This window comes from Simochromis diagramma, unplaced genomic scaffold (genome assembly GCF_900408965.1).
Source record: "Simochromis diagramma unplaced genomic scaffold, fSimDia1.1 OVJJ01000585.1, whole genome shotgun sequence".
Lineage (NCBI taxonomy): Eukaryota > Metazoa > Chordata > Actinopteri > Cichliformes > Cichlidae > Simochromis > Simochromis diagramma.
Window position 1 is genome coordinate 2,266,712 of NW_024387398.1, and position 72,089 is coordinate 2,338,800.

At 41.6% G+C, this 72,089-nt stretch overlaps 1 protein-coding gene across 1 annotated transcript; it reads left to right on the plus strand.

The window, feature by feature from the left end:
* Positions 1-31,372: 31,372 nt before the first annotated feature.
* Positions 31,373-33,933, plus strand: LOC120720524. Its single transcript, XM_040010255.1, has 3 exons — positions 31,373-31,426; positions 31,777-32,059; positions 32,295-33,933. The coding sequence occupies exons 2-3, from the start codon at positions 31,850-31,852 to the stop codon at positions 33,006-33,008; spliced, it is 924 nt and encodes a 307-aa protein (XP_039866189.1). The 5' UTR covers positions 31,373-31,426; positions 31,777-31,849; the 3' UTR covers positions 33,009-33,933.
* Positions 33,934-72,089: the final 38,156 nt, after the last annotated feature.

Here is a 72,089-nt window from a genome sequence, read left to right on the forward strand (position 1 = left end):
ATCTGCTGCAAGGATCCACATGTTGTGCATTCATAGATGCTCTTCTTCAATCTTGGTTCTAACGAGAGCTCATTTGAGTTGCTGTTGTCCTCCTATCAGCTCAAAGCAGTCTGGGTCTTTCATAGCATTTTCAAATCATTTATATTGCCAGTGTAAACAGTTAGTAAATGACTGTTAAGTTGCGGTCATCATTAATCATGTTGCGTAAATACTACAGTTACCATTTAACAAGTGGGGTAAAATCTGTCATAAATGTTTTCAAAAATCAGAAAAAGCTACTTCCAGCTGCTCCCTTGTCACTCGGGGTCACCACAGCAGGTAGCGCCACAGAGTTTTACACTGAATGGCTTTCTTAAAATAGCCTCAAAGGTAAATTTGTGTCAGTGTCTGGAATTCAACCAGTGACATTTTGCTTGCAAAGTAAATGCATGAGCCATCCTACTGTGAAACCACACAAACATTGAATAGGTTATGTTAGGTAACACTTTTACACAAGCTTGCAGTTATTTCATTAGGACTGTGTTCCATTATATCATCACTCAATCTGAAACATTCAAAAACATGTTTACATGGTTTCGTTTAGGATGACAATATTGTTATTAGATGATCATTTTTTCAGTCTGCTGTCTATAACCCAGACTGGCCTTAAAATATTGTTATTGTTACATTTTAAACACATTTTCAGCTCTTCATACAAATGTGATGTGTGCCTGTGTGCATTTGTGTGTCTCTATGTCATGAAAAAGTACGTGTAAAATGTTGTAGGAGTGAGGCCAGCACTAGTCAATTGACCTCAGGGTCAAACCACTTGACCTCTGACCTCCCTGAGGCTCGCCTTCTCACATGCATCCACCCAGACAGAAAGAGAGTGAATAAGAGGTCTGCAGGAAGGATGCTTGTCCTTCATTCTGTTTTTTATTCATTAAATGATCCATTTTATTTGTTTTACAAATTACACTGAGTCAAAAAACTGTATTAATAACGACACATGCTTAATGCCTGACACTGATTGGACAATAGATAAATAGTGAAATGTCAAACATCTGTAATTAGTCAAACATCAAGCATCCTGATACTAGCTTAAGCTTCACTCTTTGCTCTGATTAGCAATCATCCTTAACATTTCCATCCATCCATCACTTAACCTATATACAGTCCTAAGCCCTGAGGTCCCCTCTGATAACAAAGCCTCTGAAACCAGTGGGTGCATAGACCACCACGGTAAGACGGGGATTCATGGGCGACAACCTTCCCAATAAAATACGGGTTTAAAACTTGTAGAAAACGTCTGAAAACTGGTAATTAATGACACCCAGTGTTGTTACGAGAAAAGCCGTCACCATCCTGTTGCTTGTGTTTACCGAAACACTGTTGAGTGAAACTACACTGTCGCGTACTATCATCTTGCACTAAGTATTGCATGTACTCTATCTCTCGCACATACTGTACATATCTGGTACAACTTGTTAACCATCGATTTAAATTGTATACCCGTAGTAGTATATTACAACTTGCAGCATAAACAGAGATTAATGTGAGGCAATCGTACATATTTAGTTAATGAATGGCTGTCTAATGCAGAATATTGTGCTGAAGGCTAGTTGCCTACACTCACTATTGTTTTAGAGGTTCTAGCTATTCCTTCTCTCATATAATGGTATGACTCTAGTGTGTCTTCACGGTGCGGCCATCAAAGTGAAGTCTTGCTATTGCCTGACTGGATTTTCAGCAGGGCTGAGGAGGAGCAGCTGAAGATCATTTGCTACAAAGAATCTGTTCTTAAGGTTCGTTTACGAGCAATATATCACTAGGTAGGTAGAATCTTCACTGAAATGTGACCATATTCCAGTAATGTTTGTGTTTGTCACCTCACACATGAATTTGCTTACATTTTATAAATCTGAATTTTAATAGCATACATTCTTATGCTTTGTTCCTCTTGTTCAGCATATAGAATTATTCAGAATGGAGGTTTGAGAATAGAGGTGGTGCCATGCAGCTTCAAATGCATTTTAATTTGTGATACTGGGCTTTGTATCCGATGTTGTGCTGAGATAACTTCACAGAAAATTTAGCAGTTGTAAATCCAGGAATTCCAAAATGAAAGAAGTTCCTCTTTGACTTTCTAGCAAGTGTAGTTTGTGTACGTTTCTTTTGTGATTTAGAAACATCCAATGTGGAAAGAGTAAGAAATTGCTGCAATTTAAATGGGTTTGTTTTTTCTGCTTCTTTTATCCTGTAATTTGCCATTTGTCCGTGGTTAACAAAGTTGTACAGAATCACTTGACATTCCACATGTGAGTCTTGTGACTGTTCTCCCGCTGCTTTCTCTCCCTGTGCTCACTGACTTCCAGTCTCACCTCCTCATTACTCTTCGTGTTGAACTGCTGAACCTCCAGATGTGCTGGCGAACCACACCACTCACACGCTCTCTGCTTCATCTCCCTTGTTCTTCCTTGTCCCTCCTCTGTTTCATCTCCTCCTTCTCCTCCTTCTTCCACTCTCAACCTCTTTGCCTTTCCACTTCCTTGTCTTTACATTTGTCTCAGCTCCCTTTTTCCACTCTTCCCCACATCCCTCCTTCTCCTGCCTTCCCACATCTCCCCTTCCTCCCCTGGTCCTCATCTCTGTCGCTGTTGGCAGCCTATTTAAATGCTCCATTGGAGAAGGATTAAGGTTTATGCAAGGTCAGTGTGGGATGTGATAATTATAATCACAGCTTTTTGCCTGGCCAATGACGGCCATTTGTTATTCTCAGCTCAGTGGCTTCAGAAGCCCCTGAGGGGGAGCTGGTGGGAGGTGTTGACAAGAGGCTGGCTGATTTACTGCCCCCCCCTACACACACACACTCTACCCCACCCCCAACACACACACCCTTCCCCTCCTCTCTCAGCACAGGCTTTCGGGTTTGCATGCGCTACTCCTTTTCCTATCCCGTCCGTATCTTCTGTCTTTCTTAGTAAATTCAAGCTCTGTCTTTTCCCCTCATCTTACATCCCTACTCTCAATCTACATGTGTTTTCGGCACCTCTACTTCACTCTTTATATTCCAGGACATCTTGCAATCTTGCATCATATGGAATTTGTTGGACTTCCATGGAAAGAGCATGAGTGCTAGAAGATACAAGGAAACAGCCGACAGAAAGCAGAACTGTCCCGATGTACTTAAACCGCTTGAACATTATTGCACCAGATTGCTCCAACTTCTCCATTCAGACAAGTTTTGTTCACTGTGAAGTTCAAGGGTTCAAACTTTGTGCAGAAGTTTTGTGCCTCTATTCTCTGAATCAGAAAATAAAAAGTTTGACTTTGCATCATACATTGGATTTAAAATATATATACTTGGAAATAGATTCTGGGTCTAAAAGCTGAAGCTAAGGTAAAAGCACTGTAAGCATAGAGCCTGTCTAATGACCAGTAAAAAGTGACTCCTGTGGTTGCAAAAGCAAGTCTACTTACATAGACATATATGCAACAATAGCCTTCAGATCTCTGGATCTGTGACCTTAGTAAACTCTTTCCTGATTACTTTATGGGTTTAGTTGCTACTATATAAATTGTTGTCCCTCACTGGGAATACCGACACCAAAGAGGGTGTTTCTTCTCAAGATTCAAAGTTCAATATTCAGAAAATTACAGAAAATGAAGTAGAAAATATAATCTGTAAATTAAGAAGTTCTAAAGCAAGGGATACGTTTGGATTTGATACCAATTTCTTGAAGCATTATAAATCTTGTCTTTTGGTGCCTGCGATCCATCTTATTAATTTATCAATCACGCAGGCAGTCGTTCCTCTGAGTTGGAAGGTGGCAAAAGTTACACCAATATATAAATCGGGTGATAAAACAGACCCTGCTAATTATCGACCTATTAGCATACTCCCTATCTTTTCAAGGATAGCAGAAAAGTAGGTTGCTAATTCTATCATCGAACATCTTAATGACTCCAATCCGGGTTTGCACCCTATGCAATTCGGATTTCGCACTCTTCATTCAACTGAAACGGCTGTCTGTGTTTCTGTTGAGAGAGGGAAATCTTACTTAGACAAGAGCAGTTGTGTTGTGGCTGTTTTTCTTGATTTCAAGCGTGCGTTTGACACTGTGAATCATCTTAAGCTCTTGTCTAGACTGTCAACATTTAACTTTAGTAATCACACAGTTAAATGGATACAGTCTTATCTATCAGATAGAAAACAATGCGTGCAAATAAAGAATAGCAAGTCACCCTATCTTTACTCTACGCAAGGTGTCCCCCAGGGTTCAATTCTAGGCCCCCTGTTATTTTCACTTAGTGTAAATGCCTTGCCCAATGTGTGCAAAAATGTGGACACGATTATGTATGCTGATGATACGGTAATTTTTTAAGTTTGCTTGGGTGCACAAGAACTAATTAATGTTGAGGAATTTAAGTATTTGGGAGTGCTACTAGACTCAAAATTATCCTTTAAAAACACGTTAAAAAAGTAGTGAAACCTGTGAATGTTAATATACAGAACTTTAGACATATCCGCACATCATTAACAGACACAGCAGCGATTACATTGCTGCTCTCTATGATACCGGCTCATATTGAATACTGTATTACAAGTTGGTCCAAGTAGCTTTGCTGCTATTGGGCCAATCGAAGTGTGCTACAAAAGAGCATTGAAAATATTAGATAAAACCACTTTTTCATATCACCATTGTCAAATTTTAGATAAATCCAAGTTTCTACATTTTACTAATTTCAAATCATTTAAATCTGCCTGTCTAATATACAAAGTTATACATGGTCTGGCGCCTCCACCAATCAGTGATTTTATTAAACAAAAGTCTAGCAGTGTTGCCGGGTGTCGACTGACTCGAGCCGCTGTTAGAGGTGATTGTGAACTGACATTCAGACGGACCACCTGTTCACAGATGCTCTGTCATATCAGGGAGTGAGCTTCTGGAATAGTCTTCCACTGTCAGTGAGGGAAGTACAAGTCTACCCATCTTTAAGAGTCACTTAAAAGGGCGGCTGAGGGACACACAAACATGTGATCATGTTTAATAATCATGTTTTATATTGGACGTGAAAAAGAGTTAGTGTATTACAAAAAGGGAAACAACTATTAGTGTAATGGGTCAGTGCAGTATCAGGACAGTCAGGGCATGTGCAATACTGGGGTTTGTGCGATATAATTGATGTGTTTCCGTTATTGTTACCTATATTGTCCTCTGTGTCCACTCTCCTTGTCATTGTTTGTTCTAGTATAATGTGATCACTGTTTTTGTCCTTGTCACATGACCTGTAAATAGTGTCTCTGTATCTTTTTACTAACTTGTGTTTAACACCAACCTACCAGAGGGTCTGCAGATGGAAATTAGCCCAAGTCTATAATCTGGCATATTTACATTTGTTAAAATGTTCATTAATATGTCTTTTTCCTCACTCCCTGCTCATGTAGATGTAAACTGTTATATTCAGCAAGGCCAGTGCAGCCAACAAACTACAAATTAGGGCTGTCACAAAATCAGATTTCAATTTCACACTCATGGTGGTCAGTAAAATTCACAAGCATTAGTTGAATTAAGTTAGTTTATCATATATTGTCTCTTTTGTCAGATTAATTAAAATTTAAATAACAATACCTGGAGGCGGTGACATAATAACTCTAAAGAAGCAAACATAAAGAATAATTGTAAACACCATTTTCATATTAACTTTTTAAAATGATTACACTTATCCTCAGTACCTGGTTACAGTAACAGTGTTCATGGTGGGATACTTCTTGGGTTCATAATGATTTTCGTGAGAATGGAATCGGCTCTGCTGGCTGTAATTTGCTAGCCAATATGTTTCTGGTGTAAAAGGGTCGAGTTGTTTATCAGATTATCTACTAATTGTAAGGTTGGTGGTTCAGTCTCTTCTCAGGTTTGCATGCAAAGTTTCCTTGGTGAAGATACTAACCCCAAGTAAAAGTGTGTAAATGTTAGATAGAAAGAACTTACACAGAAAAAGTGCATGTGTGAATGGATGAATGAGGAAAGCTCTATAAAGCGCTCTGAGTGTGACCTATAGGAATTCAAGTCAATTTTATTATATTTTATATAGAGCCATGAGGGGTGATGTTAGCTTGATATTTCTGCATATAATGAGCATTTCCTTACTTAGAGACTTACCCTCTGATTGGAAAACTTTGCTTTACTTGTCTTACAGTTAGCTCAAAAAATTGTATTCATGCTAAGTAATTAATGTTTTGTTTAACCTTTGTAAATAGAACATGATAACCTCCATCAGGACTGTTTTGCATAAAGAGTTTTGTCCCTTACAGCCCTAGTATACTGCTCTCTGTTTGGAGTTGCCAGTTTAAAACAGAGCAACGCTAGGTTAAACCTCAGCATAATGGGATTTGGCCAGTACAAGTCCAGTCTGTATATCTGCCCGTTGGGAGCTAACCTTTCTTTCTTTGCTCTTTGCATGAATGTCTTTTTCCATGGGAGAGGGGGTTGTGTGGTTTTCTTGGTGACTTCTGAATTTTAAGCTGTGATGTTGTAACTACAGGCCTGTATCAGGGTGCCATGTGCGGTCTTTATGTTCCGATTCATGCTGCAGAGCTAACTAAACCTCCATCCATCATCCCTCCAGCACTGCCAGCCATGTTTGACTGGTCAGGCCTGCTGCTGGGAATAGATTGGTAGATTTGCCCAGCTCACACGCACACACAGGGGACTAGTCATAGCCAGGGATCAGAGTGTTTTCTAGCTGACTGATGTTAGAACCTGAACTAAGCACAGCCGAGATAGAAGAGAGAGCAAAGGCCATGGGTCAGACAGGGATTTGGGTGAATGGCTCCTTTAAGCTGTAGCAGAGCTGTCAGTCAGTGAGTTTAGAGAGAGTAGGAGAACCTGATGAAACGACAGGTTGCAGGTTTTAATCCCTGAAGTACTCGCAAATTTATGTGGGAATACATTTCAGTACACTAGATGTTTTTCTGAAAATGCTGTATGTAAGTTTAAAGATGTAATTCCTCCACTATTACTTTCGCTATTCGCCAAAAATTCGATTCAATTCAATTTTATTTATACAGCACCAAATCACAACAGTTGCCTCAAGGTGCTTTATATTGTAAGGTAGCCCCTACAATAATACATACAGAGGAACACCCAACAGTCATATGACCCCCTATGAGCAATCGCTTTGGTGACAGTGGGAAGGAAAAACTCCCTTTTAACAGGAAGAAACCTCCGGCAGAACCAGGCTCAGGGAGGGGCGGGGCCATCTGCTGTGATTCGTTAGGTTGAGAGAGGAAGACAGGATAAAAGACATGCTGTGGAAGAGAGACAGAGATGCAGAGAGGTCTATTAACACACAGTGAGTGAGAAAGGTGACTGAAGAAGAAATACTCAATGCGTCATGGGAATCCCCCAGCAGCCTACACCTATTACAGTGTAGCTAAGGGAGGATTCAGGGTCACTTGATCCAGCTCTAACCCCTAACTAGATGCTTTATCAAAGAGGAACGTTTTAAGCCATACGGTCATTAGGATTAATTATTCAAGAGCTTGTATGTGAGGAGGAGGATTTTAAATGTGAATCTGGATTTAACTGATTCACATTTTGTGACATTCTGAGTCAATACTTTGTAGAACCACCTTTTGCTGCAGTTCCAGCTGCCAGTCTTTTAGGGTCTGTCTCTACCAGCTTTGCACATCTAGAGATTGAAATCTTTGCCCCATTCTTCTTTGCAAAACAGCTCCAGCTCAGTCAGATTAGATGGACAGCGTTTGTGAACAGCAGTTTTCAGATCTTGCCACAGATTCTCGATTGGATTTAGATCTGGACTTTGACTGGGCCGTTCTAACACATGGATATGTTTTGTTTTAAACCATCCCATTGTTGCCCTGGCTTTATGTTTAGGGTCGTTGTCCTGCTGGAAGGGGAACCTCCGCCCCAGTCTCAAGTCTTCTGCAGACTCCAAGAGCTTTTCTTCCAAGATTGCCCTGTATTTGGCTCCATCCATCTTCCCATCAACTCTGACCAGCTTCCCTGTCCCTGCTGAAGAGAAGCCCCCCCAGAGCATGATGCTGCCACCACCATATTTGACAGTGGGGATGGTGTGTTCAGAGTGATGTGCAGAGTTAGTTTTCCGCCACACATAGCGTTTTGCATTTTGGCCCAAAGTTCCATGTTGGTCTCATCTGACCAGAGCAGCTTCTTCCACATGTTTGCTGTGTCCCCCACATGGCTTGTGGCAAACTGCAAACGGGACTTCTTATGGTTTCCTGTTAACAATGGCTTTCTTCTTGCCACTCTTCCATAAAGGCCAACTTTGTGCAGTGCACGACTAATAGTTGTCCTATGGACAGATTCCCCCACCTGAGCTGTAGATCTCTGCAGCTCGTCCAGAGTCACCATGGGCCTCTTGGCTGCATTTCTGATCAGCGCTCTCCTTGTTCAGCCTGTGAGTTTAGGTGGACGGCCTTGTCTTGGTAGGTTTACAGTTGTGCCATACTCCTTCCATTTCTGGATGATGGCTTGAACAGTGCTCCATGGGATGTTCAAGGCTTGGGAAATCTTTTTGTAGCCTAAGTCTGCTTTAAATTTCTTTATCCCTGACCTGTCTGGTGTGCTCTTTGGACTTCATGGTGTTGTTGCTCCCAATATTCTCTTAGACAACCTCTGAGGCCGTCACAGAGCAGCTGTATTTGTACTGACATTAGATTACACACAGGTGCACTCTATTTAGTCATTAGCACTCATCAGGCAACGTCTATGTGCAACTGACTGCACTCAGACCAAAGGGGGCTGAATAATTACGCACACCCCACTTTGCAGTTATTTATTTGTAAAAAATGTTTGGAATCATGTATGATTTTCGTTCCACTTCTCACGTGTGCACCACTTTGTGTTGGTCTTTCACCTGGAATTCCAATAACATTGATTCATGTTTGTGGCTGTAATGTGACAAAATGTGGGAAAGTTCAAGGGGGCCGAATACTTTTGCACGCCACTGTATATGTATATATATATATATATATATATATATATATATATATATATACTTTGGTGTCACGGTTCGATATTTTTTCAATACAAAAAAATGTTCATGGTTTTTTTGATTTGTCATTTATTAAAATTATAAATATATATTTTAACTCAAAAGTACAGTTTTTAAATTTAATGTTGCTGAAACAACAAAGTAATAAAAATAAATCTATCTGATGGAGAAATCCCTCATCTTTGGAAAAGAGAGTTTATTACAGAGAAATGGCTCTTTCCAAAATAAAAGCTATACTATACGCTTCTTCTGGGCTATATTCTCAGCAGAATATTAAACATATCAGGTCCCCATAAGGAGAATCATGTGCTAACGGCTGTCTAAATGACTCGGGTAAAGTGTGTAGCATGCGTGCTTGTTGTTTTTGTCTGCTTCCACTTGTCTTTGCACTAGGATGATGTCGGAATAAATGTGCAGTCATATTCGTTGTGTTCCCACTAGTGTTGTCAGCGTTAATCTCGTTGAAATGACGTTAACGCCACAACACGGCAAATCTCCGTTAACGAGCTACCGCGGATCGCCCCGTGCGTGGGGCTGGACGGCCAACACGTTAACGAGCTAACTGCGCTAACGCACTAGTTCCCACCCATGTAATTGAGCATTGCGTGGCACATCCAACATACTGTTTTACTTTAGTCCATGACGCGCTTACCTTCAGGCTCATACGTCACATGAAGACCAAAATAGTTCCAAACGCCAGATCTGAATGAGGGTGGGGGAGGTTCAATTTGCCATGTTGCAACGAGCTTACCTTCTGTCTCGCTAGCTTGCCCTGCGCTCAGTGAAATCTGCGTTTGTCGACTACTCCCGCCTAGGCTGCACTGTCGAGCCGCAGATCACTGAAGCCTTCCACACAGACAGCATCGTCAGAAGGAAAGTGATAAAATAAAATAAAAAATTTTGTATTGTTTCGATAGCATATGCGTACCGAAACCAAAAGCACTGTATCGAACGGTTTCAATATCGATACGAGTATCGGTTGCACCCCAAATATATATACATATATGATATAGTAATATAATACATAATATAGATATATAGATAGTCCCTGGGAACAGCTAAGATACTGCGCAGGACCCTCAGCTCCCAGGCCGTTCTGGTAGAGGACCCGAGCTTGAAGGATAAACCGCCCGCCAGGGGCGTGCCGGGGTGTTTTTGATATATATAGATAGAGGATATATATATATGTAAGGAGGAGTCAGGACGCCAGGTCAGGGGGAGATATCATCACCCCAACCCGAGATTGGGTACATAGCCCCAAGTGCGATAGGAGAAGGATCGTTGAGTGCGAGAGGAACTGACCTGAAAAATAGGATAATGGCCAAGCTTGAAACCTGGATCCCCCGTAGCCGGTTACCAAGATTACGTGAAGTACCCTCAGAAGGTCTGCTAGATGATGTTAATGCAGCACTACGGACAATACCTACAACCACGATTACCGACACTAACAAGCTGATCTACAATACGGCAGCAGTGATCAGTGAGATGCTTGGCTACAAGTTGAACAGCCACAAGGGGCAGTACCCTCCATGGAGAAGGAGGCTAGAGGGCAAGATCAAAGTAGCACGGAGGGAGGTTAGCCAACTAACGGAGTTGCAGAAAGGTGCGACAAAGAAGGTGCATAAGAAATACAGCAAGCTGTCCATACCTGAGGCCTTGGAAACTGCCAAGCAAAGACTCACAGCCTTGGCCAGCCGCTTGAGGAGGTACACCAGAGAGATAGAAGGCAGGAGAATAAACCAGCTGTTCTCCACAGAACCAGCAAAGGTGTACTCTCAGTGGCAAGGGAACAATAATAAGAGAACAGCACCACCAAGGCTGGAGACGGAGCAATACTGGAAGAGCATATTGGAGAAGGACGCAACCCATAACGGCAATGCTCAGTGGCTAGTGGATCTGAGGGCAGACCACAGCGACCTCCCTGAACAGGGTCCAGTAACCATCACAGTGGCAGATATCCAAGAAAGGGTCTCCAGTATGAAGAGTTGGACAGCACCAGGGCCCGACATGGTTCACGCCTACTGGCTAAAGAAGCTGACTGCACTCCACGAGCGTCTGGCAGCACAAATGAACCAGATGCTAGTTAACGAGAGACACTCGGAATGGCTAACCGAAGGTCGGACGGTCCTGATCCCCAAGGACCCCAAGAAGGGACCGGTCCCCTCCAACTACCGACCAATAACCTGCCTCAGTACTACATGGAAGCTCCTGTCAGGCGTCATATCGGCTAAGATGAACAGGCACATGGGTCAATACATCAGTGGGACACAGAAAGGAATTGGCAAGAATACCAGAGGCGCAAAACACCAGCTACTGGTAGACAGAACAGTCAGCCGAGACAGCAAGACCAGACTGACCAACCTGTGCACTGCCTGGATTGATTACAAGAAGGCCTATGACTCAATGCCCCACAGCTGGATACTGGAATGCCTAGAATTGTACAAGATCAATGGGACCCTAAGAGCCTTCATCAGGAACTCAATGGGGATGTGGCGTACAACACTAGAGGCCAACTCCAAGCCCATAGCACAAGTCACCATCAAGTGCGGGATCTACCAAGGAGATGCTCTGTCCCCACTGCTGTTCTGCATAGGCCTGAACCCCCTCAGTGAGATCATTAACAAGACTGGCTACGGATACCGACTACGGAACGGAGCAGTTGTCAGCCACCTCCTGTACATGGATGACATCAAGCTGTATGCCAAGCGTGAACGAGACATTGATTCACTGATCCACACTACCAGGCTATACAGCAATGACATTGGAATGTCGTTCGGACTGGAGAAGTGTAGTCGGATGGTAACAAAGAGAGGGAAGGTAGTCAGAACGGAGGGGATTGAACTACCAGAAGGCAACATTGCAGACATAGAGGACAGTTACAAGTACCTGGGGATCCCGCAGGCAAATGGGAACCATGAAGAGGCCGCTAGAAAGGCTGCAACCACCAAGTACCTGCAGAGGGTCAGGCAAGTCCTGAGGAGTCAGCTGAATGGTAAGAACAAGATCCGGGCCATCAACACCTACGCCCTGCCCGTGATCAGGTACCCTGCTGGGGTAATAGGCTGGCCAAAGGAGGAGATAGAAGCCACTGACATAAAGACAAGAAAGCTCCTTACCATGCATGGAGGGTTTCACCCCAAGTCCAGCACCCTGAGGCTGTACGCTAAGTGGAAGGAAGGGGGCCGGGGACTGGTGAGTGTCAGCACCACAGTCCAGGATGAGACAACGAACATCCAAGAATACATTGGGAAGATGGCCCCAACTGACCGAGTGCTCAGTGAATACCTCAGGCAGCAGAAACCCAAGAAAGAGGAGGGAGACGAGGAACCATCATGGAAGGACAGGCCCCTGCACGGTATGTACCACCGGCAGATAGAGGAGGTGGCTGATATCCAGAAATCCTACCAGTGGCTGGACAAAGCTGGACTGAAAGACAGCACAGAGGCACTAATCATGGCAGCACAAGAACAAGCTCTGAGTACAAGATCCATAGAGGCTGGGGTCTATCACACCAGGCAAGACCCCAGGTGCAGGCTGTGTAAAGATGCCCCAGAGACAATCCAGCACATAACAGCAGGGTGCAAGATGCTAGCAGGCAAGGCATACATGGAACGCCATAACCAAGTGGCCGCATAGTGTACAGGAACATCTTGCGAGTATAACCTGGAAGTCCCGAGGTCAAAATGGGAGACGCCCCCAAGGGTGGTGGAGAATGACCGAGCTAAGATCCTGTGGGACTTCCAGATACAGACGGACAAAATGGTGGTGGCTAACCAACCGGACATAGTGGTGGTAGACAAACAGAAGAAGACGGCCGTAGTGATCGATGTAGCGGTTCCAAATGACAGCAATATCAGGAAGAAGGAACACGAGAAGCTGGAGAAATACCAAGGGCTTAGAGAAGAGCTCGAGAGGATGTGGAGGGTGAAGGTAACGGTGGTCCCCGTGGTAATCGGAGCACTAGGTGCGGTGACTCCCAAGCTAGGCGAGTGGCTCCAGCAGATGCCGGGAATAACATCGGAGATCTCTGTCCAGAAGAGCGCAGTCCTGGGAACAGCTAAGATACTGCGCAGGACCCTCAAGCTCCCAGGCCTCTGGTAGAGGACCCGAGCTTGAAGGATAAACCGCCCGCAGGGGCGTGCTGGGTGTTTTTATATATATATGTATATATATATATATATATATATATATATATATATATATATGTATTTGGCCAGCTTATTATCCCAGTAGGTGTCGATAGCCCCGATCTTCTTTCTCCCATTTAGCTGACCCCTTAGGACTTGCCTGTCCCTCTGCATTCATCATGCATTTGGTGGTTGTGGCTGTGGCTAGCGGCCTTGGTGGTTCCCATTTGCCCCCACTACAGTTCTCCAGTTTGAATGATATTCTGATGTTGTTGCTCATATATATATGTATATATATACACACACAAGAATGTCATCCTTTGCTGAAGGTGAATTTGGTGTTATGTGTTATGTTTTTGAATTTCTGTTCTTGATGAGATCGTTGATAAAATACTCTTCCCTTGACAGACACCAACATGAAAGCAAAAATCTTAAAATACACAAGGTGTCAATGCTAAAGCACTATTTAAACCAATGGATTGTGGTGAATGGGATTTGGTGTGAAGCAGCTTTAAAGAAACAGCAGGAACGGGTGATGTTTTTTTTTCTGCTGCCACCTCTCTAATTGGCTGTGTTCGACAGAGCATTTTTGAAGGACAGGGTCTCTCATTAGGCATTCACACCCAGGACTTGCTCCAATTGGGCTGCCTAAGGAATCTGAAGGCAATGCAATTGTGTAATTTGCACACAAAGTGGTCTGGATTGATCCAAAATAAACCTCTCAACTTTAAATGTTGGGGGAGGAGAGAGAGGGCGTATAATTGCATCATTTAGTGAATTGATTGGCTGAGAGTCGATGGAAGGGAATCAGGAAGCAGCAGATAAACGGTGACAGCAGTGCCTTTTAGAGCAGGGACCCATCAACACAAAGACACACACACACACGAGGAGTACGAAAACACACACACAGGTTTAGGCTCTGGAGCAAAGATATACACACTGCAAAAAAAAGAACACACCTACAGACACAAACATAGATAAACTAAGACGCAAACGAATAGAAACAAACACGACAACGTGCCTGCACGCACACACAGAGTCAGATTAGACAACACAAAAAGAACTCAGGTCCACATCACACACCGAGCGCTGCAGGGCGGGACAATGGAAGGAAGAATTAGAGGTAACAATAGATTTCATTAAGCCAAACTAGACTTAACGAGACAATCGATACGTCATAATTAAAGCCAGGAGGCTGAGAGCGACTTAGACTCTAAATGACGACTGCTCTTATTAAGATGGAGCAGATAGAGAAAGGCTGTCTGACAATGGAGCTCTATAACTACCTACTACAGCAGGCCTTTGTGCTCACACTGGCCTTTCACCAAGACAGACAGATAGGAGAGAGGAGAAGGAAGAGCAGACGAGCAAAGGAGAGGAGGATGAGAATACAGGTCTGTGTCTTTCAGTTGGTTGCAGTAGTAGAAAAGAAGAGGTGATCTGCGATGATGTGAATGATGACGCAAACTTGTAATCTTTGTTCTACTTCTTCAGCTATGCAAATCTTCCACTCCAGTTCTTTTCTCTAACAAGTGTGGATACGTCTTACTTTCCTTTCTATAGTGAGCAGAGTACGTTCCAGTGTTTTAGGTTTTGAATCATATTTCTACACAGAGATCAGTATGGAGTGAAAACATCTCTGCCTTTTCTCAACCGTGTGCACACACAGACCGACAGAATACTATTCAAGTTTGTGCTGCTTGTGGTAAAATGCTTGCCATTAATGAAAATGAACTACCTGTTTCTGTTTGTTTCTAAATTTGCAAGTTAAAAATATAGCCCATTGAAATCTGCGCCCTATATTCCTGCGCAGTCTCTTGGTGGTGGTCTTAGACTTGGTCCTCGTCTCTGACGCGACCATTTCAAAGGAAAGTGCAAGTTGATTGCACGTGATTGCAACAATCACCCACCCTAGTCTCCAACTAGTGTTTCCCTTGTACAGCAACCGTGTGTGAAAAGTGGTCAAGAAAGAGATGCTGAAAAGCATGTTCATGCAAACATCGTCGGGTCTGCAGTAGTATTGTCACCTGTGGGGATGTGAGGTAGGAGGACCCAGGCGCGGAACTCCCAATGCAAACCGTGCGTTTATTTACAGTGAAAATAACAATCACTCCTCAGTGCGTTCCCGACTCCCGTGACGTGTCCTCTTCCAGTGTCAGTGTTCCTTGTCCCCACTCCTCAGTGTCTGAGCACCCCGTGCTCACTGCCCTCTAGTCTCCACGCTTCTCCTGGGGAAATAACGGGCAGGCAGCTGTAAGACACACGCAATGCGGCAGACTAACCTTACTGACTGGACGAGAGACTAATGTGAAGTCACGCAATGATCCAGCGTCGGAGAGAGCTCCACCACACTCTTACGTAGCTCCTCCGACGGGGCTTCATGATCTGTGTGATTGTCTTCAGGTGTGGCCAACCACCTACCAGGCCTGAAGGTGCTTGTAAACAGGTGCTCACACATACACACACACACACACACACACACACACACACACACACACACACACACACACACACACACACACACCTGCAAGCAGGGAGAACGAGGGACACCAAGAACACATATAATAATATAATACAAGTCCATCACTGCTCAGGGACCCTGGATGGCTGAGAGCCAGGTCCCTGACAGGTATGCTTACAGTGGGACTTCTGCTCCTGAACCTCTGCGCACAGCGTCTGTAAATCGGTGCTGTACGAAGTCACATTCATCTTTAAACAGGACTGTAAGCTGTCGTCTGTGAGGCGTGAGCGGTGTTTGTTTTTAACATAGTTCATGGTGTAGAGTAGCTGCTCACATACGTATGTGGATCCAAAGATTGACAAGGCCACTCTCGTCAGAAGTAAATCCAAATAAATCTGCCCGAGCATCATTAAATGTTCTATTTTCTTCGCATATTTTTCTTTTCTTACAATTCTCCATACTTGGCCACCGGTTGAAAGTCTCGATAAATGCATGGCCTTTTGGCGGGTATACCAGCTTCCACGAGTGTGACGCTTATTTAATAAAACACTTAAAATAATAAAATATAATTTTAATATTTCAAGATCATAATAATCTTCCAATTTCGAACTACAAGTTATAAAAAGAACTAACACAAGTAAAATACACTTCAGTTAAATAGTTATAATGTATTTTCCCAAGCCACGCGGAGCCGCAGTATAAGGGTGAGAGAGGCACGGGCTGCCGACCCCTGCTCTGGTGTGATTGTAGCCTAGTTCAGTGTTATGATATGATATGAAACCACAATAATGTAATGAGCAATGAGTGTTGATTTAATGCAGTTTTAACAGAACATAACATGTATGAAATCATTTACAAGTTTTCCAAGTAATGGAAATGTTTAATTTAATTCACATTTTATTTCAAAGCAACTAGAGTCTGTTGAGACTCAATTATATTCCTGTTGTTTAATTGTCTTGATATGCTCAGTGTTGGGAAGGTTACCTTGAAAATGTATTCCACTAAAAATTACAGAATACATGGTCCAAAATGTAGTTTGTAACATATTCCATTAAGTTACTTAATGAGTGAGTAACGTATTCTGAATACTTTGGATTACTTCATATATTGTCATGCTTTCTACAACTACATGAATGTACTATTGCTGTGTGATTACTATTGTTAAGGCTACTCACCACCAAGCTAACATTGTTAGCTGAGGTTAGTTCATCGACTGCAGACTGTTAGACTTGGTGGAGTAACAGTAGGTGGACATTAGGTAAGGCTGCACTTTTTGCAGCGATCTCATATAGAAAACTGTTTCTGTATCAGTAATATGTTTTCTTTCTGTCTGCTTTCAGAACTGCACATGATTATTTGCAGCTAGCAGGTTGTAATGCTGCCTTCAATAATAGTAATAAATCACACAGCAGTAGTACATCCAAGATACTGAAGTGGCACGTAACCCAGGTAGCTACCACAACCAAAACAAGCTAGCTGCAGTAGGCTAATGTTATTTTTTTCTTTTTAAAGAGCTTACTTCCAGATCTTTCTTTAGGCTGGAGGTGGAGTTTTCTGACACTGAGGAGCTTGGTTGCTGGCAAACAGAGTTTGCATTGCATGGTCAGGTTCCTGGTGAGACCCTCTCATTGCGTGTTTTGTTTGGGTTTCCGGCAATTTGTGGAATTACCAAAATTAGAGAGGGGATAGCCTAACATAAGAAACAGGAAAAGACCACAATGTAAGCCATTTATTTCAATAAAGTAACTGTATTCTAATTATCACCTATTTAAGCAGTAACTCTAACGGAATACAGTTACTCATATTTTGTATTTTAAATAAGTAACGCATGTATTCCATTACTCCCCAACACTGGATATGCCCAATAATAGGAGAGAGGACACAATAGACAGACCAGTCCAGCTAGTACTGGATCAAAAAAGTCCTCTTTCACCCATCACTGAATGGTACATAAAGGCCAGCTTTCAATATGAGCTGTAGGTTTTTACTGGATCTGAAAGGCTGTCTATTGTCACACTGCAGAATACATTGGTGGACTAAGCTTCATAATGTAGCCTGCTGAAAACCACTGTGCACATTTAATATTTTATTCTGTCAGTCTTTCTTTTTTCTTTCTTTCTTTATAGCAAAGTAGCATAAACTGCTGATGAAAATGGACCAAAAAAGATCAGTAAAAAGAAACTGGGTCATTTTTTTTGAATGCTTAGTTATTCTTAAAACTTTTATGTCTCAACAGTCAGATTAGATGACTGTTGGGACTAAATATCTTGGGAGAGTTTATAATATAATTATATTATATTATATAATTATATATAATTATATTATAATATAATTATATTATAAAACCATGTAGCTCTATATTTCACAATCGTGAATGTTACAAATGAGCTGAAGATCATAAAACTAGAAAAATCATTCAAAGAGAAAATATCAACGATCAGACAATCCCCTGTGTGCAAGCAGCTGGTGACAGTGAGAAGAAAGACCTCACTTTTAACAGGAAGAGTCTTTCAACAGAACCGAGCTGAAGGGCTGTTAAGATGTGAGGGTTGTATAATCGGTTATTTGAATTCAGTTTAAAAATCAAAGCTTGAAGTGCTTCTTTAGCTCAGTGGGCGAGCAAGTGACCAGAGAGCAGCGGCCTGGGTTTGAGTCTGACTGAGGCCCTTTGCTGTGTGTCTCCCACTTTCCTGTCCATCTCTTCACTGTCCAGAAATAGATAAATAAAAAAATAAAAGTCCCAGTTTAGTGCAATCAAAAGCAGTTTGCACTTGATTCAAAATACCATGAAATTTAGAATCAGCCATCGGTTTTCGGCTGGTGTGGGACAGATTCTGTATCATTTATTATTGTTCAACAGAAAATTATGGTTCTGAGGTTCAGGCTATTTGCATCTATGTGGGAAGCTCAGTAGTAGTATCTCAACGTTCTCCTTCAGCAAAGGTCTAGGTAAAGACGACATGACATACAGCCCTGCTCTGTTGTTTCTGTACTTTTCTGTGATCCTGATCCCATCTTTTGGAATAGTTCAGATGCTACGCACCACTTTGAAAAGAGAAGGTTTTACTGAAATGTGATCACTGTTGACAGTAAACTATCTCTGTCTTCCCATCTCTCCATCTCTCTTTCCCTCGCTCTTGTTCTCCATCTCTTTCAGACGACTATCATTTCTGAATTATATTTTACGGCTCATTAAGCATCTATATTGGTCCAACGAGGAGACAAAAGCAGAGGAATGGAGGAAGGATTGATGAAAAGAAAGGCGAAATACTGACAATGAGACCAGAAGATGAAAAGCCTTTCCCTAAAAATATACAAAGTACTCACTTAAACAAAAAGATGTTTTTAATTAGCACCAATTAAGGGCATACACATGTCATATAGTACACATTTAATATAATAATTGATACATCCAATAGTGCTTGTCAACACAGCAACAAAGAAAAAAGAATCTGTTTTTCAAAAATAACATTTAGAGCTGAGTCCACTCTAAATGTTTTTTTTTTTTAAATAGCAGCTCACCAGCGTGGATGCACCCATGCAAAAGATGCTAGACAAAGGTGGAGCAAATGTAGAAAAGCAGTTGAGTCTACTGTTGCCTTAAACATAAATGACTGCTAGACTTTTTCTGCAGTGAGGAAGACAGCTTATTAATTTACCGCTAGTATCATACTGGTACTCTGTATCACCAGATACGCAAAGTCAGCATCATCTCAGAACTGGAACCAGTTGGATTATTAATCCCTAAACACACTCATTGTGTTGCATATATCAGACAGTCAGGGAAATTTAATACATCAAGAAGGTTTTATTCAGTTACCTGTTGACTTTACGTCTTCTGACAGTAGAAGTATGGGGCGATCGTGGCTCAAGAGTTGGGCGTTCGTCTTGTAATCGGAAGGTTGCCGGTTCGAGCCCCGGCTCCGACAGTCTCGGTCGTTGTGTCCTTGGGCAAGACACTTCACCCGTTACCTACTGGTGGTGGTCAGAGGGCCCGGTGGTGCCAGTGTCCGGCAGCCTCGCCTCTGTCAGTGCGCCCCAGGGTGGCTGTGGCTACAATGTAGCCATCACCAATGTGTGGATGACTGTGTATAGTGTAAAGTGCTTTGGGGTAAAGACAGAAAGCACAAGAAGTATTTGCTTCCAATGGATGTCATAAAGATTTCAAATCCAGTTTGTGTATATTCATTTGGGCTGTATATTGTCATATAAATGCATTTTGTTGTTTTCACTTACCGTCTATTCACTATGAGGCAGTTTGCAATTTATGCCAAGAGTAGACCTTAATCTAGAATTGTTAATCAGTTCCTAATAAACTGCTGTCTGAAACACAGACTTCTCAGAGATTGCTAACACTTGGCCTGTGGAGTCTTGAACTAAAGCAATTGGGATTATTTTAAAAACAAGAGTGCTAGTGTGATTTAACCAAACTGGGTTTGCTTATAAAACATGGAGTGGAATCAAAATAGCTTAGTTTCTATGAAACTGGGCAAAAAAATCCAACTATACCAATGGCAGCAGAAAAGAGACAGCGGTCCAACAACTTCACTGAGCCCGAGGAAACTCTTTTGAAGACAGTAGTCTCCAGATACCCATCACTGAAGAAGAAATGACACAAAGCAAGAAAATGACTGCATGGCAATCAATCCGTAACGAGTTCAATGCAAATGAACAAACTTCATTTACAGGACAATTCACCAACATCAGGTAACAATAGTTAACTTTATATAGCTTTATTAGTGGTCCTACTTCTATTACTCTTATGTGATGTTAATGGGTTCTCCTTACATGTTTTATGTATTACAGCTTTTGTGGAAGAAAATAGAAATAAATGTAAAAAAGTCAGTTACAGAAGCCAGAAATGAGAGGTGAAAAGAAAAGAGACTGGTGGAGGATCTGCAAATAAGGACACGGAGCAGTTGGATGAATAACTGACAGGAATAATGGAGACCATACCAAATGATGACCATCTAGACCAGGGCTGTATCCCAATTCAGGGTCTGCAGCCTTAAAGGCCGCATTTTAAGGCCGATTATGTCACAGCGACGCGACGAAGGCTGTCCCAATTCGAAGGCTGCTCGAAATGCGGCCCTCAAATGCGTCCTTCATTTCCCTGAAGTGTAGACTTCATGGCCCAACATATCCCAGACTTCATAGCACGGCAGTGGGCGTGGATAATTTTGCCAAAAAAAACCCCGGCTGAAGTGTAGCGGCCGAAGAGTAAACTTTAAAAAGTAAGTACTGAATATTATGTCACTTATTTATGTGCAAATGTTTAATAATGAAGAACATTAAAACATTGCTGTTGGCCACATGTCAGCAAAGTTATGTGACATTAGCGATGTTTGTACTTTCAGCGTTTACTTTGTTTTAAAGCCTTTACTTTATACGCCGTTCAATAGCTCACCTTAATCTCACAGAGAATGTGATGATTTTATGGATAATTAAAGTCAGTCATATATCCACAAACACAACAAGCTGAAAGTCAGTGATGCTGCTCGGTTTGCAGTCCTGAACATCACGGCACAAGCAGGATTCACTGCACTGTTAATGTTAGCTATGTTATATTGCTGCCTCTGTTCGGTGGTGTCGAGCCAAACGGACTGAAAATTGTTCTAAATTGTTCTTATTCTAAATACTTTTGATTAACTATTAATTGTTGACATTAGTGTATTACTATAGAATAGCAATATTTTGTATATGAATCCATTTCAAACCAGTTATGTGGTCTGTTTTTGAAGCACAAGTATTTTCCATTCAGTATATGCAGATAAATATCTCAACTTCCTATATGTTGGCAGGACTCGTAAAGACTAATACACAAAAATAATGCACAATACGTCCGAGATGTTTGTAGGCAGGTATGCAGAGTTGACATTTTTCCAGGTCTATTCTTGTCAGTTTAGACAACAATGATATCTCAAAAATATCTGTAAGACCTGGTGTCCAATGTTGTCTGTATCTGTAATGAATACGATGATATTACTGCCTTGTATAGGCCTGTATTTTAGTGCTTTTATTCCAGAGTCAATTATGGCAAGTTATCCAGGTCCTGAAGCAGCAAAGCAGACCCAGATCATCACACGGTCACCACCATGTTTGACTCTAGGTATATGATGTTCTATTTATGAAATACTGTGTTAGTTTTATGTGGGACAAGCCTACTAAAAGGTTCAACATTTGTCTCATCAGCATGTGGGTATTTTCTAGTATTGGGAATTTTTTAAATATATGCCTGTGTGTTCTTTTTGGCCAGCAATGGTTTTTACTTTGGAGCTCTCCCATTTATATTGTAAATCTGACCTTAACTGAGACAAATGAGGCCTATAGTGCCTTTGATGTTGTTCAAGGATCCTTTGTAACCTCCTAGATGAGTCATTGATGTGCTGCTCTTGGAGTCATTTTGAATAGCTGGACACTCCTCGGAAGCTTCACCACTGTTTAAAGTTTTCTCACTTTGTGGACAGTGGTTCGCTCTGTCGTTCTCTGCAGTCCAAAAGCCTTAGAAATGGCTTTTTCAACTCTTTCCAGACTCATAGATGTCAAGGATTTTGTTTCTGAACTGTTCTTTATATTGTGGCATGAAGTGTTGCTATTTGAGATCTTTTGGCCCACTTCACTTTGTCAGACAGGTTCTATTTAAGTGATTTTTAAAGAAATCACTGATCCAAACCAACTACTAGGTGTACGTTACAAGTTTGAGCTAAAAAACATCCCATAGCAACATATGCTTTGCATTCTCAATGCGGAAATGTACTTTAGATGTGCAAAGGGTCTGTGCGGGCCAGCAACTAACCATAAAATGAACAGAAATTCTTCAAAGGTCCAGAACACAGCACCTTCTTTAGTTCAGTTCAATTGTATTTTATTTATATAGCACCAAATAACAACAACAATTGCCTCAAGGCGCTCCCTGTATTCAAATTTGTAGCTCCCACTTCAGACAACTGTGGCTAATAAGAGCACTGAGAACAATCTCACTCTGATTTTTCTGTGTAAAATAAACTAAAGCAGAGGGAAAAACTACAAGTTTTAACCCTCTCAGGCTCAAATTAAACTTTTTGTTGCTAATGCACAACCAAGTCCTGCAGTGGTACTTCTGAGTAAAAAAAAACTCATAAAATATGTATGTGGGGTAATCAGGTTGTTAGTTTTTAACTGTTGCAAATCGGCAACGCCTGCCTGGAGAGGGTTAAAAAATGATTTGGACCAGAGTAAATGGGTGTGAAAATGCCCTTAGTCACATTTAATATGAGGGTCCATCACTGCTTCCGCATATATGAAAGAAAATATTGAATAGGCAAGTTAACTCGTTAAACAATATGTAAATTGATATTTTAAATTGATGTTCACAAAGCCAGAATTACAGCTGTGTTCATAAATAACCCTCCTCACTTTATCACACGGATGATGTTGCCATTGGACGAGAGGCCTGATTGCGGCTGACTCTCCATCATGATGTTTCTCCTCCTTGGTTACATTTTCCACCTCTGTAGGTCCTTCCAGCCACAAGGTCATACTGTGTTTTAATTGTGGTGCCCCTCATGCCCCAATCCCCACCCCCACCACCGCATTCCACTAACAACCCCACCCCCCTTTGCCCAAATGATGAACGACTGCACCTTGTGAAAAGGACCCTCTCCAATAAACAAGCTTATCTCTATCCCCTCTCTCTCTCTCTCTCTGCTGCCTGTGAATAATGAGCTCTGGGTATCACTGTTAATCACCATAATTGTTAATGTTAAGAGAGGGCTGGTTGCTAGTTGCCCAACGCCCCATGCTTTTATTGATTTCATTTTTTTTTAACGTTAAAATGCTGCATACCTTTGTCAGAGTGGTGGGTAATCCACCACCCCTACCACCGCCAACCTTACCACCCTTGCCCCAGAGAGAAGCTAATTAGTTATTTAGTAGCTTTGTGTGTGATGGTGTGTATGTAGGATGACAGAGCAGAACTAAAGCCTGTTATCAGTAGCCTGATAAAGGGAATTGGTTGTCCCATAGTAGCTGTGAGAGACTATGGCTGATAGCAGTGTTGCTATTATAGAGAGGACAGGCACACACGCATCTTTACACATACTAGAGGAAACATACACATGTAAATACACTCGAGCTTATAAACACATGGACTTCTTAAAGCCCTTCAGCACTGTTTACAGACAAGGTTACTTTTCCTGAGGGCATTGACATTGGCTAAAATACCACATATAACACACACACACACACACACACACACACACACACGCTCGCGCACAATACATTTGCCAAAAGTATTTGCTTATCTGCCTTCACATGCGTATAAACGACATCCCATTCTTAATACATGGGGTTTAATTTGATGTTGATGGCCCCCCCCCCTTTTGCAGCTTTAACATTTTCAAATCTTCAGGGAAAGCTTTCCACAAGGTTTAGGAGTGTGTTTATGGGATTTTTAAAATGTTTTAATTTATTTATTGATTTTTTTTTGCACTGTAGCAATCAAAATTATCGTCTGAAGGCCAATAAAATACCCAACTGATTTTATGTTCCCAAGTGGATCATATTGGTCCACTTGATTGATCTTTATCCTTTATTTATGTATTTATTTTCCAAATTTTTAAACTAAGTAAACAAAAAAACAATACATGCCCACAATGTATAGTAGGCATGCATATATACACACTAACACACACCCCATGTATAAAATAAAGGAACAGAGTGCTGAACAAAAAGGTACAATACAGTGAGACAGTACGTTTGAAGTTTGTTACATCAGGGCTGCAGGCTGGAGTTTAGTCCAAAGATTCCAAATACAAGTCAGTTATCATCAGATAATATGGCTGCAGTAATGAGCTGTGACCTCCTCAGTCTTAGGTAGTTTGACATCTGCATCTCCATTCTTACCCTTTTACAGCCTTGTATATGTAGGTTCCTTAGGCTTTTTAAATGAAATGAGTACAAGTATATTTGTTCATCGTCAGTCATTTCTTTATATTTTAAAAACAACAAAAAATGGTCCCTACATCTTTTAAACTTAATCATAAAAGTAAGTTCCTCCAAAGCTAGGGATTTGGACAATGTAGATGCCAGGTTTTCAAATGTGGTCTACTAATGGATTTCCGTGATTTCCAGTCTACTGTAACAAGCAGTAGATTGTGGGTCTTTTTGTGAACTTTGTGAAAATCCCTAAGATACATAGTTTAGGACATGGATTCAACTTAACACTTGCAATGTGTGTACTTACATCTAAATGTATTCCCAAAACCTTTGGATTTCTAAACATTCCCATAGGTAATGCATCAGTGTGCCCTCAGCCCTGCATTTAACACACATGTCTGGGATATTAGAATCAAATTTGTTTCACAATGTTGGAGTGACATATATTCTCATTAGCCATTTATACTGGATTAGTTTAAACTGGGTGTTAATAGATTGCGTTTGGGTTTCAAGCAGGCTTTCTGTCATTTCTCTATTAATATTCCTCTTGAGCTCTGAGCCCTTGGCACTTCTCCAGCTTCTCGTGTTCCTTCTTCCTGATGTTGCTCTCATTCGGTATTGCTACGTCTATTACTAGGGATGTTTTCTTCTGTTTGTCTACCACCACTATGTCCGGTTGGTTAGCCACCACCATTTTGTCCGTCTGTATCTGGAGGTCCCACAGGATCTTAGCTCAGTCATTCTCCACCACCCTAGGGGGCATCTACCATTTCGACATTGGGGCCATACTTGGCACAGATGTTCCTGTATTCTATGCCGACCACTTGGTTATGGCGTTCCATGCATGCCCTGCCTGTTAGCATCTTGCACCCTGCTGTTATGTGCTGGATTGTCTCATCTTTACACAGCCTGCACCTGGGGTCTGACCCCAGTCTCTATGGATCTTGTACTCAGAGCTTGTTCTTGTGCTGCCATGATTAGTGCCACTGTGCTGTCTTTCAGTCCAGCTTTGTCCAGCCACTGGTAGGATTTCTGGATGTCAGTCATGCTGATTTCTGGCTGCCGGTGGTACATACCATGCAGGGGCCTATCCTGCCATGATGATTCCTCCTCTTTCTTTGGTTTCTGCTGCCTGAGGTATTCACTGAGCATGTCGTCAGTTGGGGCCATCTTCCTGATTTACTCCTGGATTTTCATTGCCTCATCCTGGACTGTGGTGCTGACACTCACCAGTCCCCGGCCCCCTTCCTTCCGCTTAGCGTACAGCCTCAGGGTGCTGGACTTGGGGTGAAACCCTCCATGCATGGTAAGGAGCTTCCTGGTCTTGATGTCAGTGGCTTCTATCTCCTCCTTTGTCCAGCTTATTATCCCAGCAGGGTACCTGATCACAGGCAAGGCGTACGTGTTGATAGCCCGGACCTTGTTCTTACCATTCAGCTGACTCTTCAGGACTTGCCTGACCCTCTGCAGGTACTTGGTGGTTGCAGCTTTCCTAGCAGCCTCTTCATGGTTCCCATTCGCCTGTGGGATCCCCAGGTACTTGTAACTGTCCTCTATGTCTGCAATGTTGCCTTCTGGTAGTTTGATCCCCTCTGTTCTGGCTACCTTCCCTCTCTTTGTTACCATCCGACTACACTTCTCCAGTCCAAACAACATTCTGATATCATTGCTGTATAGCCTGGTGGTGTGGATCAGTGAATCGATGTCTCGTTCACTCTTGGCATACAGCTTGATGTCATCCATGTACAGGAGGTGGCTGACAACTGCTCCGTTCCGTTCTCACTGAGGGGGTTCAGGCCTATGCAGAACAGCAGTGGGGACAGAGCATCTCCTTGGTAGATCCCGCACTTGATGGTGACTTGTGCTATGGGCTTGAAGTTGGCCTCTAGTGTTTTTTTGCCACATCCCCACTGAGTTCCTGATGAAGGCTCTTAGCGTCCTGTTGATCTTGTACAGTTCTAGGCATTTCAGGATCCAGCTGTGGGGCATTGAGTCATAGGCCTTCTTGTAATCAATCCAGGCAGTGCACAGGTTGGTCAGCCTAGTCTTGAAATCCAAGGTGACTGCTCTGTTTTCCAGTAACTGATGTTTCACTCCTCTGGTATTCTTGCCAATCTTTTTCTGTGCCCCGCTCATGTATTGAACCGTGTGTCTATTCTAGCAATTCTGGGTGTCTCTCATCAACTAGCAGCTGGTTCATTTGCACTGCCAGATGCTCATGGAGTGCAGTCACCTTCTTCAGCCAGTAGGCGCGAACCATGTCGGGGCCTGGTGCTGTCCAACTCTTCGTACTCATAACCACCCCTACCTTTCTTGGATGTCTGCCACTGTGATGGTTACTGGACCCTGTTCAGTGAGGTTGCTGTGGGTCTGCTTTTAGATCCACTAGCCACTGATCATTGCCATTATGGGTTGTGTCCTTCTCCCATATGCTCTTCCAGTATTGCTCCTTTTCCAGCCTTGGTGGTGCTGTTCTCATATTGTTCCCCTGCCACTGAGAGAGCACCTTGGCTGGTTCTGTGGAGAACAGCTGGTTTATTCTCTGGTGTACCTCTTTAAGTGGCTGTGAGTCTTTGCTTGGCAGTTTCCAAGACCTCAGGTATGGACAGCTTGCTGTGCTTCGTAGGCACCTTCTTCATTGCACCTTTCTGCAGCTTCGATAGTTGGCTAACCTCCCTCCATGCTACTTTGATCTTGGCTATTGTTACACCACTAATAAGCATATTTACAGCATAGTACACAATTTTTTTTTCTTTTTTTTTCTTTTTTTTTTATTCATATTTTGGATGGACAGAAACATTAACAAATATACAACTGTAATAATCATACTGTCAGTTCTCTGTCCGTTTCTTAACAACAACCAACAAATAAGGACTAACAGTAACTAAGACAAACAGACAAACAAACAAACAAACAAAAAAAACAAAAAAACCCCACAAAAAAAACAACCCGGAGAAACAAAATGATATACCGCCTCCTGGGAAACATCAGCAAAAACAAAAACAATGGGGGCAAAACACCCGGGTGCCTAAAAACAAAACATAACCTTGACCACTGATGACATTAAGACAATTTCTTCCCTCTACTGACTTTCAAAGTAAAAAAAAAAAAAAAAGACAACAACAAAAATACCAATGACACATGAAACCCCCCCCCCCCCCCCCCCCAAAAGAACATTTATCATGATATCTAGGAGACATTGTCGATGTACAACAAAAAAGGACCCCAGACCTGCTCAAAAATATCTTCTCTCCCCTTAATTCTGTACATAACCCGTTCATATGATGCCATCTTAGACATTTGTTCAGTCCATTCCTTGAGAGAACAGGGGCTAGATGACTTCCAGTGCCTAAGTATTATCCTGCATCCAGTTATGAAAGCCAGACGCATCCACAATCTCTGTTTTTTTGAAAGGATATTATTGTCAGGTAACAGGCCCAGGACACATACAGCTGGAGATTTAGAAAGATTAAGTTTAAAAATATCATTCACCAAGTTAATGATCCCGTCCCACAAATAATCATTTTTCCGACATGTGTACAACATATGAACTAGAGTCCCGGCTTCCTCCTGACATTTCCAACAGGTGTCATTATCCACAAGCTTTAGCCTGACTAATTTACTGGGAGTCCAGTAATTTCTGTGAAGCAACTTGTACTGGATAAGTTGAGACTGTGTTTCAGATGAGCAAACATACCATGATGAAACCAGCGTCTTCCAACTGTCCTCTAAAATCTGGATACCCAGATCCTTCTCCCAACACTGCCTCAGTCCCCCCAAACTGGGAGAGTGCGCCTCTCTGAAGATCCCATAGAATTTGGATGCCCTAATTCTATTAATGCCAGGGGCTACAAATATCTTCTGAATACTAGATAGAGGGTCTGGATTATTATTCAAAATGGTTTTAATACAGTGTCTTATTTGAAAAAACCTCCAAATTTCCCTTGGATCCAGATTGAATTCTCGTCTGATTTCTGCAAACGATTTCATGCCAGTCTGCCCAAATAAATCCCCCAATTTTTTTTTCTTAACTCATGGTACTGGTACTGGAGTTAGCGGCATGATTGCTTTGAGTGATGAGGTGTCCCTACACAAAGGTGCAGTCGACTGCTGTCTAGTTGGAATTATATGATTATATGGAATTATACATCCTGCTGTATGGTACCAACCATCCAAGAAGCTCGTGCTTCAGTTTTGGTGAGTGGAATTCTAGTATTTGACTTGTCTGCACTTTTTATCGATTATCTACTGCATTGTACCCATAGAGTTTTGACTGTATCTTGATATCGAAACTAGCTAGCATTAGCTAATGATTTAGCACAGCATGCTCCGTGGTTTCTGTCTGTAACCACAACAAAGCAATAGTAATATCATCAAACTGTGAATAAGCACATTTTCTCAAATCACTATCAGTGATTACTTTTTCTTGTTTATCTGTAAATTTTAAATTTGTTTTTCTCAACCACTGGAAACTTAGAATTTCCTTTCCGACACACATTACAAACACTTTGTTACAAACAATTTATTTATGAGGTATGTTGTCTATTTAAACTCAGGTCAAGTAAAATTAAGTGTGGTTTTGTGAAATCCAATCTTTGTGGTTATTCGTTTATTCACAATAAAGCAACACACAGTCCATCGATGACAATCCATTCAGTGCAAGTAGTAATGATCTTTTTATTAATTAATCAGTTTATTATTATATATTTATAATTTATGCTTGATGAATTGGAATGAACAAAGATAATCACTACAAACTGATTATTTCAAGCACATGATAATCAACACCACAAAGTCAACACTATGGATGGGCATACAATTTGTGCTGTTCTTTATTGCAATATGACTTTATTACAATATGACTTGTCTAAACTGAATGGCAAATACTGAACTGCTGTGTCCCACTTACCTGAAAAGTGGACAGGTGGAACATGGGAATGACATCACTCCTGGATTACTGCGCTCCAAAAACGTGGCTGCAAGTACAAGCAGTTGTTTGCTTTAAACACAGACTCTTATTCAGTTTTACTCATAAATCTGACTGTACATGGTAAGAACAGCAGTATTCAATAATATGTTTGGCTTTGGTTTGGTGAAATAATGGTTAGTCACTACACCTTAGTATTAACTGAAATGATCTACTCCTAACATCTTGATGCAAGAGCATAACTTCAGAAGTACCTGGACTCTTTGGTGGACTCAACTACACTTGTATAAAACAAAACTAGCAGGGTGCTGCATACATACAGTATTCATTAAACTTCAGTATAAATCAGTATTGTGTATATGATTGCTTTGGCTTTAGCCAGTCCATAGTTGCTGCAATCCCACTACAAGACTTGATCAATGTCATGTGTAAGTTGTCACTGTTGCCTGCTCTGTTCTCTGCTGCTCTCCCGACCCTATGCAGTCCATGCGTCAGCATGGAAGAGTGGGTGGGGGGAGGTCATAGAACAGCCAAATCTAAATTACTGTAAAAAGTACTACTACTACTACTACTACTACTAATAATAATAATAATAATTATAATTATAATATTATTATTATTACTATCATTATTACAACAACAGTATTATTAGTACTATTACTACTACTAGTAGTAGTATTTAGACAGTGTGGTTAGTATTATTAATTTGAAAGGTCAATTCAATTCAATCAATTTATTTATTTATATAGTGCCAAATTACAACAACAGTCGCCTCAAGGCGCTTTATATTGTACAGTAGATCGTACATTAATACATACAGAGAGAAAAAAACAACAATCATATGACCCCCTATGAGCAAGCACTTTGGCAACAGTGGGAAGGAAAAACTCCCTGTTAACAGGAAGAAACCTCCGGCAGAACCAGGCTCAGTGAGGGGCGGGGCCATCTGCTGTGATTGGTTGGGGTGAGAGAAGGAACCCTGACATACACTGCATATTCTTGTTTAAAGTTGGGAGATTTTTGGGGTCTTTTTGTGACTCTCCTGTTTCCTAGAGGACTTGTGCTTTACAACTGTGTGGCTCATGCCCTTGTATTACAGTTTTTCTCGATTGGTTTGGCTCATTTCTTGAAACCGAGATGACATTCTCAAAATAACATGGACAAATCTCCAAACCACCTTGCAATTGTTCACAACAGAATGTCATTTTTCATTGGTTTTATCAAATTGCAAATGCTTTAGTACATGTCTCAAGTGACTCTGTGCTTCTTTTCAAATGATTATGTACAAGTAGCTACAGTTAGCACAATGAGCCCACATTTAGCACATTTTCAAAATAAATAGATCTTGGCGACCTAAACTGATTAGTTGATTTTTCAGTGAAATGGTTACTCACTCCAAAACATATCAGCATGGTTTCATTGTGTAAGTCATCATATGCACAATTGTCTGTTCAACTGTCAAAATTAGTCAAAGATATAATACCATGAAAGATATCTTGGAACATTTGATAAAGTTATGACAGTACTTGACAATCAATCAGGTGAAATTAGAACTAACGAAGGAGCAGTTTCCCACATCTCAGATGACCAATCAAACAGGTTGTTTAGATACCTGACAGGTGTTGTCTATGATTATGGCTGCTGCCAAATGTATATAGACAGAGCTTGTCCCGGGGCCAGTTTCATTTGCAGTGTGAACATGGAAGCACCTCGCCAAGTACAACAGCAACTTCCTGCTCGAGGAAGAGGAGGAAGAAGAAGAGGAAGAGGAGGAGTGAGAATGCGTGGAGGAATAGGGGGAAGAGGCCGAGGAGCACGGAGGCACCATGATGTCCCAGATGAAATCCGGGCCACCCTTATTGACCACGTTATAAACCATCGCCTCACAATGGCAGAGGCAGGTCGCCGAGTACAGCCTAATGTGCCTCGGTCTACAGTCTCCTCCATCATCCAAACCTTTCGCAGGGAAAACAGGTACAGAACTATGCTATTGAACTATTCAGTGTTGGTGTGTGTGTAGGCCTAGAGTACTGTAATATCTTCATGTGATGTTATATGATACTATAAAAATGACAAAGAAAAAAAAATGGAGAAAATACTGTGAATAGTATTCCAGTCACTGCGCAGTGCATCACACTTTTAGTACCATAAAACAGCAGTACAATTAGAATAGAATAGAATAGAATATAATTCAACTTTATTGTCATTGCACATGCACAGGTACAGGGCAACGAAATGCAGTTACCAATTACATTGGTACCAATTACATTGGTAACTCATTTTGTAACAAATTTACAGTGTTGACCTTTGACTTGTATGTCTAGGATTGGACGACAGCCTCAAGTGGGTGGCAGAAGAAAACTTCTAAATGAACAACAAGAACGAGAAATATGCAACATGGTCATTGCAAATAATGCCATCACACTGAGACAGATTCGTAATGCAATCCTGCTAGACAATGTAATGTTCCAAAATATAAACTCTATCAGCATCTCCACAATAGACCGGGTATTGAAGAAACATCAGATGACCATGAAACAGATTTACAGGGTACCATTTGAGAGAAACTCTGACAGAGTGAAAGGGCTGCGGTACCAGTATGTGCATGTAAGTCAACTACTGGTTGTCTATCATTGTAACACTATTACAGTAAGACATGGTTACCACTGTTTTTTTGTTTTACGTTATCCTTTTTACCTTCAGAATCCAGCTTTGTGTGACTAGAGCATTTTGCCTAGAAATTGTCTTCAGTTTTCCACTCCCTGTTTTTACAGTACTTTAGATCCTCCCTGCAGTATCTGTCTCTACTTGACTGATTAGATTTATTTCTATTCTATTGTAGAGAATAATGGCATTAGAAGGCAACGAAACCCCTCACATCCTAGTGTTCGTTGATGAAGCTGGCTTCAACCTGGCCAAAGGTCGAAGGCGTGGCCGTAACATCATTGGCCACCGAGCCACTGTGGATGTCCCAGGCCAGCGAGGAGCAAATATAACAATGTGTGCCGCTATATCAGAAAGAGGTGTGGCCACACACATTCCCAGTTTAGGGCCCTACAATACACAAAAGCTCCTCAATTTTTTGGACCACCTTTATACTGATCTGATCCCAGAAAATGAGAGAGGTGAAGAAGGACCTCAGCTACCACATTATGTCATTGTGTGGGATAATGTGAACTTCCACCGCGGCCCACGCATCAGAACCTGGTTCACCACCCATCCCCGGATGCTGATGGAGTTTCTTCCACCTTACTCTCCTTTCCTAAATCCAATTGAGGAGTTTTTTTCAGCTTGGAGGTGGAGGGTGTATGAGCATCAGGCTCAAGACCAGAGGGCCCTGCTGCATGCAATGGATGCTGCATGTGAGGACATCACAGGGGATCAATGTAGGGGATGGTTGAGACATTCACGCCGTTTCTTCCCTCGCTGCATCGCAAGAGAAAATATCCGTTGCGATGTGGATGAGAATTTATGGCCTGAAAGAGAGCAGCGCGTCGATGGCCAGGGGGATGAGGATGGTGGCCAGGAAAGAGAGGGTGACAATGGCGACCACTGAAAATATTACTGTACTATAGTTCTGAAACTTTATTTACAGTATGGTAGGCTAGAGTTTTTTTTGGTTTTTTTGTTTTTTGTTTGTGTTTATAACTGTTCACATTTACAGAATCCTGTATATGTTTTCTTTTCACAGTATGTTCTCTAATGTTAACATTTCTTTGTACGAATAAAAATGTTTACAGTTTCCTTGAGTATGAGTGGTTTATTGGAGGCTGATTTTACTGTAAAATCTTTTAGTTTTATTCATAGTGGTATTCTGTTGCTAGACCTGTGCCTCAGTGACAAAACGTCTAAGCATTTTGACTTGCAGTGCTTAAACAATGCCAAAGGTATAATGCATTTTGGGGGCATTGACTATTTATATGAGAAGGATATTTAGTTTTGACACATGGATAAACTCTTTTGGGAGAGATATGAGCTTTTGCAGGGGATCCATGGTGTTGTGCTAAACCATCCAGGTTATTTTGACAAAAGCACTAAATGAATGCACATGTGCCAAGGCAATTGAGAAGGATCTGTGCTATTTTGACTGTACTGACCTTTTATATGGGAAAGGAATCTGCTTTTGAAGCATAGACGAAGAGTTTGGGGAAAGATATTTGATTTTGCTAGTGAGCTATAATGTTGGGGAGAACTGTAAGACTGTTTGGCCAAATGACCTTATGGTTTTGAGAATGTCATCTCGGTTTCAAGAAATGAGCCAAACCAATCGAGAAAAACTGTAATAGTTCTTGTTTACAGTTCATTCATGCAGCCTATATTATGCAGGCTTATGCTTTTCAGAATTACCATTTACAAAAACATTTCAGTATATGCCCAGAAAATTCTGTCTAACTCAAACCAGTACAGATGAGTACAAATAATTTAAGTCCAGTCCAGTTCTAAGAGATGAGTCCAGCACAACCAAGGTGAGTCCAGTCCAGATTCAGTCCATTCCAGGCAAGTCCAGAGGGTCTTAAAGGAGGAAGTGATTTTAATTAAAGATAAGTTGCTCAGTGTGTGGTCATACTGAGCCTGTTAAGCTGAATCCAATAGGCTGGATGTAGCAGCTAGGAAGCCCTTGTAAAGCACAGGCTCTATTGAAGCCCACTGCATTTCATTTGCCTGGGAATCAATGCAGATTGACACCACTTAACATGCAAATGGCGCTCAGGTCAACCAGCAGCTTCCCGCCTGCTGGAAGAGGTCCAAAATCTACAGCTTAACTCTCTTTTTACCACCTTTCTTTTTTCTCTTTTTCCCCTGTCTGTGCTCTCGTCCGTCAGCCTCCTTTCTTTATGCTTTTTTCCATCTTCCCTTCCATCTCCTCTCCCCTCCCACCCTTCTTTTCCATCACATTCCTCCCTGCTGTTGTAAAAATCATATTCAGGATATTCGTCCATTTAAAGATATGAGAAAATAAAAGACTATTGATTGGTTGATAAACTGCCACTGATGGCAACAGAATAGGACTGTAGTCCGTAGAAGCCCTTGCTGAGGCTATGAGTGCATGTTAGCTGGAGGCACTATATGCGAGATGCTGCGGATCAATAAAGTGTATTGTGTGTGTCGGCCCTTAGCTATTCTTCCAATTACACATTTCCAGCAGTGCGGCCGAGCACAGCTCTTAACACCTTAATGGATCAGCTCAGGGAAGTGTCCACATGCACATACACATACAAATACACAAAAATAGATACAGCTTTACAAGGTAAGCATTCTTAAATTGATTTGTTAAACAGCGTTTTGAGCCCTGGTGCTCCCTGCAACTGTGTAATTACTGTGAGAGCTGACACTGTATCTGTGTGTGTATGCCTCAGGGCTACGTGTGTGTCTGCATCAGACTGTGTCTGTGGATAATTTCATGAAGCGCCATGCGTTTGTGTTTCTAACAGTTTCCAGATGAAGGAAGCTCCATGTGTCTAATTACTGAATAAGAGAGAGTTTCATTAGGAGTTTATTACAGCTGGCAGCACTTCTCTCTCCTCCACTCATAGCCTCATTCCACTTCTCTCTTATGTCAAAGAGCCAAGTAGAGTATGTACGCTTATAACTCCTCTGAATAAGCACATTCAAGAAAAACACAGCAGGCAGAGACACATTTGTAAGCGAAGGTGACTGGTGTGTATTTGAAGTGTTTTCTGAGTACTCACTTTCCATTTCACATCACCTGGTGGTGCCTAACCTGCCCAACAGGTGCCATCTTTGAGTCAACTGCCTAACAACACATGCAACTGGGGAAAACATCAAAGTGTGTTGTGATCTCATGCCTATGAAGGAAGCAGCTCATGATTTACCAACCAGCCAGGACATGGTCTTGTAAAAACTTTTACTCTGCAAAAAAAAAAATAGTTTTCAGGTTTACACTTTTTTTAGCAGTCAAAAGAAGCAGTTTCAGTCTGGACATGTGTCCAGCTTAACAGTGGTACACTGTGGAACCATCCCAACCATGGATTTCTTATCTGCCACTCTTGTAAAAGCCTTCAAGCCTTCTCAGAGCAAGATTCGAATCATTTTTACTAATTTGAAGGAGATTCTTCAGCTGCTGTCTCGGTCCTAGTCATCACCTTTTCATTCATAACCTGCATACTGACCATGAAATAAGTGTGTTGCAACTTATTCTTCCTGACTGCTGCTTTCCTGGTAGATGTACATCAAACAGATGTTCCTGCCAGCATTATTTTTCTATATTGTTCTGATGGTGGTGATTTTATTTGGCGTAGGCATGCATTCTTTCTGTGTTTGTTTTTCATGTATATATATGTAGTTAGAAGGAGCTGAAAGCTGACTGGAGAAACATGCTTGTCTTTGTAGATCTATTTAATGATAATTGTTTTTCAGTTTTCTGAGTAAATAATCACACATTGCATACAATGATTTTAAATACCAGCTCCCCATGGACACTTAGTTGTGTTTCACTTAAGGCACTTCTGCAATGGCTTTAATTTTCCAACTTTGGATCTTCATGCATCTATAGTGTATAATCAATATCACCAGTTGTAAAAATCTCATTAAAAACATTAAAAATATTCCAAATCAAAGCCAATTTAAAGTAAAACCAACTCAGCAGCTAAGGTGGCAGAGTGGATCAGACGCTAACCAGAAGGTCGGTGGTTCGATCCCAGGCTGCTCCAGGCTGCATGCCAAATATCCTTGGGCAAGATACTAACCCCATGTTGCTCTCCGATGCATCCATCGGAGTGTGAATGGGTGTGATTGGGTGAATGAATTAGCTGTATAAAGCGCTTTGAGTGCTCGGACAGAGTAGAAAAGCGCTATATAAGAACCAGTCCATTTACCAAAGGCAAAACAACTGTTGCTTTGTGTCGCTATCGTAACTTTGTGAATTTTAGCGTATTGTGGAATTAATTTCAAAAGGCAAACAGCATGTTCCACTCCGCCTGAGCTGTGATGTGACTCAACAATGACACGACAATCACTTAAATGTTAAACATTAGAAGAAGTTAATTTAAAAAAACGTATTGACAAGAGCCCTAACAGAGCTTTTTTCTTTTTTTTTACACAAACTTAAATTTCCACTTGTGTGTGTGACTGTCCAATCATTTGTTTACAGGACATCATGCATGGATATGGCTGCTACAATAACATGTCCACTGTGCTAAAATGTCCACTCAGCTAAGAAACTGATCCCAAGCAGCTTTGAAACAAATTAAGATCCTATTTATGTGCACTTGAGCAGGGGAGGTGGGGCGTGTCAGTGGACTCTTCCCTCCCAGCTGAACTGTGGAGACATGCTCAGACTGGTTACAGCTTCACTGGACTCATCTTTCATAAAAACCCAGAAAAGTTGAATGTGTTAACAGACGTTCATTCCCTCGCTGTGTTTACTCCAGCATATAGTCCCGGTGGACTGGAGGATGTGTGTGTGTGCGCATGACGGAATCTGCATGCGTGATGTAAATTGTGAATTGTGTATCAAGAATGGGGTACGTCTGTGTTATGTATGTTTTTGCTTGTGTGTCAATCTTTTTCTTTTTTACTGACCTGCAACATATATCTGTGTGTGTGTGTGTGTGTGTGTGTGTGTGTGTGTGTGTGTGTGTGTGTGTGTGTGTGTGAGAGAGAGAGAGAGATAGAGAAAGAGAGAGAAGAGCGAGAGAGAGAAAGCAGCCTAAAGGATGAAATTGAAGAGATTAGCATGGTCTGCTCTGCTTTTGATTAGTTCTGACTGGAAATCTGCCCGAACCACAAGGGGCCCCTCAGCCTGCGTTCTCTCTCTCCAGCCCTCTTTCTCTCTCTGGGTGTATGTGTGTGTCTCGCTCTCTTTCTCTCGTCCTCTCGCAGCGTTTCGTGCTACGCCAGAAATTGAATTGATATTTTGTAAACCTGATTTGTGGATAACGTGATGTGACAGCGACAAATGCCTGGCTGAGAATGGTTTTCAAAGCCAGTCCAAATGAAAGTTATTACAGGGTAAATGTGCATTTCTTTGTCTCGGCAGCAGCAGCAGCCCCTCCTGGCTCTGTGTATGAGTTTATATGGGTTGAATATGGATCCATTTCCTGGGTAATTGAATTGATACTGTCATGCACGGGGGCAGTGCCACATTGCTCTGCAGGGCGGATGGACTGTCTGATTGAATTGGATAGGGGTGGGTGGGTATCCTGGTGCATGCATGTGTGTGTGTATATGTGTGTGTAAGGGGTTGTCAGTGAACAGTCATAAGGTAGACACACCTCAGTGTTCTCCTGATTACTGCCGTACAGCCAATTGTCTCTCCAATAATCTGCCGCCACAACCCTCTAACACACATGCACTCGCAGACACACACATGAGGACGGATACGGGTCAGGCAGCACAGAAGCTATTTCCAATTCCAGGGCAGGCGAGCACACCGCAGATCTGCTACATATTAATTTTGTCCCGGCTGAGATTTGCTCCCATTCAGTTAGAGCCGATTGATGAGAGAGCAGAGAGGATCGGACGGCTGCTCATTCGCTCTCCTCACCTCTGATTAGAAACACTGCCGCTGTCACTGCGCTATTAGGACAGAGGGAGGGAGAGCGAGAAGGGAGAGAGACAAACAGAAAAGGCAGGAGTGTAAAAAGGGATAGCAGAGGTGTAAGAGGGGAAGGGACAAAGGCCAAATTAGGGGATATGTCAGAGAACAGGGGCCACAGCAGAGGGAAATGGCTGAGAGAATGCAGACGTAAGGGACAGAGGTGGCAGGACAGGGCACAAGGGATGGAGACAATGCACAAGAAGTGAGAGGTGAAAAGAGAGGAATGAGAAGGATAGATTTGTAGAGGGGGGGGACAAGGAATGGAGGTTGAGGGAGTGGGTAAGGGTGTGGTTAATGGTAAATAAAAGCAGGAAGAGAGCGGAGGATGTGGAATAAAACAGGTAAAGAAGAAAACATCAGTGACAGATGGAAAGTGGGAGGACAGAGAAAAGAAGAAGGAGAAATGGAGGAGAGAGGCGAGAGGGCAAGTGGAGGTTAAATAGTGGGAGGTGAAAATGAAGAAGAGAGGAGGGAAAAGAGATAGAGAGAGAATGGGATGTGGTAAAGACTTAAAGCAAAAAGCAGAGTGAAAGATAGGTGGAAGGGGTGAAGAGGAGAGGAGGAAAATGTATGAAAAGGGACAAGGTAAGAAGAAAAAGTAGTTTTGGCTATAAAAGGAATGAGACAAAAAGAAAGGAAGAAGGAGATGGAGAGAGTTATGGTGAATGAGATAGAGAAGAGTTGGGGATGAGGGAAAGAGTTTGGAATAGAGAATAAACAACAGAGAAGAAGTGAGCAAAACAGCAAAATGGCAGGTGAGAAGAGATGTAAGTGTAGCGAGGAAGGAGACAGATAAAGAGAAAGGGCGAGATAAATCAGAAGAGAAAAAATTGGTGAATGGCGATGAGAGAGGAGGGTTGAGAAAAGACACAAGCAGGAACAGATTAGAGAGCAAGAGTTGCAAGGGAGATGACAAGGAAGAAATAGGAAGAAAGAAGAAGATGAAGTGGAATAATGGGAGGATGGAAGGGTAAATGGAGTTTGAAATGAAGGATGCACAAGGATTGGTAGAAGAAGATAGAGCTATGCAGAAAAATTGATAAGAGAAAAAAGTAAGGAATGGGGGATTGAAGTTAAGTGGAAGAGATGTAGGAAAAGGCTGGATGTTAAATGGAAGTGGGTTGACAGAAGGAAATTGAAAGGAAAAGTAAGTGTGGAGATGCACTATTTTCTCCTTCCCAGTTTTGGGGTGAAGAAATTAAAATATCAAAATGATCTAACAAAAGCAAAAGAGTCAATAAAGAAGTGACGTGGAGACTAATTCTGGAAAAACAAAAGATGGAAGGGCAAAGTATGAATGAGAGCAGCAGTTACTGTCACGCACCACAATCAGATATGCTCACGTGAACGTTTTCCTTCTGGTTTATGCTTCTTATGTCTAGTTGCTATGAAAGATGCATTAGCAGAAGGCTAGGATTTTATGGTCAAAGTAACTTCCCCTCAACAAATGTGTTGTATTTCAGTTAGAATTCAATTGTAAGAAAGAACAGAGGGCACTTGAACTCTGTGTCTGTGGCTGAGTAACATCCAGTTTTTTGGCAGTAACACTAAGCTATCTTATCTTTCCTTGTTGTCACTTCCTGCTTTATTTTGGTAACATCTGTTTTACTTAATGTCTTCGAATATCTGATCTTTGTCAGTCTGTTCACTTTGTGTTCCTTTGTTTTTCTTAGACTCCTGATTTGTGTATGCCACCTTTTGTACTTTGCATATGAGTTGTGGCAGCCATTAAAAGGTCACTTTTTATTTATTGAGCTTGCTTTCAGTGATGCATTTGAATCCTCCATTCTGACTTTGATAATATTACTAAGCTAAACATGACTTTATTTCACCTCTGTACCATCCTGGCCAGAGCATCCTTGTAAAAGAGACTTTCCATTCTCAATGGACATAAAAATTTAAATTAAAATAAACAAACAAACAAAAAACTTATAGGTAGTACTGATAAAACTGATTCTATGTCAACATTCTGCTTATCGTTGATAAAACATTTGCAATATGTAAAAAACTTTTTGGTCACATGGAGTTTTTGGTCACAAAACTTATGATATATGATTTACATACACGTCATTATAACTTGATACTTTCTGACACCAATTTTAGTCTCGTATCAGTTGTATCATAACTCTTTAGGAAGAAGAGTTTCCAAAATGATGAATTATATATTCGGCCATCTGAGAGGGGTACAGAGTAGAGCCGCTGCTCCTCCACATTTAAAGGAGCCAGTTGAGGTGGTTTAGGGATCTGACGAGGATGCCTCCTGGGTGAGATGTTCCATGCACGCCCCACCAGGAGGAGGGCCCAGGGCAGACCCAGGACATGCTGGAGAAATTATATCTCTCGGCTGGCCACCTGTTTGGTGATGTTTGGCTGATGAATATTTTGGGTCAGCACCTTTACAAATCCTGTGCAGCAACAGTACCACTAGCCTCCAACTCCTAGGGCCTAAGAGCAAAAGTCAACTAGCTAGTGCAACTTAGCTCATCTTGCCACCGTCTCTCAAACTCATATGCAAATAACAAGCTAGTTACAAGGGAACTTCTTTAAATAAATCGTGGGCCAAGTGATAACAAGAAAAGCAAAGAAAACCTCTTGCATGCTGTTTAGGAGTTTCACCAAAACTTAAAACATCCATAACAAAGTAATAATAATAATGGATTACATTTATATAGCGCTTTTCGGGCCCTCAAAGCGCTTTACAATACCACTATTCATTCACTCTCACGTTCACACACTGGTGGAGGCAGCTACAGTTGTAGCCACAGCTGCCCTGGGGCAGACTGACAGAAGCAAGGCTGCCATATCGCGCCATCGGCCCCTCTGGCCAACACCAGTAGGCGGCAGGTGAGTTGCCCAACGACACAAGGACCAAGACTGTCTGGTTTGAACCAGCAACCTTCCGGTTACAAGACGATCTGCCAACTCTTTGAGCCACGCTCAGATGAGTTTAAAGGATTTATGAAATGTGAATAAACACAGTAACCGTGTGCAAATGCCTCGGTCCTCTAAGCCCAGACAGTCAAAGTAAATGAGGAAGGGCACAAGGTGACACACAACAGTGACTCTTTCTTGGATATCTGCCATTCTGATTGTTGCTGGATCCTGTTCTGCTGTGTTGTGCTCTTAGCTCTACTAGCCACTGTATTAAATGGTAAATGGACTCATTCTTATATAGCGCTTATCTACTCTCCCGGAGTACTCAAAGCGCTGTATGCAACATGCCTCATTCACCCATTCATACAAGCACTTCCTTCTGTACTTAAGTGCAATCTAAGCATTCACACTCCGAGGGACGCATCGGACAGCAACTTGGGGTTAGTATCTTGCCCTTCTGCTCTATACTTGCCCAAGGATACTTGGCATGCAGACTGGGGAAGCCAAGGATCAAACCACCAACCTTGCAGTCAGAAGCTGATCTGCTCTACCACCTGAGCCACAGCCACCCCTTAAACTGCCTTCTCCCAGTATTGCTCTGTCTCCAGCTTTGATAGGGCAGTTCTCATATTGTTTCTCTGCCCCTGAGAGTATTTATTTGGTTTATTCTCTGGTTATACCTTGTCAAGCGGCTGGTCCAGTGATTCTTTGGTTGGCTCAGGTATCGGCAGCTTCTTATATAGCAATTTTCTAGACAGAGCACTCAAAGCTCTTCACACAAGCACTGTTCTATGCAAGTGCTTTCTATCCAACATATACACACTACTCCAATCAGAGAGCAACTTGTTGTTAGTATCTTGCCCATGGACATTTGGCATGCAGACTGGAGGGATTGAACCGCCAACCTTCCAATTAGCAGATGACCTGCTCTACCACTTGAGCTGCAGCCACCTTCATTGTGCCTTTCTGCAACTCTGTAAGTTGAAACTTTCCTCCATACTGCCTTGATCTTGGCCTCTAATCTTCTTCTTCATGGAGGGCTCCCTGTGGCTGTTGTTCATCTTGTAGCCAAGCACTGCTGCTGTGGTTGGTTTCAGTGAAGGTCGCAATAGGGATAGTCTGTTATGCTGCATTCACATCTTAAGTTTTGGAGGTTAAGTCACGTAGTCTTGGTAATCGGCCATGGAGGATCCAGGTACCCACCTCCACACATAAACACACAAACCCGGATGAAGTCAGTATTTTCACTAAATCCAACACACCATTAATGGTTATCAGCTAAACACTGCCAGCTTTAACTTAAACAGTCCTCAGGATCTAATAGTCTCTTTAACTTTTGGCCTTAATTGAGTTCATAGCAGTAAGTCGGATGATTGTAATAAGAGCTGCTGTATGGTCAAAATGATCAACCACCATCTAATGGTATAAAAATTTAACGATCGCTAATATCCAGCTCTTTCCATTCTCTGCCTTTTCATTTCTCTCTGTAATTTATTTGATGTCCCAGTCTACACTCTCTTCCCCTCGCTCTCACTCGTTAAAGAGTTGCCCATTAACACTGTCCTTAGGTAGACTTATTAAGTTCACTTAACAGTTAATGCTCCATTCAGAGGATATTACCATTTAAAGGTCTGATATCTTCAGCAGTGCTTGATCATAGCAAAGACATCATTAGCCAGAATGATCAGCTACATTTAGGCTCCAACTGATACAGAGGTTTGGTAATCTATGCATCTGTTGCTGAACCAATAAATTATTGATTATATGTGTATGTGGGGACATTATGACACCACAACTTCCTCAAGGATCCTTTCCATTACCTCTAAAAATAATTAGCTCATCACCTGATAAACTCAGTGTTTTGAGCAGCAATTTTGTTGGGCACAGTCAAATTTCACTGTCTTGGACTACATCTGATGTTGCACTTCTGTTTTGCCCCCTTTCCTATCGTATATAGCTTGTTTGTAAGTGGGTCATTGGTCCACTTGATCTTTTGTATGGTTCAAAGTGGTGGTGGTGGTGGCATGACCTGAGCCCTCTTTAAAATGTTTGTAAGTCATCCGTACTGAACACCATAAAACCTGAGCTACCATAAACAGAGTAGATAGAGCAGGGCTGGGGAGGGAGGTAGAGAAACTATATCTTGATTAACATGTGTAATTAGTTTGATTTTCCAGACGTGAAGTTTAATGTTTTATTTGTGATTGTAAAGTTGGGATTACTCCAAATTAGGGAAAGAAGAGAAGGTGAAACAGTACAGGTCCTTGAGATGTGGATTTTAGTAAATTTTATGTGGGGACTTTTATTTTTCCAATAAATTTTTGACAGTGATGACGTAATTGATTTAAACCAGGAAGTGATAAAAAATGAAAAAGATAATAAACCATTTTAACCGTTGCTTTTCTTTCCACACCGTGATATTGATTTAAGCAGTGGAGTGAAAATCAGGTTGGACAACTCTGTCAGCTTGGATTAACTTTTTCCTTTAATTAAAATCAACTACATAAACTATAGACGCATCTTAAAAACATAAAGGCCCGGATGACCTTTGATCTTTTCTTCTGTGGCTTCCTGTTAAATCCAAAAACACATTTAGAGTCCTTCTCCTTATTTTACAAAATCCTAAATAGTCAGTCATGCCTTAAAAACCTGATACGACCTTATCCTAACAGAGCAATTCATTGAGGTGACCCTGAACCATTCTTGAGTTGTACTGCAATAGGGTTAGGCTCATAAGGGGTCATGTGATTGTTGGGATTTCTTTATAATATTATAGGGTCTTTACTTTACATAAAAAAGTGCCTTGAGATGACCATGGTTGTAACTTGGCTCTTTATACATAAAACTGAATTGAAGTGAAAATCCTCTAGTGACCAAAATGTACCTGGCTTGAAAAAGAGGATGTGGAGGGTGATGGTGACAGTGGTTTCAGTGGTAATCAGAGCGCCCGGTGCAGTAACCCCCAAGCTAGGTGAGTGGCTCCAGCAGATCCCAGGAACAACATCTGAGATCTCTGTCCAGAAGAGTGCAGTCCTAGGAACAGCTAAGACACTTAAAGGATAAAGACCGGCAAGAGGGGGATTTACATCCATCCATCCATCCATCCATCCATCCATCCATCCATCTATATTTATTTATTTATTTATTTATTTATTATGGATTTGTTTTATGAAAAAAGGGAAACAGAAATATTGAAATTGAATTTCAAGTCTAAAGGAACACTTAGAATTGCTAAAGAGTTGTAGATGGAGTTTGAATCCAGGTAAAATTGACAAAGCTTCAGCAAAGGTTAGCACTGTCCAACAAACCACCATTATTGATCACTTCTATTAGATATGACATTCGTCAAACTGCATCTTATACCCACCCACTCACACACTCTCTCTCTCCTCTTCACCTTCCAGCTGTTCACCCATGGATCATAGCATAATTAAAGAAGCCAGCCAACAGATCCAATTTAAGATTACTCTCTATGAAGAATGTGTGCAGGAGAAGCAGTAACACTCACAGAATCAGTGATAATAAACCTGGAGGAAACACTCTGCCACAGAAGGGAATATCTATTGTTAAGGCTTTGGAAGATTTAAATCAACACAAGATGCTACAGTTTTCCCTTAAATACATCAAGAAGTCAATAGCTCAGAAGATCCAACGTTTAATGAGACAAAGATAATTACTTACAAAGATCAAACACAAATAAAGAAGATGGGAGCCTGGGCAAAAATGCAAAAAGGTTGAAACAGCAACAACTGCTGGTACATGCGAGTGAGGCAATCAGCACTGGGGAAGAGCTGGATGCAATGACAGTTTGAATTATTATAGGGATGTAGAAACATAAATCTACATTAAAGTGATATCACAGTCTATTATAATGCAGCTTAGTATGATTACACCTTGTAGAAACAGTAACAATTATGGGAATGAATAGTTTCCATTCTAACATCACGTGATTAAAACTGGCAAATCCAATAGGTAGGCTAGATTACTAGAGATTATTAGCTCATTTTAACCTTCTATACTACCAGGCTGCAGCTGTATCAATAGCTGCCAGGCAAGGAATTGATCCAGCTTATTAGTTTAGTTTATTAAAACTTTTAATTCCTGTTTTGGTCAAATTCAGCTTCGTTCTGTGTTTGCAGTATAGCTCCAGTTCCAGTTGAGAGCAAGGCAGGTGAGAGCTGGCAGCCATTAGCTGTGACCAGTTGGGGATGATAATCAGTCAAATGTGGATCCACAACCTGCTCTTATAATACAATCTACTCTTACTTTTTATGCTATTTTTGTCCATTTTTGTGTGAATGTTGAAGCAAAAAAAAGGACTGAGGAGGATGGAAAGATAGAGATGAGAGTTTGAATGAGGTGAGAAAATGGGCAGATAGTGAAGTTAGACAGAAAAACAACAATAATTTCACATAATAATTTTACATGGATGCTTTCTGTGCTTTCCAGTAGCACATGTAAAAAAGCATATTGATTGAACATATTGATATCTACCTAAAGGTGGCTTGAATAGGATGGCTGTACCTACACTGATGTGACAGGCTACACGTTTGTTCTTTGGCCTTCTTGCTCTGGTGTTGAATTTGTACAATAAAGGGAGGGTTTGTATGAATTTCAGATCTTCAGTTTAGAAGGAAATCTCTTCCCTTTTTTTTTTTTAGCATGTCTTGTCTTCTTGTCTGGGAGCTTTTATAAAAAAGTCACTGTAGGCTTCCTTGTTTGTGTTTTTCTTTTCTTTTATCTATTTACTTATTCATTTCTATTATTATTCACAGTACTGTGAATATAGCTAACAGGCAGAAAAACGCGACAGAACTAAAAGGGAAAAAGAGAGTAGAAAAAAAGTTAAGAATAAGAGGACAGACTTAAATAGACAGAGCCCTCACAGCCAAAGGCCAAGAGGCAACAAGCAGTCTACCCTTCCAGAGGTCAGCCATCCTGGCACAAACCAGAACAAAGGGCCCCAGGCACCCAAGAGCCACTCGACACTTGCTTTTAAAATTGAGTTTAAAGATGAGCATCAAGCTGCTGTTCATCTACACCTCCCCTCTGAAACCCTAAATGTCTAAGGTAAAGATAAAATTGGGGAGCAGATAACAGCTCAGGGATGAGTGTGGCCACTTCAAAGAAACTCTTTTTCCATTTTGCATCTTTTCCAGGTGTATGAAGTGGCAGTGTTATTTTCCAGTGTCTTTATTTAACCATTGATGGGAAAGAGTATTTAATCAGTTCCATTGGTTTGTTTGTCTGTCTGTTTGTTAGCTGCCTAGCATCGGAGTGGCCGAAATCTTTGGCTTCTATAATCTGTCAAGGTGAAATGCTTAGCCAGTCTAAGTCCTCATGTCCCCCAGTGTCTAGTATATGGTTATAAAGTTAAGACGATCCATAAAAAACTGTCGATCACGTAAAGTTTTTACTAGTTTTAACATTTGGTCTAACCTTGACCTGATTTTCACCAAAGCTGCTAACAAGCAGACTAACACACAAATGTAACATACTTCCCGGGAATAACATCGGAGATCTCTGTCCAGAAGAGCGCAGTCCTGGGAACAGCTAAGATACTGCAGGACCCTCAAGCTCCCAGGCCTCTGGTAGAGGACCCGAGCTTGAAGGATAAACCGCCCGCAGGGGCGTGCTGGGTGTTTGTTTTATATATATATATTTTAAATCACCTACTTTTGGCTAGTTATGACAAGAAAACTATTCATGTAGATGAAAGCTGTCTTTTGTACCTGGGTATCTGTCGATGGGCCACAACAGTGCAGTGTAGTGAGAGAAGACACTGTAAGATTCTACACAACACGTAAGTAAAAGTGTTAGGATCCTATCCAGCCTGACATTAATCTGTTTCCACGTTACTCAGCTGGTAATCGAGCCTTGCTGTTTGCCTAACAATAATAATTCCTGCAGTAGTAATACTAATACTAATAGTTAGAATAATAATATGAAGTCATACTCTTTTAAAAAAAAAAAAGCCAAAATACAAAGACTGTTTTGAGTATGAAGCATTCCATGACTACATGGATACACACACACACACACACACACACACACACACACACACACACACACACACACACACACACACACTGTAAATGCTTCATTTGATCAATCAATCCCCGAGTACAATGACAGAATGTTGGCTCAATGGTCTGAAGACACCACTATAGCTCTCCAGCTCTGGACTCTGTCACACAACTCTCTTCAATCACTTTGCTTCATTTTGAAAACTCTGCTTTCTTTCAGTGAAGCGGCTTCACACTTAGAAAAACTCCTTCTGTATTCCTGCACAAGCTCCATTTCACTTCAGATTAAAAAAAAAAAAGAAGCTCTGCCTCCACTTCAAAAACTCTACTTCAATCAGTGCAGCATAATACAAAGGGCTCTCAGATTACAGAGGGCCTGCTGTACTTTAAATCCTGTAATACAGGCTGAAATGAAATCCATTTTTTGCTCCGATGATCTTTCTAGGCAATGTTCAACATGGTCAGAGAGAGAGAGAAATGGCCATCTATCTGCCACTGTTACTGTGCCACCCACAACTACCACACACATGCACGAACACACACACACACACACACACACACACACACACACGACCCCAGCAGAAAAAAAATGAACTGCTAAAAAACCCCAGAGAGAGGAATGAGACGCTGTTTTTCCATTTGTAGCAGCATGATAGCACAAAAGAAAGAGACAAAACATTATTTGAAGATAGAAGATACACACATTCTGATAAGGGACAGAGGAAGAGTCTGTGTGTATGTATGGGTGTGTCCTCAAGTGTGTGACTATTTCATCTTCCATGGTAACTTAAATGGTAGATGGAGGCCACACACACACATAGGCCTCTCAGTGCTGCAACACCCCATATGCCTTGTGGGATTGTAATAATTCATGGAGTTAGCCAACTGCTTGCTGGACCAGACAAATGGAATTACGCTGCCCAGATGAAATGGCTGCATATATGTGGGTGTATGTGCATTGTGTATTATATATTTGTGTGTTTGTGTCTCAGGGTCACTCGGCCAGTCAGTGGAAAAGAAAAATAGCTGCTATACTCTATAACCCTTGGCACACAACACCAGCAGACCTGTATGTTTGTGAATGTGAATGTGCTATGGGCTGACACTGTGACATTGTTAAACCATGTTAGACTTAAGGGCCTGTGGCCAGGGATGTCACTGACACACACAAATGCACACGAGGCACCTCTGGGTGTGTGAACAAATCTGCTGCTTGTATCTGCTGCTCGCCTGGAAGTTCCAGGCTGACCATTAGATAGCACGCCCATTAAAACCTGTCGGTTAAAAGACATGCTAGTATAACAAACACACATATATATTTAGTGACCACTTCCTGTGGCATCTTATTTATGTGGCACCGGGGCGGTATATCAAACCATGTAGATCTAGCACATGCACTTCAATTAATGCTCAAATCTAATGTCAAAGATAGCTGCGCTAACAGCAGCGAAGGTTCACCTGTATTTGTCACTCCTTGTGATTAAGGAGTAGTTTCCTTGGGGTAATACATCAATTCTTCATTTTAAAAATGAAAAAAGAAAAGGAGCAAGTAATTTGTGTGTGTGTGTGTGTGTGTGTGTGGGCGGGGCCTAGAATATTTCAACAAGGTTAGCAACTTCAACTCTAGCATGATAGTGGGTGTGAGATGGGCTGGTTTGACCATTTCTGACATTGTTGACATTGTTAATTTAATTCACAAATCAACATTTGCTAGACCTCTGTATCCAACATTAACACGGGTTAATGAAACATTTAATTTATTAATTTGTCTCCGGACAGCAGCTACAGGGGATAAAACATACATAAAAGCTAATATTCACTTTTATTTCTATGTACATTTAATTGAAAAGGACTGAGGGTGAAACTATTTCTAAAATTGGTTCAAAATGCCAATTACTGTAGTTCTTTTACATTATATATATTACTCTTTACATTAGTTTAATGTTAGTTAACTAGTAAGACACTGCTAACTAGATAGCTCGGAGGAAAATAAAGACAATGAAACTAAAAATCAGTTTAAGGTGATCACGTTTGTGTGTCTAGCTAACCAAACAGCGAACAGCCACTTAGAGAGAGAGACAGTGAAAGTGGACAGTAGCCGTGATCCCCTTAAACTGATTTAGTTTTACTGTCATTATTTTCAGCAGAATTCTCTAGTCTCTATTCTAGTTAGCTAGCATAAACTATTGTAATTCTACTAGCTGCAACCAACCAACCAACCAACCACACGACGTCACAACAGTTTTTGTGACGTCGTTTTTGTGACGGCGCTCAACAGTTTTTAAAATTTTAAGCACTTATTTGTTAAATCCAGCTTCACAGACAGAGTTGCATCTAAGTCAGTTTTTAGGCTCAGTGGTGTAAATGAGCTTTTACATTTGTAGCATTTCATGTCCTCTTTAAAGGCACTGGGGTAATGACGGTGGGTTAGGTCATTTGAATATGCTAATAAGTGCAAATTCCATATAAGAGAAGCTGTACCTAACCTAATACCTGCTAAAGATATGCAAAGGAATTTAGAAAATTGATAGGAAAAAGGGACTGGAAAAGACACAATGTAAAATGTTACCTGCATTTTCACTATACAAAGAAAAACCTACTTAAAATACACTGCAGTGATCAGCAGCGATTATGTTCTGTCATCTTCAAAAGAACAGAGAGAAGAAGTAAGACGCTAAGAAGGGATCTGACGTTAACTTTTCTTCTTCTGTGATCCAGTTCCTGCTCTTAACTCACTTCTCACTCTCACCTCCTTCCTCATTCATCTTTGCCCTTTCACTGCTGCATTAAAGCTGCTTGGATTCATCTCTTCTTTTTCCTCCTCATTCTGTTACTTCATCCTGTCCCATTCCTTTTTTCTCTGTTTTCTCCTCTTTTCATCCCCTCCCCTCTCCACTCTCCATTCATCTGTATTTCAGCTCCTGGCCGATAGCATCGTTACTTCACTGCTGCACCTGAGCTGACAGTCTGTCTGTCCTCGCCATGGGCTTTAAACGCACTAAATCAACGCCTGAAAGAAATAGATATTTTGCCACTGAGATAAGCCCATTTCCTGGCGAGTATTCATTGAAATGATATAATAACTGACATGGATAGGAGAGCGGAGGAAGAGAGAGGAGAGAGGGGGAACAGAGATAAATATGGTATTTGCAAGTTTCCTTTTGTTGCTTGAAGGCGCCTCCTTTTTTCTGGAGGAGGAAAAAGGGGTTAGGAATCTAAACGTTGACAGGGGAGGTGGTAAATTGAATGCCATGAGCCGTCTGAGCCTCTCTGTCTCTAAAAAGAAATTCAATTAAAGTGTATTGGAGGCTTGTGAATGTGGCAGAGACTGGGCTCCCAGTGGCTGATAAGAGCTGCTTCTCTCGCCGAGTGGCGTTATAACCAAAACCAGATCACTAGCTGCTAAATGTGTAATCCCCTCCAGCCGAACAATATGGGCTCCAGTCTGATTCAATACAGCAGCAGCCAATTCTCTACATTAAATCAACGCAGGGGGCCCCGAGTCGCTGCAGCCATCACACAACCACTAACGCACTTCCTCCAGCTTAAGCCGCGCACAGAAATCGGAAAGCTAGGCCACTCACAATATCTACTAACACTCAACACACACACCAAAACACACACACTGTATAAAAGGTCCCTTGGGAAGTGATTTCAGTCCTTTCAGTGTTAAGTACCTGCCCCACTCTGGCTAATACCACCCCTAATACTAGAATTATACAACGTGTGTGTGTGTGTGTGTGCGTGCGTGTGTGTGTGTGTGTGTGTGTGTGTGTGTGTGTGTGCGTGTGTGTGTGTGTGTGTGCGTGTGTGTGTGTGTGTGTGTGTGTGCGTGCGTGTGTGCGTGCGTGTGTGTGTGTGTGTGAGTGTGTGTGTGAGATTAAAAAAGTCTGATCAAACAGTGCTCTCTTGCTGAAGCACACACACCATACACTTTGGTTCTTGGCCAGCTAAGCTCCAGAACTCAGAGTGTGTGTGTCAGTTAATTTAAAGGGTTACATCAACCTTTGGGTAAATAAACCTATTGATCATGTTTTTGTGTTGTGACAATGGGCCATGGCCATACAGCTCAGCAGAAGTGCTTTCGAACAGCAGTAGAAGAATTTGAGCAAAGTATTGTGAAAGCCACCACACATTAAAATGATACAATGAAAAAACAAACAAAAAATCACCACTAAAGTGTCGTTAGTTATAATAACAACAAGGGTGGCTGTCATCTTCTGATCGGAAGGTTGGTGGTTCGATCCACTTCTCTTCTCGCTGGTTGTGAGTGGAGTCCCGTGGTTGTCCGCCACACATACCTCCCCCCCAAACACCCAGCAGGGTCTCTTACTAGTCCAGGACTCTGGGCTTAAGCAAACAGCCAGAACATCCTGATCCTGGAAGACGGAGAAATGGTAGAGGGAGTTCTAGCCTGAGGATGAGGCCAGCGTGGGCAGCCAGGAAAGGCTGAAGAAAACTCAAGCCCTGGAGGTTGAGAGGTGCTGCTAGAGGAAAAACCAGAGTCCATTAATCCTGCGGAAGGTGGTCGGCCGCAGCGGGGGGCCTGACCACCTTCCACAGGATTAATGGACTACTTGATCATCCACAAGGACATGGGCCGGTTTATGTCTTTCCACACACACAGTCTCCCTACGCCTGCTGAAGTCCAAAACAAAGTGTTTCTGGCTCGATTCAAGCAGATTCAAGTACCCTAAACATGCCATCATACAGCGGATGTAGTGGTGTCCTTTGTGAATCACAAAGGTGTCAGGTTGGCAATGGTGCACTGGACCTGAAACAAGAAATGAGTCCAAATAATGGTGACGAGAAAACACCAGTGAACGGAAGCATGGGGAGGGACTCTTGGGCAAGAATTCCCCAGGGGCATGGAGAGGCTGACCGAGAACCAGTTTGGCTGGAAAGGCACCAAGATCCTCCTTAACCTCAGAGCGGCACAGAATGCATGCCGCAGCCCATTCCGTAACAGACTTGCGAAGGCCCGGCCAAACAAGGAGCAAGGATGTCTGAGTCACTGCACTGGTCAGCAGCCATAGCAGAATAATCAATGCCAACATACACAGGAAAAACCAGCGTGCGGGACAAACAGTGAGCCATGTGATTGGACTTACCAGCCACGTGCTGGATGTCTGTTGTGAACTTTTAAATAGCAGCCAAATGGCACTGCTAGTGTGAACTTCAAGGGTCAGAAGCTTTGGACATAGCAAACGTCAAAGGTTTGTGGTCAACGTATGCAGTAAATTTCCGACCTTCAAGAAAGAAACGAAAATGCCGTGTTGCCAGGTGGAGAGCCAGTAACTCCCTGTCAAAAACACTGTATTTATGTTCGTTGTCCCGTAGCATACAGCTGAAAAAGGCAAGCGGATGCCAGAAACCAGAGACCCACTTTTCCAGCATGGTGCCAACTGCACCATCCGAGGCATCGGTGGTCAATGCATTCTGCGCCAATGGTGACAGGTGGGCCAGCAGGGCAGCATTAGCCAACGTGGACTTAGCCTTGCAAAATGCCCAGAGCCGTTCCGGGACCCAGTCAACATTAGCGTTTTTACCTTTCAATGTGCCAGCAGCACACCTGCTGCTGGTTGCAGCAGGTGTGCCGCTCTGGGGAGAAAGCGGTTGTAAAAATTCCCCATCCCCCAAAATCCCTGCAGTGCCTTAATGGATATGGGATGCGGAAAATCTGAGACGGCCTGGTCTGGCAACGGAACTTCACCCACCATAGAAATATAGTGTCTCAGGAAGACTAGAACAGGCAAGCCAAACTGGCGTTTTGGTGGGTTAATGATCAGGCCATGTGCTGCCAACCGCTAAAAAACCTGACACAGGTGGGATGTCTGCTGTCCCTCTGAGCTGCTGGCCACCAGGATATCATCTAGAGATATAGAGACGAAGAGCTGCCCACGTAAGACAGAGTCCATCAAACGCTGGAAAGTTTGGGTGGCATGCACAAAAACTCAAAAAGGCTGAATCGAGTAATTACGGCGGTTTTGGGGACATCCTCAGCATACGTGGGAACCTGATGATACCCCTGTACCGTATTTTTTCTAAGATCGATTAATCTTAGAAAAAATAGAGGTCCCTGCAAGATGGGCGGAAAAATCGTGGCTATGGGGACTAGGATAGTGATCGTTCTGCGTGACGTTGTTTAGATGGCAAAAATCCCCACAAGGCTGCCATCGACCATCAGATTTGGCCACTGTGTGTAATGGGGAAGCCCCGGAACTATTCAAATGCTGCACAATGCCCAGGTGCTTAAAACTCTTTCCAAGCGATAGACAGCTTGGCAGGGTCAAGCTGGGCGCACGCGAACAATGGGGGCCCGACCGTAGTGATATAATGTTCCACCCCGTGCTTCGTCACAGTGTTCGAGAAAGTAGGGACAGTTAGTGAGGAAAACTCAGAAAGACTCAGAAAACACTGAAAATTTTTACCTGAAAGTACAAGATTAGCATGCACCATGAGCTCGGTGCCTGAGCAAAACAAGGCAATGAAGAAAATGACAGCATCGATCAAATGTCTGTTAGCAACACCAACCAGTAGTCCTTGAGAATAAAGAAAATCTGCTCCTATTATCAGCACAGAGCTTGCAGCAATCACAAAGTTCCACTGGAAGTCTTGGTCATGAAAACAAACAGTTGCTAACCTTTCACCGAACATTTTGATAGCCACCATTAGCAGCAGCCTAAAGCCCTCAGCTAGCCTGTCAGAACCAGCCGGGGGCAGGAGGCTCTTCTGGGAGCTGGAGTCAACCAGAAAACGTCTCCCCAAGCGTAAGCTTTCTATTAAAAGCAGCCGTTCCTTGCCGCCAGTGGTAGTGGCGGCTACAGAGCGCTGGGCGGCTCGTTTCACTGGGCCTTAAAGCTGCACTTTGCCGCAGAAACGCTGATGGTAAAAACACGCCCCCTTTTTGTGGTGCTGTTGTGCTGCTATCCCAGCCACCATCGCTGAGCCGTAGGCCTCTGGGAGAATCATGCAGGTGCGGGAGATGCTGCCGGTGAGTTAGGAACCATCTCCTGGATGCCAAAGCTCCTAGTAGCCAGCAGAATGTGGTCTGTTTCCTCCGCCAATGAGTGGTAAACCTTCACTGCCAGCAGCGGGGAGTTGACGAGGCCAGCCCGCATCGAAGCCGGCAGTTGTTGGAGGAAAAGGTGTGTGAAGAGGAATCCTCCATCATCCATACCCAGTAAGGACAACATGCTCCCCATGAGCTTGAGAGTGGCACCATCACTCAAGCCTGAGAGAGAGAGAGGAGTTTGTCAGCCCGGAGGAGAGGGAGAAATGCGGCAGCAGCAGCACCTTGAGAATGGTGTATTTCTTTGGGCGGGGGGATGCAGAGGGTCATCACACGGCGGGTGGACAACGGATCCAGCGAGGCCACTACATGATTGTATTTCGTGTCGTCAGATGAAATGCCATGAAGAGCAAACTTAGTTTTGATGTGCACGAACCATGAAGGAGGGTCATGAAGCCAAAAGTCCAGTAGTTTAACCGCCAAAGCAAACGCAGCTGCAGGTGGAGGTGGGAGTCTGGTGGCCGCAGACGCTTCCGGGAAAGGGCCGGCTTCTTCCACGGACTTCAGCATGTCTGCCTCAGGGGTCACCAATGTGGAGGTACGTAAGGATGTCACGAGAGCTCACCACATTGTACTCCAACTTTAATCTCAGCTTCACTCAACAAGGTGGCAAAACACCTCCTAGAACCCAAAATCGTTGCCCCTCCCACTTCCCACCAGGGGACTCCACTCCCAGCCAGCTTCTTGCTGGGTGTGAGTGGAGTCATAAAGTACACAAAGTAACACAAAGTAACTAGTTAAATAATTAACTATGACATGTGACATCATGTTTTTTATTGTGCTATTGCAGAGCACATTTTAAGACCATACTGTGTGCACATAGAAGTTCACTGTTTTGCTTTCACAAAACATTTGTCCACAAAAATGGCACAATGATACCAGTCGGCCTGGTATCAGACATTAGTTTTATTACAACATTGTAGTCAGTCTAAGTTATGTTTTTGAAAGATGACCCTAAAAATGATATAAACAAACCCAGCCCAACGCATTTAAACACACACAAACTCATACGCATATACAAAGTGTTAATGACTAATAGGTTGCCTGGGAATAAAACTCATTAATTAATAACAAGAGATCCACAATAGACCCACATTAACACTGTCAGCCAGCACACAAACACCTACCACCACCTCTAATCTCCATTTATTAATTAGTGAAAGTGAAATCTATGAATTACTTGCTCCATTATGTACTTTAGCTGCTTCAATTTGCATTGTGGCCTGTTTCCCTCTGGCCAACAGATTAAAGTGGCTATTTGAAATCAATTTCTCTAATAACAGATCTTAACGAGCTCATCAATTAAGCTTTCATTAATGGCTTGTTACTATCCACTGTGTGTAAATATACTTGTGTGTGTGTGTGGTCTTGTCTGCCTGCCTGTGTTACATCTCACAAAGACACACCCCATACATATATCACTGTGATCGGTTTGAGTGGGCTGTGCAGCTGGATATTGATAGGAGGCGACATGGGGGGCTGGGTTTAACTTTTCCTTCACCTAAGTGAAGCCTTAGAGGAATATTGGACACGCACACACTCTTATGTTTGGGACTGAGATGGAGGCGTGCCCTGGCCTTCAGGAACCTATTTGAAAGAGTCTTTATGCAAATGAGTGTGATAATGGCTTCCAGTGTTGAGCTTGTGATTTCAATAATTTAGGCTGCTCACTGGGGCATTTTCCATGCTAGAAACACCATTAGCAAGTCTCACACACTCTCACACACATAAACAGTGACCTCCTTCCTGACCCTTTCTCTCTCTCTCTCTCTCTCTCTCTCTCTCACACACACACACACACACACACACACACACACACACACACACACACACACACACACACACACAGTCATGCCTCCCGCCCCAAAAGTGTTATATATGCATGAATTAGCTTAACATCTCAAAGCAAGGTTTAGTAATAAGCAGTTCACTTATCTAACCTCTGCCGGCTCGCTTTCTTTAAGTACTCATGAAAGAGATGACAATGTACACATACGGTTTAGATACATACTCGGCTTATCTCACTGTTGCATCAGATTAAATTAGAATGAAACCACCTGAAGTCTTCTGCCAGAACTGCACAGAGATGTTTGCCTTCATTCGTTTTAATTATCCAGACACATCAACAATGTTCTAGTTGCTGTAACGTAGGTAGTCAGTACCATTGCCTATGTGCAAAGCACATGTGTGTCCTTCACACATGCTTCAAAGGAGAAAACTTACCCTTTTTGTTGCTAGAATGTGGAGAAGACTTTTGCATAAAGGAGCTGAAATGCTTGCTTTGAGCAATGTTGTTTTCGCTTACACTCTAAATGGCGTAATGTGAATCCAGATTTTATTTAATTCGATAAAACAAACAAACAAACAAAAACACAATGCATGAAAGCATGGATGCAGAAATCTGTGCTTTAACTACACAGATGAATGTTTCAAAAACATCCAGGACTGATTGAATTAACTTTTTTAATTCACCCAATTTGCATTTTAAGCAACAATCCCTCAGGTTTTTTAGGACTCCTTGGCTTTATGTACCACATACCCTTTAGAATAACTTCTGCGGGTTTAACACTTTTCGAATTAAACCAGAATTATTATATCCTATATGTAATGAAGTAGTGCTGTAACCTAAAACTAACAAACAGCTAATTAAAACAAAAAGAAAGGTTTCATATGTGTCATAACACTGATGTTTGTATCTCTGACAACTGCAGGGGCTCCTAGTCCCAAATTCTTGCTGTCATGGCTGAGACTCAACCTTGGACTCAAATGACAGACGTGGATAAAAAGTTCAACAGGTTTATTGTGAGCACTGAAAGTAAACAGGCTGATAAAGCTGTTTAGCAATGCTAAGGAAGGAGGAAGCTTGCTGACAAGCAAGTAAACAGAATACCACTAAAGCTCAAAGGAGAGGAAACATCACAGTTTGTGCAACAATATGGCATCGAGTGAGTTCTTTAACCTTAAATGCAGAGAGGAACTCACCTGCTATTGACCAATTGCACACAGGTGAGTAATTGGTGACAGCTTCCGCGAGTGTAAGTCAGGAAGGAAGGGCCTCCTGGAGGAATCCTATCCCTGAAACAGCATTTACAAACACGTGCACACACACAAACAGAGTACAGAGAGAGACAAGCAAAGGATAGAAAACAGAAGGTCAACACAGAACTAAGGGACCACCTTTTACAAGGTGTCATCAAGAGTTTCTGAAAGCCTGCCCATCAAACTATTTATTACGTGTTCAATTATGAAGGAGAATAGCTGTATTTAAGTAATATGTAAAAATTTTGGGGGCTAATTCAAGTAGCTTTTTAATCACACCAGATGCCAATGTGGTGTTATTACACGATTTTCACTCCTAACAATGAAAGGCTAATGATGATGATGATGTTGTGTATAACCCAAGGATATATGGCATGCATACTCCACCCCACGCATGTGGACACTGAAGTTTTTGAATGAGATAACTCAAGAACAAGGCAAATTCATGGCACAGGTGCATAGACTGAAAATCTTAGACAACTTTCATTTCAGTGACCTCAACCTCAGAGGTCAGTTTTCTGAAAATATTGTGACTGCAGTAACTCAAGAAGGAAGTCACCTAGGATTTTCAAATTAATATCTACGAGGCTGAGAGGTAGCACTGGGGCCACCAGTGTTTTTCATATTGCAACATCAAAAATGTAAATTAAAGTGACCTGTGCAAATATTTTCTGTTCTTATAGTGGGACAAAAATATGTTCTATTCTGGGCTGAAGTTCACAATCTCTCAGATCGACCCAATCAGATGTAACTGAAGTGCAGCTGAATTAAAATACTGTAAACTGTAGCTCATTAATGCACGTTTAGTGCTCTTATCATGTGATTTTCCAACAGTCACAGCAGGAGAGTCTCAGCCATGTCTCTGTACTCATCAGCTGCCTGTTTATCAGCAAACTTGCACTTTAATGATTGATACTGGGAGAACTAATTATGACACCTCAGTTCACTCATTAAGCAACACAGCTACAAATGATTAATTGATTTATCACATTTTCCCAAGGCTCCATTTATAATCTCATGCTGAAATGAGTTTGAGGAAGGAGGGGGAGGAAAAAGAGAGAGAGGGTACTGAGGGAAAGATGAAGAGAAGATTGGAGAAAGGACAAGGCAGAAATAAAGAAGGGTGAATGCAATGAATGATGAAGGGAGGGAAGGCTAAAAGGTGCTCGTAGGATTTTAAGGGTGGAGTAGAAGTTAACAAATATTAATATACTCCAACCATTACTGTTAAAGTATATTAATGCACTGCAGTCTCAAAAATAAGTGGTGAGAGGGACAAATAAAAAACAAGCAATGTGAGAAAAAACAAAAACCTATCAGCAAAAGGCTGGGTTTTTATGGCTGTCAGGACTTTTTTGAGGCATGTTACAATTTCTAAATGAGCCAAGACATTCATGAAATACTAAAATGTCTCACTTTAAACATTTGCTATGTTTTCTGTGTTGTACTGTGAATGAAATGTGGGTTTATGAGTTGTGCAAATAATTGCATTTTACATAACGTCACAAATTTTACCTAGCATCCCAAAGATGTGGAGCAGGTTAAGGAGACGCTGTATATATGAAACAGTTCATTTACCATTTACCAACTGGAAATGTGCCAGTGTGTTAAGAAGAAGAAAGGACTACTTTGAGGGGCTAATGAATGCAGAGGACAGTTACTGAACCAGGAAGTGCACGGATTTGGTAAAAATGAAGCGAAATGGAACAAAGAGTGTAAAAGTGATCGGTCCAAATGACGTACTTGAAGCGATTTAGGATGTTTGGGAGAGAAGGCAGTGGTCTCCTTTTTTAACACAATCCTGGAGAGTGGGAGGATGTCTAAGGAAAAGAGAAAAAGTGTACTGGCACAGATTTTAAAGAATAGGGCGATGTGCAGAAATGTAGTATGAATAACACCAAAAGAGGATAGTGACGGTGATGGACAGGTTAACAGATCAGGTTAGGCAGATTCTCCCTGGAGTATGATGTCTGCAGAAGACATGATGCGACATGATCTGTAGTTAGAGTAGGGCGAAGGTGGAAGAGGGATACACAGTCGGTGGAAGCAAGCAATTAAAGTCAGTAGAAGCAAGACAGAATGCATGTAGGTGAATGAGAGGCCGACAGGGGGAAAGGTGAACATGCAAGAGTAGAGATAGATGAGTTTAAATGCCTGAGGTCAACCATCCAAAGCAATAGACAGTGCACAAGAGAGATGAAGAAGAAAATGCAGGTAGGGTGGAGTGGGTGAAGAGGAGCCTCAGGGGTGATGTATGACAGAAAGATAGCAGCAAGAGTGAAAGGGAAGCTCCGCAAGACGTTAATAAGACCTGCTATGATGTATGATTTAGAGATGACGGCACTAACAAAAAGACAGGAGGTGGAGCTGGAGGTGGCAGAGTTGAAGTTCTTAAAGTGGGAGTGACCAGAATGGAGAAGACTAGAAAAGAGTATATCAGAGGGACAGCTCAGGTTGGAGTGGTTAGTGAGGTATGGTCTGGCCATGTGCAGAGGAGCGATGGTGGATATATTCCAAACTGGTTTTCAAATAAATCACAGCACTGAAGGTGACCAATTATATTCTTATAGAGACATTTTGAACAATCTCATGCTTCCAGCTTTGTGGAAATAGCCTCTTCTGGTTCCAATAAGACTGGTCCATAAAGGCATGAAGATGTCTTTCATGTCTTTCAGTCTTTTGGACTGAGCTTGTACCTTTTCAAAATATGACACATTTCACCTTTTTTCAGTTTTGTTTTGTTTTTTTAAACTTAGCACTATATAAATAAAGTCATTGTGAAAGGACTAAAGGCTCCTCCCTCGTTGTTGGAAGTCAACCTAACATCTCATTGTCAATGCGTATTCTTCATGCATGTCATTTTCTCAATGTTTTAAGCAATTGCACTCCTACATTACTGACAATAATTGTTGGGGCCTATAGTTTCATTATTACATTGCTTTCCCTAATGTCACCCACTACTTAGCGGAAAAGCAGAAATTCCATTTACGAGACCACTTCCTCTGTCTTACAATGTTCCCCCAGTGTCGTCACATAAAGCTTGAACTATTTTGAACACTTATGGACTTTTGTAAAATGGAATTTAGAGACTGATAGGAACAGATTGTAGAATGGAGGAGAGAAGAGAGTTTATTTCAGAAGGAGAAACAATGGCTTTTGGGAGGAAAGAAAGAAGTTTCTTGGGACAAGAAGAGGAGGTCTATCTGCAGCAGAAAAGGAGGCCTATCAGTAGGAGGTGTAATGAGATGCTGAGGCTCGGCTGCCTAACAATAGCTGCTGTGTGTCGCTGCTTAGCCTGGTGCTCTCCACCTATTTGTCATAATCACAGCCAGTTTTCTCATTAGTGGAAACCATTAGCCCTTAAAGCTTTATCTGCCTCTTATCAATCCCACCACTACCACATCACCAGGCTCTCCACTCACACACAGACACCATAAAGGTCTACAAACACAAAGAACATGGAACATAGTAGTGCAACCCAGCAAAACCAATATGGATGATGCCACAGTGGCACCTCAGTGCCTTGCTCAGGTATCTCATAAAGACGTCACTGACCCCGAACATCTAACTCCAGCAGACCCAGCACAAGTTACAAAGTATACCCACCCTAATCTGGCTCCATTAGCACCGTCTGTCCCTCCCCAGTTGCTGGGCTTTGTTCAGCTGTCAGGATGACCAATGACATCGCACTGCTGCTTGATTCATGGCGACGACCCTGAGATCACATCTGATGGGAGCGTCAGGCCAAAGACCAAACACACCCCCAGCAGCCCATTATAGTCTATTTATCTAGCTGGACATCTAATGGGAGCACTCTGTTTCCACTCCGACACTGTGATCCTATCGCTGTAGGTTTGGTTAAGACTTGGACTTCTTGGCTGGGGCTATAAGAGCTGGTGTGGATTAATAATTGGAAGCTGTTAACTTCTGAGACCTTTAAAAAGGAATCAAACTTGTCTGGTACCGGTGGAAACTCTTGTGCTTTTAAGTGTACTCAGAGATGTATGCAATCGTGTTCTCAACCATCCTCTGAAAACTGTCTCAGAGTCGACAAATGAGCTGACAAGTAACACAAACACAAGAATGGCACACACCTGCTTCAGCAGATTAGACCATAGTTAGCTAGCCTGCTCATCAACTTCATCAAATAAATAATTACAGAGCCAAATCAGCTGGACATGGACCGCTCCAATTAACCCTTGGACTTGTCAAGCAGCATCTTCTGGGACTGAAAAATGAGGCAAACAGTTTTTGTCATGAGAACAATAGACATTAAAAGCAGTGTAGGGAGTAACGTGTTATTAAGTAATGCGTCACAGTAACTACGTTATTATTGCGATAACGAGCACGGTAACTAGTTATTATGCCAAAATCAGGAAGGCGTTAATCGTTACTGGGACTTAGATAGGCTCGTTATTCGTTACTTCTTATGTTTCGTTCGGCTTACCTCGGAAATCGGAACACGGACCTGGGAATAATGTCCCACTCGAGTAAACGGCGTTCTGGTGAGCCTCGTCAGAGAAGTTGTGATTCCACATGCATAGCTGGACTGGCCAGCTATGCATGTGACGCTGTGACGTAGGCTAGAATCATGGCAGCAGTCAACGACGGTCCAGGCGTGGGATTTCTCTCGTGGAAATATGCACATTATATTTTCCTTTCTATTGATAGTGGCACAGTGCTAACATGTAAGCAAGCTAGAAGACTGTTAGGGAAGCAACACATTAACAAGAGAATTCTGAGTAAAACCAAAGTTACTTTCTCTAGTAACTAGCTACTTGGAAAGTAACGAGTAACTTGAAGCAACTGAGTTACTTTTGATAGAAGTAACTAGTAATGTAACTAAGTTACTAATTTAAAGTAACTTACCCAACACTGATTAAAAGACAGTCATAGTAAACTCATCCATTAACTTCTGATGTCTGGTTTTTACCATCCCAAGCTCCATGTTTGAAACAGTGAGGGGAGAATCTCTGCGGTCTTCCCTAAAGTGTACCCCACTTTATCGCCCTTCTTGACACTAAATAAGGACAGTCACTTACATCATATTTTTTTCACTCAGTAAGACTCTACATTAGTTATCCTGATCATAGCAGCACTAGAAAAGTGTTTTCTACTTACGGTTAATTCAATTTTATTTATACAGCGCCAAATCACAACGACAGTCACCTCAAGACGCTTTATATTGTAAGGCAGACCCTGCAATAATGCATACAGAGAAAAACCCAATAATCATATGACCCCCTGTGAGCAAGCACTTTGGTGACAGTGGGAAGGAAAAACTCCCTTTTAACAGGAAGAAACCTCCGGCAGAACCAGGCTCAGGGAGGGGCGGGGCCATCTGCTGGTTGGGGTGAGAGAAGGAAGACAGGATGAAGACATGCTGTGGAAGAGAGACAGAGGTTAATTACAGTGTACTACTTCCATACACCCGACACTCTATTTGCAATCACATCCATCACCCTTTTTTTCTAATAGAAAGAAAGCATGTTTAAGGCCAAAAAACTATGTTTCATCTAATGCTGAACTAATGACCTTTGGACATCATTTCAAAATGACAGTTTTCCTCAATAATGGTTAAAATTGTGAAATCTGGTTAAAGAAACAAATACTTCAGATTAGCAGCGGGCTTGATGGTATGGAAATGATTTCCTTGCATGCTGAGACTGCTTGGCCCAACTATTTCAATTACAACTTTACAACAAAAAACTTTTGTCTTCTTTGTCTCCCAGCAAAGAAGACAGAAGTAATAAAACTAAATGTGCATTTTTATCTAACCTGGGTCATCTCAGTGATCAGCTTCTTCTTTTCCTCCTTTTACCCTTTTGCCAGCCTCCAATTTCTCCTCCTTACCCATCCACATCTTGTCCTCCTCTTCTCCTCCTCCTCCCCATCCTCACTACCAGCCTTACCCTCCATCATCCTCCTCTCTCCATGTCATTAAGTCCTCAGCCCACCCGTACACTAAAACATGTAAAAGAGCTTCCGTTTTGGGAGAGATTTGTTTGTGGCATTAATAGTCTTTAGTTTTCCACATGGCTTCCTGGCAGCCAGAAACATTAGAAAGAGAAGTGAGGTGCAACACATCTCCCCTCTCATCCTCTCATCTCTGCCTCATCTGTCACACAGGGGTGGAGGGTGCAAGGGCCAGCGGGGGGAAAAGGAAGAGGGAAGGCCCAAAAGAAGCAGCAAGTGAAAATGAGACATAAAGAAAATAAACACTGAGGAAGAAGAAGAAGAAGAGACTCGGGCAGGTTTAGCTGAAGCTCTGTTTGAGAGATATTTTTACTCTAACACTGTACTATTGCAAACAGGCAAACAAGTAATATGAACAGATGTTAAAGCGATCACCGTTCACACAAAAAATATTGCTCTAAATTTATTTGCGATACTCAAATGCTACTTTTTCAAATTGTTGTTTGTTTGTTTGTGTGGAATATAAAACACACACCTTTCAGTTCTCACTTCTTATTTTACGAGATGACTGAGTAAAGGGGTTACTGGATCTTCTTCACAGTCTAACTTTTACACTTACCTCTCAGACTCATCTTATCCCCATGTGGTCACTTTATGGTGTTGTTGTGGCTTTCAGATCGTGGCCATTCAGGAGGGACAACTGAAGGGTAATTCAGGGCATATGACACATATTATGTCTGCATATAGCTCCTTAGCAGCAAGAGATATTCAGAAACAACCACACGTCTTGCTGTCGTCTCCTTTTCCTCTTTCATCACACCATGGGGGTTTAAGTACTCTATAAGGTAAAAACACATAGTAATAGAAGCCGGGGGGAAATAATCCTATTTAAAGTTTTGAACAGAGTTGACTCCAGAAATCAAATTACACTGGTCTGAGGTATTATAAGGAGTCCATATAAATGGACAATTTTTTAAATAGATTTTGGGATAATGAAAAGAAGAAAAGCTGGGAGAAAGACTAGGAGATGATGAAAGGTAAACTGCCATTATGTTCTTGTTGTTGCTGCATTTATTTGGCAGCAGTGATTACACTTGTAAACGATACACTGGTAAAAGTGAGACTGAAATGCTGACAACATTTGGATAGTAACTTCTGAAACAGTGGTGTTGCAAATGACAGCAAAAGTACATTATACTCTCTGTTGTGTGTTACTTCTGTTCTTTCTGCAATATGGATACAGTGAATATGTGCTGTGTACATATACATATGTGCAGTGTGTGTGTGTGAATGTGTGTGCGTATGTGTGTGGCGTTGTGACAGGGACTAATGTCTAAATCAGCCAGACTCCATCGCCCTGTCGCCCCGCTCCCCTACAAATGTCACCTGTTCCCGGCCAGTGATTTGCATAATGCAAAGCTTCTCAGTCGTAACGGTCCGATTAGTGGCGGGGAGCGCCAGGACCATTCCTGATGCACCAAGCCGTTAACAGCTCCTTTTGCTGGGAACAACTGTGATTAACTGAAGGGGGGTTGGGGTTTGAGTATGGTGCAGAGGGAAAAGAAAGATGGGGAAAAAAGAAAACAGGAAGAGAGGAGCCATCCTGAAAATGTTCACACTCCGGTTGGCACACTGGTCGGCAAGTGATGCCACAGAGAGCGCTGAGTATGAGGAGACGACGATGGAGGGTAAGAGGAGGATAAAAGAAGGAGAAAAAGAAGGCTACAGAAAACCACATCTGCATACGGTCAGGATGACACCTTTTTAGCTTGAAATGAGTCAGAGTCAAAACTCATTTACAAAGTCTAAATATGGCACTGCTAATGTTTTATGGGCTAATTTAAGTTCTGTAGATTGTATGCATTTTACTTCCAGACATCAGATCAACTTTAAAGGATAAAAATGAGGATACAGTGTGTATTATATTATTATTCATTCATTAATAATGGTAAATTATTATTATGTTATTTTCAAAACGCATTTCCTTTACCGGGCAGGGAAACCCAAGAACTGAGTAAAGTGTGAAGCCACCACGAGACTGCAGTGACTAACAATCCTGCTCAGTGTTCTTGCTCAGGGTTGTTGTTCATATGTTAATGAATAAATGGTAAATGGACTGGTTCTTATATACTGCTTTCCTACTCTACCTCGCATTTATACAACGTGCCTCCTTCACATTAAAGCACTTTTTCTTCAGGCTAACATTCACACACTGTGGAAGCGTCACAGGGCAACTTGTGAAACAAGACATTTGACATCCAGACTGGAGCCAGGAATCAAACCACCAATCTGCCGATTACTAGATGATCTGCTCAAACTACAGCTGCCCCCATACTGTGTTCTACATGGGGCACAGGAATGCAACAAAAACTGAGATCTATGGCTCTTAACACATAATGTGAATATTGGCAACAAAAACTCTTAACCTTCTAAAAACTCTAATGACAGTTTTTTGTTTCTTTTTACAAAATTAAGTTTGTATAAAGCTGAAAATTAAGGTTGAAATATTATTTATGCTGCACAATCAAAATGACCAAGTTTGTATAACTCACCCTTTTAAGTTATCCTTATTTAGTTAGTAAGTTATTTTTAAGATTTACATAATTAGCATTATCAAACCAACCAGCACTCTGGTACTAAAATGATATTTGGACATATGAATTAAAATAAACTGGAAAAAATCATTTTTGCGTGTCATTTCCCTTTGAGCTGCTTGTATAATTACTCTCTGAATTTTTTTCTAGCTCATATTAAATTTAGATTAATAACAATTAGGATCTATATTATTAAACTAAACATTCAGTGAGGTTGTGACTGTTAATTACATAAAGCAAGACTTTGTTTTTCTTGAAAAATTGATTTTTTGTGGCATTTTTCACTTTATTGGACAGTAAAGTGAAGGAAATGACATTTTACATTTTAGAATACAACAAATTACACTTGGCAATTACGTAGTTGTTCTCACATCATCTTTTTTTGAACATTGATCTATTTGGTGTGTGAGTGTTTGTGGGCAAAGCCATGTTTCAGTCGGTGCACCCCTGAACAGCAGAACATGTATTTCTCTGTCTGTAATCCTACCTCACTTTGTCTCTCTCCCCCTCTGCATCTCTTTCACTTGGCCTGCCACACACCCAAACAGGCGCACACCCTGGAACATTTGCAAACTCTGTCATCTTAACACACACACACTGGGTTGCGTGCAACCATTGGGTGTAGGCAGTAATAAGAGACCATTACGAATGCTAACCAGATCTTTTAACCAATGACTAACTGACATTCCCTCATTGACAACCAATGAACTGTGACATTTGCTGGTGTGCGCACACACAGACAAACACACACAGTGACATGGTGTAATAAGACATGCATACCAATCTACACTGTGTCTGCCTGAGTGATCTTTAACTGAACACATAACCATAATCACTTCATCAGAGGGAGGAGAATAAAAACCAGTGAATATGAAGAGGAAGAGGAGGAATTAAGAAGGACGGCGGAACGAGACAGGGAGAGAGGAAGAGAAATAACTGGCAGAAAGAGTTGCTGTTTGAACAGCGTTGTATTTCCAATAGAAGGCCTAACATTATGACCACATGCCTAAAATTGTTTTGGGCCCTATTTTACTGCCAAACCAGGCCTGATCCTTTGAGACATGGACTCCAACAGTCCTCTGAAAGTGTGCTGTGGTATCTGGCACTGAGATGTTAGCCACAGATCCTGTGTTAGTCCTGTAAGTTGTGAGGTGGACCTCCATACATCGGACTTGTTTGTCCAGCACATCCCACAAATGCTCGATTGCATAAAGATATGGAAAATTTGGAGGCCAAGTTAACACTTCAGACTCGCTGTTGTGCTCCTCAAACAACTTATGAGCCATTTTTGTGCTGTGGCATCATGTGTAACTGGTGTGTAAATGCTCTGCGACATTTCTTAGGTAGGTCAACATCCTCATTGATGGCAGGACCCAGCAAAACATTGTCCAAAGCATCACACTATCTGATTCCCATAATCCATCCCAGCACTAGGTATTCAGCCAGGTAAGTGACACACATGCACCTGGTCAGCCATGTGAAGTAACACAAGAAACAGAAAACGTGATTCATCAGACCAGTTGACCTGCGGTTTAATTTTAATGCTGGCACTTTTGGCAGTAGACACCAAAGTGCATCAAACTGCAACGCTCTGTGTATTTTGACACTTTTCTATCCAAATCAGCATTAGCTTTTTTGTCAGTTTTGGCTACAGCAGCTTTTCATCAACCAGGAACACCTTGCAAGAGCTGCAGTTTCGGAGAAACTTCCCAGCACCATTTTTCCTGCTTCTAACATCAACTTTGAGAACACAACGCTCACTTGCGCCTCAATATATCCAAATCACTAACAGGTGCCATAATCATTGTTATTTACTTTGCCTGTCAGTAGTCATAATGTTAAATCCAAATGGTGTAAATACAAACAGAGTAGATACAAATAGCAAATAAAATTCATGCACACTAAAACAAATCACAGAGACAACTGCTCCAAATGTTAATCAAATTAACCTGAAAATTACAAATGTTGCCCCAAAGCAAGAAGGTGCTGGGTGTCTGGGTCTTTCTGTGTGGAGTTTATATGTTCTCCCATGGGTTCTCTTTAAACACTGCAATTTCCCCCCACAGTCCAAAGACATGCAGTTATTAGGGTTGAGTGATGATTCTAAATTGCCCGTAGGTGTGAAAGTGAGGGTGTGGGTCTGTCTGTGTCTCTGACTGTTGACCTATCCAGAGACCTCAGCAGTGTCCTGCAGTACTGTCCTTAACATTTTTCAGATTGTTATTTTAACTTATCCAGTTTTGTATCTAGCCAGTTACAAAACCACTAAGAAGCCCACTGTGGAGCTGCAAGGGCACACAGACATGGTTAGTGACTAACAGTGAACATAATAAAGCTTTTGTGAGCTAAAAGGAAATAGTACCCCCCCATGTGCCCCAGGTGGGCACAAATAGATCTTTATGTTCCCTTAAAGCACGTGCTAATGCTCCACCCATCTATCCAAACATGAATACATTAAAATAAAGTTCATAAATAAGAGAGGAATAAAAGTTGTAATTGTTATACACCCCTGTGTTAGTCCTACAGTTCCTGTCCTTTTTGCAATATTATTCCAGTGTTTTCACTTGGTGGAAAAAAAGAGGGGAACATGATGCTAAACTAGCCAATCAGATGATCAATACAGCCACATGGACCAGCAGCCAATAGCTGAAGAGCACTCCCCGTGTTAATTAGCGCTGGCACATTTCTGCTCTCCTCTCGTCTCTGTCTGTCTAGCTAATTCAGCCTCTCATTAACAATGCTTATACAGCCAATTACCATAAATCCCTGTTAGCTTCGGCAATTAACAGAAACGAGGCAGCACTGCACGTGTTGCTACTGTTGTAATTAAGCCAGTGTGCTGTTAATTAGCAAAATGTGAGTGGGAGGTTTTTATGCTCGTTAGTATGGCCATTTCATTCAATTAGAACCATCATTAATGAGGTGTCTCTGTTCTAACAAAGTTAATGCACAGAGCAACTGGGCGATTAGCCTAGACAAACATGATGAGGAGCATGGCACTGAGCCCAGGGAACAATATATGGAGCAACTGTGTGTGTGTGTGTGTGTGTGTGTGTGTGTGTGTGTGTGTGTGTGTGTGCGCGCGCACTCCAGGTGGTGTCGCATCTTATTACACTGAATCTACCTACTTCAGTCCTTTAATCTATCGTCACTTCTCAGACTCTGCTGCTACCATGTTCACACAAAACAAATTATAGTAAAGTAAAAGAAGTATGTGAAATGCGAGTAAAAATGATCTGCATTGGCTTCTTTTAGTTATTAAAGCTGGTTATTTTTTAAAACATTTGAATATTTAGTGGATTAAGTAGTCTGTGTATAATGTAATGCATCACATTCTGATATGTTTATCATAGACGTAACTATGTAAAATGTAACTTTAGACAAGGCAGTGCCCGAGGGCCCATAAGGTAGGAGAGCACCAGTTGATATGAGTATCCAGTGGGCTCCTCCACACCAGATCACATATGCATAACTGCTGCATTACAGTTAGACAAATTATACAAGTTCCATTATAGACTTAATGCATGATTCTAACTTGTAAACTAAACCATAACTTTATTTATGAAGTATACACACACTAGATTGAAGCACTTTGCAAAACAAAAAAAAAAACCCAAAATAAAAAAAATATATATAAAAAGTGGTGATGGGAGAGAAGACAGTAGAATGAGTCTACTGCCAGGACTCCCGAGAAATGTTGTCAACAACTTCTCTGACCTCAAGACTCAGAACATAAGGTTCTAATGGGTGAGTAACATGCCTCTGTGTTTAGTAAAGGATTTGAGTATGTTTATGTTTAAAATATAACTCATTCAATTCATTTTTTTATTTATTTGGCACAACTTGACAACAATAGTCGTGCCTTTACCCCACACTTTTATGTAGGGTTCTATACCAGAGAGAAAACCTTGCAGAAAAATGTTTGAACCTGTAAAGGTACAAAAGTACAATTTCAGTTCAATTTACATAGCTCAAAATCACAACAACTGCTGCCTCAATGTTCTTTATATTGTAGGGTAAAGACTCTACAAGAATCAGACAACTCTCTATGAGCAAGCACAGTGTGAAGGAAAAACATCTGGCAGAACCATGCTCAGTGTCACAATTCAAACTGCTGATTTAAACCTCTAAATGCAATAGCTGTGTCTACTGCAGTACAACTAAGAGATGGATCAGGGTCACATGATCCAGCTTTAACTATGAGCTTCATCAGAAAGGAAAAGGAAAAGTCTAATCTAATCTAAAAAATAGAGAACGTGTTTGTCTCCCAAATTTAAACTGGGAGCTTGCCCTAGGAGCCACAGGTTGTAGTCTGAGTGCTGAGATATTTAATCCTATGATGCCCTTTGTATCATATTTGATACATGAGTTTCTGAGACCTCTACCTCATCAACATGATCAATATTTGCCATAATTTCAAAAATGTTATGTTTTTTGTCTAAAATTAACATTGTTGTTAACAAAAAGTTGCCAAAAATGCCCAATGATACAAAAATATCTTTGTCTATCATCTTACAGAGTCAAGATATGATGGGGCTTGATTATTCAAAACCTTTGTATGTTTATTCTATAGCTCATGTGTGACACATACTATCTATTTATGTGTAATGTTTCGGGGAAACCTGATTGACAAATTGCATAAATGAATGTGCTTGTTTTGTACAGTGAACCAGACAGTCTGTGTGGACCTATGTTGTTAATAAGCTTCTCTCTGTTGTTCCATACTTGGGGACATTACAGTTGTCTTTATGGTACTTTTGCAAGGATAAATCTGTTTGTGCTAGTCTTGTTAAAGCCGATTGTGAGTGCTGATCGAAGCTAAAATGATGCAACTCATGTAAAAGATTATTGTTATGTGATATTATTTTTTTGTGTATGTGTGTGTGTGTGAGAGAGAATGTTGGTGGCTTCAGCACCTGGCCCTATATGTACATTCAAATTTACATTATATAGGGACATATAGGAGTGGACCACATACTGTGTGCAGTATATGTAATATTTCCTTCTCTCAAATGGCCCCGCCCCTCCCTGAGCCTGGTTCTGCTGGAGGTTTCATCCTGTTAAAAGGGAGATTTTCATACCATGCTCGCCAAAGTGCTCATATGATTGCTGATTGTTTATACTTTACAATATAAAGCGCCGTGAGGTGACTGTTGCTGTGATTTTGCACTATATAAATTGAATTGAATTGAAGTAAATTGATCAAAACACCAGCTGTATTTAGTAAATATGTGTGAAAGTGGTACCATTGTTGTCAAAATAATTATTTTAGGTTATATCAATTTTTGTGAAAAGTATTTAACAAAGAAGCCCTCCAATCTAGATGCAAATCTAGCAGATGTCTTAAAAATAAAACCTAAAACTAGAACTTCACTATAAGTGAAGCATGAAATCCTGACTCTAAAACCTCATACGTTCATAAATGACCCGGCTTGTGATAATACATCGAGTGAAATGAGTAGAAATGCAAACCATGGCCAAACTAAGACACAAGACTGAGGCACGTCTCTGCACTTTGTCTCACAAATAACAAAAATGTTATTTTGCTGTCTGCGCCCTTTCACTAGACTAAATAATAATGAAGACACATTATTTAATTGTTTATCTGCTCTACGTTGCTTCCTCATCCATTTAGCTGAAACAGATGAAAGGAACACCAGACCTCCCCGGTACACCAGGTTGATTAACTTTAAATGGGAATTGCTTTGACATCCGAGAAATTACCAGAAACTGTGAAACAGCACAGCTGGGATGAATGAGGAAGTGCTAACATCTGATTTGAGTGCAGATGTTGACTGCTTGCTGGTCCTGATTGAAAATGAAGTGGATAATGGTTTTAAGTGTTCTACAGCTGAGGGTAGCACTGTGACCTGGAAGCATTTAACTGGCACAATTCATCAACACGTCCCAACAAGTTTGTAGGAATTATTGTAACATAATAACTGTAACCATAACTTAATAACACTTTGCTCACAGCACAAGTATCTATAGCTTATTTTTAAAAAGTCAATCTTATTGATCCATGTCAAACAAACAAACCCACTGTGGCATAACGAAAATTATTGCTGTGTTATACAATTAAGTTGTGATCTCTTTGCCTCTGAAATGCTGTATTAAAGACAACAACCAGTTTTATTATTATTATTGTTATTGTTATTAAGATTATTATCATCAGTAGCAGTATAAGTATTTAGCTTAAAGATGTGTTTAAATTTTCTAAGACAGCAAGGACCGACTAATAGTTATATATAATTATTTGTACGCATGGTTAGAGGAACTTCCTAATTTGTTTGCAAAATAAGAATTTTTTTTTAAATGAAACGGTATGTTTTAAAGATTTTAAGATAATCTAAAGTAAGAAGAATTTGAAGTCTTTGTACTTGAGTCTAAAATATTTCGAAACATGGTGTTTGCTCTGGATGATATGACCTTGGCCTCCAGTGACATTGTAAGGAATCTTGGACTAATCTTTTACCAGGACGTGTCCTTTATTGCACACTTTATGAGACCTCTGAGGTCTGCACAGATTTGTTTTGGGGTTTTTTCTGTCGCTTCT

What these genes read in the sequence shown, in the direction of transcription:
- LOC120720524 (XM_040010255.1), top strand. Translation starts at nt 31,850, where the DNA reads ATGGTCATTGCAAATAATGCCATCACACTGAGACAGATTCGTAATGCA. An exon ending in TGCGGTACCAGTATGTGCAT is followed by an intron (nt 32,060 to 32,294) that starts GTAAGTCAACTA and finishes ATTCTATTGTAG; the next exon opens with AGAATAATGGCATTAGAAGG.